This window comes from Panthera uncia, chromosome X (genome assembly GCF_023721935.1).
Source record: "Panthera uncia isolate 11264 chromosome X, Puncia_PCG_1.0, whole genome shotgun sequence".
Classification (NCBI taxonomy): domain Eukaryota; kingdom Metazoa; phylum Chordata; class Mammalia; order Carnivora; family Felidae; genus Panthera; species Panthera uncia.
Genome location: NC_064817.1, coordinates 22,437,447 through 22,509,535, shown reverse-complemented (window position 1 = coordinate 22,509,535; position 72,089 = coordinate 22,437,447).

Below are 72,089 nucleotides of genomic sequence, written 5' to 3'. Positions count from 1 at the left end.
GGGCATGCTCATCAGAGCGATGGTATATGTAAGTTGTAAGGCATATGTGGTTTCAGGTTTAAAGCACATGAGGAAGCTTGTCAGCACGAAGATGATGCAGAGAGATGATGGTAAAGTATGCATTCGGAACCCAAATAGGAATGGTTTTTCAGTCCTGATGTGGACTACAGTGCTGATTCCAGGTGATATCCAGTCAACATAAGAGCATATGGTGAAAATAAAAGACTGAACTACGGATGTTAAGTCCACACAAGCATCACTGATGATTAGTTTAAAACTCTTCAAAAATGCACCTCTATTTTGGTTTCTCATTAAGACACAGGTCAGCTAGTCCCAAGGAATATCTAACAAAGGGGTCATGCATAAATATATGCTTAATCATAGTTTGTGAATTATAAGTGAGAAAAAAGAAAATATGAGAAAATAATTACTAAAGATAGTAATCACAAATGAGCAAGTACTTAACATTAACAAGCAAGTACTTAACATTAATAAATATTTGGCATTTTAAAAAGAGACGTTTTGAATCTTTAGTGTATACATCAATCCTCAGAGTTTCTGATGCAATGATTTGGTGTAGATCCACAATTGTGCATGTCTAACAAGTGCCAAAGATGGGACAGGGGTGAGAAACATCACAAATCCAACATATAGGGACTAGAATGACTTAGCCTTCCATTGTTATTATAAGGTGGCCAGAGGCTCACTCTAGGTCATGTTGCTCTCTTGTTGGACATAAATTCACAGAACACCGACATCACACAAGGTTACTCAGAGACCATGAATAAATTGAGATGTAAACAAGATTACTGTTTCACCCACAGAATATCAAATATCCTCCTCTCTCAGCTAATCTAAGTGACTGTTGCTTCTTTGCCTATGACAGTTTTATCACTGCTCTACTGTGCCTACTCTATAGAGGCGTTTGAGATACCCAGCCATAGAATTCCCCCGGCTGACTAACAACACCTAATTGAGAGTGAGTCTTCACTTCCTTAGACTTTCTCCAAGATTTCCTAACCTAACACAAACCCTATAATAAGTCTTTTCTAACAACCTCTGAAATGCCACACATTCCTCATAGTGTATATTCTCCCTCACTGCAATAGGTAATAATCTCAAGCTTTTCCATTATGGTTATGTTCTTGGTGGTCTTTGGCTAGATTGCATTGATGTTTGTATTATAAATACCAGCGAATGTGGTATCAAATATTACCAACATATAGGACTTAAATATAAACAAGATCACAGTGAAACCGAAAAACTATAAAAAAAAAAAAAACCTTCAGAAGTCCCAAGTTCACTTTATTTTTCCCAGATACACTTAGCTTCTTGACTGCAGCAAGAACAGCGCCTCCATTATTTGCCTAGTGTCTTCCATTAGGGGCTAGGTACCTAGTAGATGCTCAGGAAATATATGTGAAAGAAAAAATAAATAAAAGGTAAAGAACTTTCTACAGTTGATACATGTGCTGGGAAATAACCCCCTATTATAGGCAGAATAATGTCCATCACCAAAGAAGTCCATGTCCTAATCCCTAAAACTTGTGAATATGTTACCTTACATGACAAAAGAGAATTTGCAGGTGAGACTGAACCACGGACATGGAAATGGGGAGATTGTTTTGGATCGTCCAGGTAAGGTTAATATAACCACAATGGTCCTTATAAGAGGGTGGAGAGGCCCTGAGTCAGAGAAGGAGATGTTAGGACAGAGGCAGAGGTTGGAGAGAGGGACACACAGAGGGAGAAGGAGAGACAGAAAAAGCTAGAAAAGGGGAAAGATTTGGGGCACCTGGCTGGTTCAGTTGGTGGAGCATGTGACTTTTCTGGTCTCGGGGTTCTAAGTTCAAACTCAACACTGGGTGTAGAGTTACTTAAAAACAAAATGTTAAAAAAAAAAAGAGGGGGAAGATTTAAAGATGCTTTGAAGGTAGAGGCTTTGAAGATAGAAGAAGGAACCATAAATCAAGGAATGCAGCTGATTTCTAGAAGCTGAAAAAGGCAAGGAAATGGATTCTTCCCTACATGTTCCAGAAGGAACACAGCCTTGCCAACACCTTGATTTTACGATTTACCACCATCCTTACTGTGAGATAATAAATTTATGTTATACAGTAAATTTGTTGTAATTCGTTACAGCAGTAAGAAGAAACTAATATATCCCCAAATGGGAGAAGAATTTTTTTAGACAACGTTCTACTATGTGTCCTAATGTAGATCAGCATCCTCATGGTGAGTCTCAGGGTCTTGGTTATGAAAATGGTGAGGTTAACCTGAGCTTCTCAGGTAAAAATAATATAAAAATTCCTCCCAATCAGGAATTTATAATAAGAACAACTTAAGTTTAATATGTTAAAAATACATTCAGGGAATTAAACATCTATACTGTCCTAAATAAGTCACTGAATTGTGAATTCAGATGTACCATAAAATATAGATTATATACAAATATAAATGTGGTATGGCTCTGTTTTACATTATGTGGGTACAAGTGTGAATATATTACTACCAAAAGCTTACTTGATAGTGTTAAAATTTACTACAAAATGGAGACCAGACTTGAGAATTCCCTGAGCAGACAAAACCATTTAAGCCATGTCAGCAAGACTAAATCTATTTCAAGAACAAAAGGGAAACTTAGATTATTTCTTATAAATGCCTCTGACAATCATAAAAGAAACTTAAGTCATCTTCCTAAAAATGATATGAGATAATCACTTTTAACCAATCCCCTGCTGTCTGGAAACCCCCACTGTAATAACCAGCCACTATAGAGGTTAACAATTTCTTCATTTTTACTTTATAAACCATCCTGTAATGTCATGCCCCTGAGCTTCATATCCTATCAGTCTTTGAATTTGGAAGCTCCCACTTCATGAACTATTCTTATGTGCATAATAAACTCTTATTAAATACTATTTATTGTTTTGGTGGTTTTAATTTTTCTATTTCTGAATTTTTTTTTACAATAGTGAACCCCCCCCCCACCAACTTGTCTGAGCAAGACAGCAACCCTCTCAAAAGTCCACTCTCCAACAAGCATTGTATTCCTCTCCAGAGGATGTCACACATCTGCTAAAATTAAGTCAGGGCCAATTAACACAACTATTGCCACTCTAGACCTGATAAGGTTATCTAGGTTTTCAAATAGGGCTCTACTAGGTCCACCTCCTCCCTCCCCAAGTTACCTCCTCTCATAAAATACACAAAATGTTAAAGGTATTAAATATCATCATTGGAGTCACATTATATTCATTTATTTTCTTCCAGAAGTGTGACAACTGTCCATCCTTTCCCCTTTCTCCAAGAAAACAAAATCCTCTTTGACAACAACTATTACAAATAGAAACCAGAGAGACAGGGAGAAGAGTTCCTGGACCACCAGTTTTATAAACAGCTAGACTGAATCCCAGGGTAGAATCAGCCATAATACCCCATGGTAATCCTCTTCTCTAAACTGTTGCTGAAATCCTTAATACCTCTTTAAGTCTTTCCAATCAGGCATTACCCATTGATCTGCTTTCAAGTCCTATGCTGAGTATTATTGGGCCACATTGGATCCCTGACTTCAATGTAATAGGACCAATGTACTCTATGTCTTCAGGATCTATGTCTGCAATTTTACAGTTATTCCTCCATTTCAGAATGTTGTCAATGTTTCTAGGGGTCTACATATTTCTATTTTATTTGTGCCAAGATTCACTTAAATGCAGACATGGTTCTTCCAGCTCCTTATGCCTTCCAGTCTCTTCATCTCACCACTCCATACATACATGCAAACATATACACACACTCTCTCTCACTCCCCCGATTTCCTCCAAATCTAATGGCTCCTTTCTAATTGCATTCTTCTATTCTCTATACATGATCCAACAATGCCATCCTCCTCCCTCCACTTGTTCTTCCATCATACATGAGTTGCACAATTCCAACACTGGATAATTTAACCCTTTGCTCCCTTGATCTGGACTGCTGAAGATTGCTGGAGAAATATATTCAGTTCTTTATATTGATTATACCATAAATCCCTGATTTTCAAATTCACCTGGGCTCTCCTCTATTACCCAATTACAGCTTCCTTTCACTTAAAGCATGTTACCTCTTGTTTTCCAAAATTATACAAGCTATCAAGTTCCCCCACATTATGATCTTTACCACCAACCTACAAATTCTGTATAGTGATACACCATTATTTATATCCCTAACTCTCCACCCCATTCATTTACTAAACAAATTTTAAGTTTAGTCTACTTAGAGAAATTATCAAATATCTTTACTCTTTCTCTTTCCTCTGGGTTTTCTATTGGTACTGGTTTGAACACTCTTTCCATCCTTAGGCTAGAGGAGGAAGTCTAAATGCCTGATGGTCCTGTATATATTTGTTCATTTTTCTATCATAATATTTATTACATAAAGTTGGATTTATCCCTTACTACACAGTCAATAAATTTGGAACTGAGCCATGTGATTATTTTCCCATTTCCCCTATAGACTGTAAGTACTCAGAAAGAGCATGCCTAAACTCTGCATCTCTGTGTTCTTAATGCCTAGTGCATAAAATCTTGTAAGAATGTTTATTGATGAAACATTCAAAGTATTAATGCATGTATGAATTTCAATTATTCAAGAAATGCCTATGTGCTTCAAAATACCTTTTTATCCTCCCTCTCCTGTAGGAAGAATTTGACAGACCTTCTTGTTCAGAGAGGGGGAAAAAAACCCTTCAAATCTTAGTGGTCCTTGTTTATATATTTACTTAATGTAGTCAATATATGGGAGTAAATGTTCCTTTAAAATTTGAAAAATAGACACTTAAATTTTCAACATCAATATACAATGGGTCACACCAGCCACCTAAGAGACAGACATCGAGCTTGCAAAACTTGACTTTAACATATTTCAATACATTAATGCATTTAAAGAGAATCAATCCAAAGGATATTTAGTTAGATATGAAAATATAAACAAAAGGAGCAGGGAAGAGATAGGGATAGATAGATATTGAGCCACTTATTGGTAGTACACATTCAAGCACCATTGAGGGGAAATAAAGCAGCATCATTTGAGATTAAGAATTCTCTTCCACCGACATGGTTTACACAATTCTAAATTTTAAGCATCTAGGTATCATAGCCTGAGCCATTAAACATCAGATATATGAAATTCCTTTGTTTAGTTTCAATCGAGCCAGTGATTTTGCTTTCCTTGCCATGTCTGAGTGTTTCAGTTTTTATGATAACTTATTTTTAAGCCACTGTAAGAATTTTATGTATCTGTCTTATAACCACTGTGAATATGAATGTGTCCCTGGGTTCTTAAAACTTTAGGATTCTTTGGTTTCTTAACCTACCATTGGCCTCTTAAAGGTGACAGAGCTACCAAAGAGATGAAGCCTCTTGTAATATTGCTTGGCTTCTTTGACCAAGTGACCTCTCTGAGTCACCTTATGCATCTTATTTTGTAAGCTTAAAAGTTCTTGTCTTGGTGACAGCCCACCTACAGCCTCATCCACTTTTTGCTTTGCTGGGTGTTATTTACCTCTTCCATGCCCATTTGTTTGTGTGCATGTTTCTCAAATTCATCAATTTTGAATATGATTCTATAAGTTGCAGAAATAAGGATCATAGCTATGAAGGTTTAGAAATATGACAATTGGTGAATGAAAAATAATTTAGGAAAATCTGAGTTATGTTAGTCATTTGATGGCCATAATACTAGGGCATTAAATTAAGAACAGTCAGGCATTTGACAAATGAGTTATAGTTGTCTCTTACTGGATTCACTACTTTCATAATAGTACCAAAAGTAAATCACTTTTTTCTTATAATATGTTATATTCACACTTTATGTATTTTAGTGGTCATATATATTCATTTATCTTGGATATACACTGGAAAACACTTTTTCTAAAGTGGTTGAACCAATTTGCATCCCACTGGCAGTGGTCAAGAATTAAATTTCTTCATATCCATAGGGTGCCTCAATGGCTCATTCAGTTAAGTGTTTGACTACTGATTTTGACTCAGGTCATGATCTTGTGGTTCATGAGATGGAGGCCCTCATCATGCTCCATGCTGACAGCACAGAGCCTGCTTGGGATTCTCTCTCTTTACCACTCTCTATGCCCCACTCCCACATGCACACACATTCTCTCTCTCAAAATAAACATTAAAAGAAAGAAAAAAATTCTTCACATCCTTTTCTAACATTGTGTATTTTAATTTGTTCCTCCATGTTTTGGTCAGTATGAAGTGATATCTCAATGAGATTCTAATTTGCATTTCATTAATGACTAATGTTGTCCAGCATCTCTCTATATATGCTTACTGGCCAACTGGATATCCTCCGTATTAGTCAGCTGGGTCTATCATAACAACATACCACATACTGGGTGGTTTAAACAATAGAATTTTGTTTTCTTACAGTTCTAGAGGATATGATCAAAATTTCTGGTGTTCTGTGGTATTTAGTGTCCATGGTGCCTGTATGATCAGTTTCTGGTGAGAAACCCCTTCCTGGCTTGCAGATAGCAGCCTTCTCACTGTGTCCTCAGAAAGAGCTATGGTGTTTTGGGGCACCTGGGTGGCTCAGTCAGTTAAGCATCTGACTTTGGCTTAGGTCATGATCTCATGGATGGTAAATTGGTGACCCATGTCAGGCTCTGTGCTGACAGCTCAGAGCCTGGAGCCTGCTTGGGATTCTGTCTCCCTCTCTGTCACTCCCTGGCTTGTGCACACATTCTCTCTCTCTCTCAAATAGAAATAAACATTAAAAAATTAAAAAAAAAAAGAGAGCTTTGGTGTTTCTTCTAATGAGGATACTAATCCTATGGATTGAAGCCCTACCCTTATGATTTCATTTAATCTTAATTACCTCCCTATAGGCTGTATCTTCAAACACACTCACATTGAGGGTTTAGGCCTCAATATATAAATTGTGAGGGGGATACAAACATTTATTCCATTGTATTCTCTTTAGTGAAGTCATTACTTACATATTTTCTTCTAAATTTTAGTTTGCATTGTCAATTCTTTCCCTGCTGATTTGAATGTTCTTTTTATGCCTAGATAGATATCAGTTTTATATTAGATTGACATACTGCAAATATCTTCCACTCTGTAGCTTGCCTTTTCATTCTTTTGAATGTGTTTTTAGTAATCTACACATTCAATGCAATCCCACTCCAAACTGCATCAGTATTCTCAAAGCTAGAACAAACAATCCTAAAATTTATATGGAAACACAAAAGACTCTGAATAGTCAAAGCAACCCTGACAAAGAAAACAAAAGCATAAGACATCACAATCCCAGACTTGAGCCGCTACTACAAAGCTGTAATCATCAATACAGAATGGTATTGGCACAAAAACAGACACATAGACCAATGGAATGGAATATAGAACCCAGAATTGGACCCACAAATTTATGGCCAACTAATCTTTGGACAAATTTATGGCCAACTAATCTTTGACAAGGCAGGAAAGAGTATCCAATGGAAAAAAGTCTCTTTAGCAAATGGTGCTGGGAAAGCTGGACAGCAACATGCACAAGCATGAAACTGGACAAATTTCTTACACCATACACAAAAATAAACTCAAAATGGATGAAAGACCTAAATGTGAGACAGGAAAACATGAAAACCCTAGAGGAGAAAACAGGCAACAACCTCTGTGACCTTAGCTGCAACAATTTCTTGGTAGACACGTCTCCGAAGGCAAGGAAAATAAAAACAAAAAGGAACTATTGGGACCTCATCAAGATAAAAAGATTCTGCACTGCAAAGGAAACAATCAACAAAACTAAAAGGCAAGCAACAGAATGGGAGAAGATATTTGCAAATGGCATACTGGATAAAGGGCTAGTATGCAAAATCTATAAAGAACTTACCAAACTCAACACCCGAAAAACAAATAATGCAGTGAAGAAATGGGCAGAAGACATGAATAGAAACTTTTCCAAAGAAGACATACAGATGGCCAATAGATCTATGAAAAGATGCTCAACATCCCTCATCATCAAGGAAATACAAATCAAAACCATATTGAGATACCATCTCACATTCAGAGTGGCTAAAATTAAAACCTCAGGAAACAGATGCTGGCGAGGATGTGGAGAAATGGAAACCCTCTTGCACTGCTGGTGGCAATTCAAACTGGTGCAGCCACTCTGGAAAACAGTATGCAGGTTCCTCAAAAAAAAAAAAAAAAAAAGTAGAACTACTCTACGACCCAGCAATAGCACTGCTAGGAATGTACCCAAAGGATACAGGACTGCTGATGCTTAGGGGCACATGTGCGCCAATGTTTATAGCAGTGCTTTCAACAATAGCCAAATTACGGAAAGAGTCCAAATCTCCATCAACTGATGAATGGATAAAGAAGAAGTTGTTTATATATACAATGGAATACTACTGGGCAATGACAAAGAATTAAATCCTGCCATTTGTAACAATGTGGATGGAACTGGAGGGTATTATGCTAAGTGAAATAAGTCATTCAGAGAAAGACAGATATCATATGTTTTCACTCATGTGGAACTTGAGAAACTTAATAGAAAACCATAGGGGAAGGGAAGGGGAAAAATAGTTTCAAACAGAGAGGGAAGCAAACCCTAAGAGACTCTTAAATACAGAGAACTGAGGGTTGGGGGGGGGGCGAGAGAGAATGGAAAATGGGTGATGGGCATTGAGGAGGGCACTTGTTGGGATGAGCACTGGGTGTTGTATGTAAGCAATGATTCATGGGAATCTACCCCCAAAACCAAGAGCACACTGTATACACTGTATGTTAGCCAACTTGACAAGAAATTATATTTAAAAAAATTAAATGTGGTTTTAGTACCCACTTTGGCAGTATATATACTAAAATGTCTTTTTATGAATGGAAGTTCTCAATTTTAATAATGTAATTTGTAAGTCTTTTTTCTTTTTGATTAGTATTTTTAATGTTTTTTATGAAACCACTGCCTACTCCAAAATCATGAGGATATTGTCTTATATTACCTTGTAGAAGCTCTATTGCTTTAGCTTTGACTTTTATTATTATGATACACCTAGAACTGATTTTGTGAATGACAGGACATAGGTGTTAAGTTTCATTTTTTACCCATCAGTACAGCCAACTGATATATCATTTACTGAAAAGAACATCTTTTCTTTACTGTATTGGAATGCAATGTAAGTGTGGGTCTCCTTCTGGATTCTCTATTCTGTTCAGTTGGTCTGCTTATCTCTGAGCCAATATTACACTACTGAATCATGGAAGATTTATAATAAATCTTCATATCTGGTAGTATAAGATATTTAATATTGTTCTTCTTCAAGCTAGCCTTGACTATTGTTGGCCCTTTGTATTTTCATACATTTTAAAAACCAGCTTGTCAGTTTCCACAAACAAAATCCAGTGATTAGAATTGCACTGCATTTATATATTGATTTTGGGAGAATTGATATCTTAGCAATAGAATGTCATCCAGCCCATGAACACTGTATGTAACATCCTTTTTTATAGGTCTTGCCTGGGTATTTGGGCAGCTTGGAGTTTGGCAAATGCTTTAAAAGGGGAAAATGCTTACAGAATACAGAGCTCAATTTTCAGCAGTTTCCTCTTTTCCAGCATCTTATATTGTCAGGTTCTGACTTTCTGGTAGTCCTGAGCTCCAATTATTTTCAGTGAGACAGCCAGAAGCTCTAAGCTGCTACTTCTTTTTAGTCTCAAAGTTTACACTGAGAGTCTTTAACTTTCCTGGGGGAAAGAAGTGAGGAATTCAAAACTCACCTAAACACACCTTCCTTCTCTGAAAGTTCACTGTTCTTCAATTACTAGCCACTCTTATTGTTCTCTGATGTCTCATATCATTGTGTAAGTATATTTTATCTAACTACCAGTACACTATCACAGTTGAAATAGGAAGTTCTGACATTTAGTTTTTAATTTTTTTCTATTATGATCTCTATAATCTTTATTATTCCCTAGTATCATCCTTCAATACAGCTTTGTTAACATGAATAATTTAGTGTCAGACTTGTTAGAAATGTCTTGGAAAATGCAGGAAAGGATGAACCATGATTAAGGACACAACAAACTAGGAAATACCTAGAGGATCATGAAAAGACACTGATGCCAATGCCAAAGTCAGTGGGAGATGTTTTGCACAAGAGGTGACAAAAACCAAGCAGGAAATACAACCACTTCTTTCCAAACGTTTTTCAGAAATAATAAAATGCTGTGCTGTTATACAAGATACAGACTAGAGCAACTGGAGACCTTTGGTTTGAATTAGATCCTCTCTAGAGTAAAGAATGTGAATCATTCTTTCTTATATGGATAGCAGTCTGGTTTTTAATTTTCCTTACTCTCTTTCTTCTGAATTCCTGATAGAGTTATGTGCTTATTATAATGTATAGTTATACTTCATCTTATCTCCTGAATGGCCACAAACTGATACTAATTTTAATTAAAACTACTCTTTTTTTCCAGAAACTTAAAAAATATAATGTTTATTTTTGAGGGGGGCGGGGAGCAGAGAGAGAAGGAGACACAAAATTCAAAGCAGGCTCCAGGCTCTGAGCTGTCAGCATAGAGCCTGACCAGGAGCTCAAGCTCATGAGCTGGGAGATCATGACCTGAGCCGAAGTCGGATGCTTCATCGAAAGAGCCACCCAGGCACCCCTTTTCCAAAAACTTGTGAGTGATCAACATTTCTGGTGTTCTCTGGTATTTAGTGTTCATTTAGTTATGGATCTCAAAAAGTCAAGGTTTATTTCTTACAGGATCTGAGAACTACTTATGGAGGCCTGTGGTAAGTAAATAAATGCCACGTAATCTTCACGTACTGGGTATTTTCTGTGATATGTGCTTTACAATCATTATTTCATTTAATACTTATAAAATAGATAATGTAGCATTATCCCGATTTCACAGGTGAAGAAACAGATCAAGTGAGGTAAATAGCTATCTTCAAGTGATAAAATGGACAAAACTAATGTTTAAAGATGTTGTCAGATTTTATAATTTTTAAGTACATAAAATCTGATTTCTTGCCAATTATATCTGTCATTGAAATTTAGGTTAAGGACCCAGTCATTTTCAAGCCCTTACCTAATGAAGTTAATGAAGGATGCATCCCTATTTTATACTAAATTATTCTCTTCCTGAAACATTCCATGTATAGGTATTTTAGGGAGAGATGATTTGAGTGCTTTAAAAAGTACATGTGCTCCAAAATAGAGTCAGGCAATTTGACAGGATAGAACTGTCAGAAACTAATTATTATTAATTTTTATTTGTATTCTATCTGAATAACAACCATCAGGTTTATTCACACAAACAACTGAATCATCCACTGTAATAAATTTACTTAAGAGGGGCGCCTGGGTGGCTCAGTCGGTTAAGCGTCCGACTTCGGCTCAGATCACGATCTCACGGTCCATGAGTTCGAGCCCCGCGTCGGGCTCTGTGCTGACAGCTCAGAGCCTGGAGCCTGTTTCAGATTCTGTGTCTCCCTCTCTCTCTGCCCCTCCCCTGTTCATGCTCTGTCTCTCTCTGTCTCAAAAATAAATGAACGTTAAAAAAAAAATTAAAAAAAAAAAAAGAAAAAATTTACTTAAGAGAAAATAAAACTGGGAGAGCTTCCTATTTTACAAAGAGTAGATTATATTAACATAATGGCCTATTATTCTCTATTGAGAATTGGCAGTTCTAGTTCTATATAGCTTTCCTATTGCCAATAACCTGGTGTGTGACAGTATAAATCATATAAACCCTATCTGCCTCAGCTTTATCAACTAACATATTAGAGGTTTGGTCAAGATTATCTCTAAGGTCATTTACAGTTTAAAAAATTATCTTATTTTATATATTTATATATGCACATGTCAGTGTGATATACAAATATCAATGCCCAGTGTGTGTATGTTCAGATTTACCCATAGTGCAGAATTCCACATGTAATGCAATCTAAGCACAAGATTTAATTTTTCATTATCTATAGAAACGCTGCATAAATAAGGAACTCAACTATATCATGGGAAGACACATTAAATCTTCAGAAACTAGGTACTAGCTAATGTTTATGGAGTAGGTGAAATGTAGTTTTACATCATAGAACATAGATAAGACTTGGTCTAGAAATCTTATGACCTAAATGCTTAATTTAAGAAACTCCTAATCCAGCCAGGCAATTTCAGATATCTTATAATCAAAGCTAAGAAACATTAGATGTTTTAATAGCTTTACAAATTTAATAGCCTTAGGAATGTCTATAATTACCCATGTTAGCAGCCAAGATGCCTCTCAGCCAGAGGCACTCAGCCTTTAATAGCCAGCAAGCCACTTTGAATAGGGTTGGAAACACTTTTAAATCCTTTGGGGTTATTAGGGATAATTAAAAGTGGTTGAAAGTATATAATATCATTTATCAAAGCACTAAAAGCTATGCCACAAGAAATATATCACAACATAGCAAATCCAATTCATATACTTCATTCATTGGTTAGGATATAACCAAATAAAATAATCTACGTAATCTAAATATATTATTTTTAGATTGTATTATATAGAATCTATGTTATTTAGGTTATATGAGATAAAACCTAAATAAAACATAGGTATATATGCATAAACACATGGACATATATATTGAAGCAATATATATGTCTATAAAATGTATAACATGTACATATAAAATAGCTAATGTTTATTTGCTTATTGCCCAAAGTTATGAAGCTAGTTGACCTTCAGGGACTCTGCCTTAACCCTCTATATCACTTAAAATATTAAGTCATTGTTGTACCATACACACACACACACACACACACACACACACACAGTCATTTCACCTGTGTAATTTCCACTGAATAGTTACAGTGCTATTGAAATAAAGTTTCCTCAAATGTTACCCCAGTGATGACAGCCTATTTTTGAAGGTAAGAGCCACTGTTTTACTTTGACTTAGATTCATAAGGAAAGCCTGCCCTGCACTGAATCACTGTCATTATTAGTGATGACTTTAGTGTTTCTCATTGTTTTAATCAGGAAAAAATAATTATGTATAAAATTTTTAAAAATTTGAATACTGTGTGATTCAATTGCCTGACAAAACCTATAGTTTCAAGATAAGTAAACAAGTGTGACTTCAATATATTAACCATTAAATTACATTTGGTTATAATTTTCAAAAGTTATAAATAAAGAGGAATCTCAGGCAATCTCCAAGCACATGTAATACATTTAGTTATGCTAAAGGGAATTATGTGTTTACTAAATAATTTAAAACTGATATGCAAAACACTTGCATGGCAACAAACAGCTCTCTCATTCATCAACCAAAACAGGGTCAACAAGGTGAACATTCTCCTCCTCCACCCGCCCACCCCTTCCTCCTCCTCTTTATTCCTTCCATCATCAATAAAGTATTTATTTGGGCTTCTTCCTCATGCTTTTTCTAGAGCTATTAAAACTTCAGAGGGCAAAACATACAACTGGATGAGAATAAATTCCTTTGGAAGTAACTGGGTATGTAGATCACTATCTCAGGTCAGTGAAGAAATATATCCTATTATTATAATTTGATTTACAGTTATAAACTCAAATATTACATAACCAAATGATAAGGTTGATCAATGGTTAATCCTTAGTGTGCTGGTATCATTGTATGATACTTCACAGGCTAAGTAGAAATTTTCCTCTTGCTGCATCTCAACAGTGTTTGAACATGTTCAGTGTGCTACAGCACACACAAAGACTGTTCTTCATCAGAAAATAGCAGGGCAATTGTGTATTAAGAGGAGAAATTAACCCAAATCATGACTCTTAAGGCACATAGTGAATGGGCTCCTACTTCTCACAACCAAACTTTCAGAAATGCTTTGTTACTGATTGCCTCATACTCCTAAATTTTACCCAATAGATATCACGTTTTCATATGCAAATATTCAGAAAGATTAAATAAATTGTTCCCACCTGAAAGTCAATGTATTTGATATCATTACTACCCTAAAACTTGGCAGAGATATACAGCTCTGAGGGATGGAAAGAGAGAGAAGAGACAGAAATGGAACAGTGGTAGGAGGGGAGGGCAGGCGATTGGTCATCCTGATTTTGGCAGGCCAGCGGAAGTCATGGGAAGACGGTGAACAAGAATTAACTGGGGGTCAGAAAGTTCTGAAAAGAAACTGTGTACTACAAAGTCATCCCAGAGACTTCCTTGTAAGCAAATAACTGTTCATTTACATATTTCTAAGACATTTGCAGGAGGAGATCCATACACACTTAAAAAAAATTAAGCAGAATGGGTTTTGTTCACTACTGTAAATATACTAAAGATACTTACAGAATCTCTACAATATCTATAGTATCACTGTACATGGCTTGCTTTATATTTGGACAGGAAATATGTGTATATTCTTTTGAATTATTGAAAATAATCACTGAAAAAGCTTACTTAGAACTCTTTCTGTTGGGAGTTTTGTTACATTGAGTGGACTCAGTGGGGCAGCATTTTGCTAAAAGGGAAACCGCTCTTTTGAAGAATATGCAAACAACCTAAATGTCCATTGATGGATGGATAAGGAAGATGTTGTATGTATACACACACACACACACACACACACACACACACACAAAATGCACACAGTGAAATATTATGCAGCCATAAAAAGGATGAGGTTGTGCCATTTGTGACAATGTGGATGGACCCAGAGGGTATTAAGCTAAGTAAAACAAGTCAGAATGAGAAAGAAAAATATCATATGATTTCACTCATATACAGAAACTAAAATAACAAATGAATACACAAACAAACCAAAAGCAGAATCAGACCAATAAATACAGAGAACAAACTGATGGTTATCAGAGGCGAGTAAAGTGGTGAGATGGGCAAAATGAGCGAAGAGGAGTGAGAGATATAGGTTTCCAGGTATGGAATGAATAAATCAGAGGAATAAAATGCACAACAAAGAATATAGTCAGTAATATTCAACAGTCAATATACAGTCAAAGTATGGTGAGATAGATGGTAGCTACACTTATACTGAGCACAGCATAATGTATAAACTTGTTGAATCACTATATTGTACATGTGAAACTAACGTAACATTGTGTGTCAACTATACTCAAATGAAGAATTTTTTTTTAAAAAAGAAAGGAACCAAGCATGTAAGGAAGCACATATGAGTTAGAAACTTCCAGACAACACTCATCTTAGAAGATACTATTTTCACTTTCATGAAGCCATAGTGTTTTGTAACCCTTTGCAAATGAAAAAACAAAACAAAACTAAATGAAAACAAATAAAAAAACTTAGAGGAGGCAGAATAAAAGGGCCAAGTGCATTACAGTCCTAACAGTAACTGTTACATGTTTGTGTGTGTGTGTGTGTGTGTGTGTGTTATAAATGCAAATAGAAAGAATAGTCTGCCGGAACCAAACAAATATAACAGGGAATCTTTCTGAGAAAGTCTTATAACTTTAAAGACTAAATTTTTGTCAGTGGCATAAATAATCTGGATGATGTACGGGATAGTATGAGGTGTCCACTCTTCAGAACTGAGGCACTCATTCTCCCTGCTCTTGGAAGTGTTACCTGATGGCAGCTTACAGCAGAGACCCTCCCCAGGAATTATCCCCAAAGGGAAATACTTCACCTAATTTTATAACTAGGGCATCCAATGACTGATCAGTGCACTGTTAGGACAACAGTGAAGGGCCATCCCAGCTCCAGAGCTCCTCAAGGGTGATAAGGCTTCTCTAATGAATGCACTGTAGTTTAACTTCTCCCTTTGACCCTCTGGGCTACCTTCACACCACTTCAAATGTTGATTCGGAGGGCTTTTCTCAGTCAACCTCCTGCCAGCAAAATTACATTTCAGAATCAGTTTCTAGGAAATGTAATCTAACACGTGTGCCTTGAAACTGGCCTATGGCCACCAATGTTAAGACATATCTAGTGAACTGGTGGCCATGCATCAACAGACATCCATGTGGATGAGGATCTGAAACCCTAAGAGAGAATTCAATGTGAGGTTAGAGACAACTGTAGAGGCAACTTGATCCAGTAACAACTTCACAAGAGTCAAGGAAGAGGAGCAATTCTAAATAATCCGTAGTATCATTTACTCTCCTACCCCTTTATCAGAAGTGGAAAACATGGCAGCAGGACCGTCTTGGATGCTAAGTGGACTGAGACATGATCATAATTTATGGATATACCTATGCACAGCAGAAGGAAAGACAAAAGCAGGGGGAGCAGAAATTAACCACGCATACTACATTGTAAAAGACCAAACATTTTAATGAAAATGTGTGTGCACTGCCTCTAGACTCTAAGAAACTTTGAGGGACTGAGACAGAAATTCTGAGGGATTGAGTACAAGTGGACAGAATGTCTACTTTCATAGGTTGGCTCAAAGCCAATGAAACCTGGGTTATATGAACAAGTGACAAGGTTAGAATAGACTGGCTTGGAAGAGAGGAACAGACTACCTGAGTCAAAGAACATTATCTACCATGGACAATTAAAAAAAAGAATCTGGGCAAAATGATAATTTTATCTCTTTTGATTGAAAGCCTTAGTGACATCTTCTTAAGAATTAACATAGTTTCACAGTTATCCTATAATAACAAAGCTCAGCATGGGTGGTCAATTTGTTCATTCTATGCATGCACTTCTGTACTGAACAGAGTAGGGAGGCAGGATGGTAGAATGGTTAAGCGCATGAACTCTGAAGTCAAACTGATCGGGTTTGTATCTAAGACCTGCTAGTAATTCTTATGGCTGCTTTGTGGACCAAAAGTATCAAAACTCTCAAGCACTCAGAATGCTGAATTTACATAGTGAGTGTAGCAATGACTTGCTGCCTGGCTGTGAGAAGCCTGGTCAACAGGCAACATTCAACTAGCAGCCCCTGCAAGGTCACCCTCAGCTGCTGTGAGCGGCCTTGTCTGAAGCTATTCTCTTCCCTGGGGCAGCCCATGCCCAATAACTGAGGGAGGCAGGGGTGTAAAGGTCCTGCCTTTTCAATCCATAGTGGGACACTCTGATGGGCACTGGTTAGTGCCCTACTATGTTGGCCAAGACTGAGGCTTTGTTAGGCCTGCATCCAGATCAGCTTCTCCCTCTGTCCAATCCTGCCTTCTTCCTCTTCCTTTCATAGGTTATTGATTCCCAGTAACTGTCTTGGCCCTCTCCCCTGATATGTAAGCATCTGTTTCAGGAGAACCCAAGCAACAGTGCGTAAAACCCTTGTCATACAAATTCACCAATTTATATATAAATGCCCTTATAAACCTAATGTCAATATGGAGAATTATTATATAAAATATTAACTTTGTTAATAAAGGTAAGCATCTAAAGAATAATGGATAAAGGCATGTTTATAGCTTTATGAGGACATAACACATTTGAAATAAATGAAAGTACTATTAGAAGACTAGATATTCAAAATTTGCAAATTTTTACTTGGAAAGCTTCTAGAACCATTACCGTGCCACCAAAATAAATTATTTATTAATTCAATTAACCAGTATCTACTGAGTACTAACTACCTACTAGCTCCTGTGTTAGACATGGTATATAATAAAGCTGAAATGAGTCCTGCCACCATGTTGGTCTGGTGGGGGAAAAAAATGATATCCAGACAATAGGAAAAGAGAGCCTTTGGAGACAACTAGCACCCCCATAATTTTGAGTTGCTTTGTGGGAGTCTCTAGTCTGGTCTTGTACCACAGAGACTGCAGGGCAATCTGCAGGGCTCAACCACTGGGAATCTGTGATGGAAAAGAGGGAGGGGCTTGCAACAACTAGCACATGGATCTTGGCAGATCCAGTTCACACCCACAGTACCCAAGTAGTAATCCCAACTGCAGCTCTCTGCATTAGCAAAACCAAGTCAATAGTACACTCTGACCAGGAAACTAGCTGGGGTGCAGATCTGCCTAATGTGAGTCCTCTATTGAGGAGTTTGGCAGCCCTAGAGCTTGTTTGCCCATGACCAGGCAGGCAACTGAGTCACAGACCCACCCACTGGGAAGAGTGTCTCCTGGACTACTATGTATGACCAGAATGCCTGGTAAGAGCACTGGGAAGCTATTTAGCCCAGCAAAGCTCAAGCTGAGATATGGGCTGGTGGAGGTGATTATCTCCCAGAGCAAAACCAGCACATGTGTGGAGGGTCCCCCTGGTACATACAAGCAGGGTTATTAATTTACACCCAAGGCTGAGAGTAGCTCCCAGCACCTGCAAAGCCTACTAGAAAAATTGGGGGAGTTACCTGGAGTGACAACTACATCTCAATCCAAGTGAGGTGAAACAGCCCCACACCTGTGATTCCTGGGTTGCATCTAACCAGAAAGTATGGCAAGAACCCTGGAAGCTGTACAACCAGCAACATGGGGAATAGAGAGGTAGGCAAGAAGAGCTGTTCCCACAGAGCAAAGCCAGTGGTCTGTTCAGCCAGTGGTCTGTTCAGCCAGGGACCTTGGGGCACAGCTGGGCTTGAGATATGACAACAAAGAGACTTACCAGTTTTAGAGCTGCTTTTCCCTGATGCACCCAGGCAGAGACACTAATTCATAGCCCAGCCCATTGCTAAACATACAAAATCAGCGAACCTGACCACAGCACATAGTAAGCAGCATATTCCAACCAAGAGCTCTGTTTACCGTCACACTTGAAAAGAGGGCATGGCTTGTTGTGTACCAATGGATCCATCGGGCCAGGAATTCAGTATAGAGTCTTGCAGGATTCAATTACCCAAACAAGTTGTACTGGTGCTGAGTGCCATCTTGCTGCTTTGCCAGGGCAAGAAAGCCAATTCATAGCCCTATTACTGAAAAGTAACCATTCCTGACCATCTAGGAAACCTGACCACAGAATCCAGGCAAATGTGTAGCACATCCTATACCCTCACGTGGGTAGGGAACCAAGCCAACAGTCCAATAAAACTGTTCTCAGCCAGCAACAGAACTCCCACCCTGATTTCAGAGCTCAAATAGTTCCTTGCTCCCAAATGAACCATAGTAGCAGGCTCTACCTGCCCAAAGATATTACCATCACATAACCAGTAACCCAAATTGAGCTGACTGGTGAAAATCTGTCTCAGCCAAAGCAAACCTATAAAGTCTGGAAGAGGAGCCTGATTACTGAAATGCACAGAAACCAACATAAGGAATCAAGAATAAGTAAAACAAAATCAAATAAATAATACACCACCAAAGAAACTAATAAAGCTCCAATAATGGAATCTAAAGAAAGAGAGATCTATGAACTATCAAAGGATTCAGAACAATCTTCCAAAGGAAGTTTAGTAAACTACAATAGCACAGAGACACAAAACTAAATAAAATTAGAAAAAAAATGCATGAACAAAATGAGATGTCTGAAAAAGAAATAAAAGCCATCAAAAAGAAAGAAGAAAGAAAACCAAACCAAAACAGAAACCCAAGACTTGAAAAATGCAAAAACTGAATTGAAGAATTCAAAAGAAGTTTTCAAAAGCAGACTTGATCATTCAGCAGAAGCACACAAGGAATATTTTCTAGGATAAACCATATATTAGGCCACAAAAAAAGTCTCAGCAAATTCAAAAGTGAAATCATACCAAGTATCTTCTCTGACAACAGCTGCATGAAACTAGAAACTAATAATAAAAGGAGAACTGGAAAATTCACAAATAGAAGGAAATTAACACTCTCCCAAACAATAAAACAACAAGAGTTTCTTGAGACAAATGAAAATGGAAACACAATATTCCACAACTTAACCAAAATCAGTTTTAAAAAGGAACTTCAGAGCAATCAATTTCTACATTAAGAAACAAGAAAGATCCAGGGAGGCACCTCAGTGGTTCAGTCAGTTAAGCATCCAGCTCTTGATTTCAGCTCAGGTCATGATCTCATGGTTTGCAAGATCAAGCCCCAGGTCGGGCTCTACACTGACAGTGTAGAGCTTGCTTGGAATTCTCTCTCCATCTCTCTCCTTATGTCCCTTGTGTGTGCTTGCTCACTATCTCTCTCTCTATCAAAATAAGTATATAAACATGAAAAAATTAAAAAAAAAACAACCTGGAGAGTATTATGCTAAGTGAAATAAGTCAGTCAGAGAAAGACAGATACCATATGTTTTCACTCATATGTGGATCCTGAGACACTTAACAGAAGACCATGGGGAGGGGGAAGGGGGGAAATAGTTACAGAGAAGGAAGGAGGCAAACCATAAGAGACTCTTAAATACTGAGAACAAACTGAGGGTTGATGGGGGTTGGGGGAGAGGGGAAAGTGGGTGATGGGCATTAAGGAGGGCACCTGTTGGGATGAGCACTGGGTGTTGTATGGAAACCAATCTGACGAAAAATTATATAAAAACCAACAAACAAAAAAACAAACAAAAAGAAAGAAACAAAAAAGAGCCAAATAAAAAATCTAACTTTACACCCTAAGAAACTAGGAAAAGAAACACACAGAACTCAAAGTTAGCAGAATAAAGGAAATAATAAAGACTAAAGCAGAAACAAGTGAAATAGAGAACAGAAAACAATAAGAAAGATTAACCAAACTAAGAGTTGGTACTTCAAAAAGATAAACAAAATGGATAAACCATTAGCTAGACTAACCTGGGAAAAAAGATCCAAGTCAGCATAATAATAAATGAAAAAGAAGACATAATAACTAATACCAAAAAGATAAAAAAAAAAACAAAACTCATTACAAGGCTAGCATGACCCAATATCAAAACCAGATAAAGACAGACACACAAAAAATTACAGGCCAATATCCCTGTTAAACACAGATGCAAAAATCCTCAATGAAGCATTAGCAAACAGAATTCAAAAGTACAATAAAAGAATCATACACCATGATCAAGCAGTATTTATTCCAGGGATTCAAGGATGGCTGAATATCCACCAATCAATCAATGTGATATACCACATTGATGAAGGATAAAAAACATAAGATCATCTCAATAGAGGCAGAATAAGCATTTTACAAAATTCAACATCCATTTATGATAAAAACTCTCAACTAAGTGGGTTCAATGGAACATGGATCAACATAATAAAGGCCATATGTGACAAACCCAGAGTTAACATCATACTCAATGAAGAAAAGCTGAAAACTTTTCCTGTAAGATCAGGAACAAGACAAAGATGCCAACTCTTGCCACTTTTATTTAACATAGTATTGAAAGTCCTAGCCACGGTAATTAGGCAAGAAATAAAAGTCATCCAAAATGGAAAGGAAGATGTAAAACTGTCATTATTTACATGACTTTATATACATAAAATCCTTAAGACTCCACCAAAAATAATTAGAATAAATGAATTTAGTGAAGGTGCAAGATACAAGATCAAAATAAAGAAATGTTTTATTTCTATACACTAATAATGAATTGGCGGAAAATTAAGAAAACAATCTAATTTACAATTGTATCAAAAAGAGTAAAATAGGACAAAATTAAACCGAAGAGTAAAAGGCTTATATGCTGAAAACCCTAAGACACTGATGAAAGAAACTGGAAGATGACATAAATACATGGAAAGATATTCCATGCTCACGGATTGAAAGAGTACTGTTAAAATGTCCATACTACCCAAAGCAATCTATAGATTCAATGCAACCCCTATCAAAAGTCCAATGTCATTTTTCACAGAAATAGAACAATCTTAATATTTGTATGGAACCTTAAAAGACCCCAAATAGCTAAATCAAACTTGAGAAAGAACAAAGCTGGAGGCATCACACTCTTTAATTTTCAACTATATTAGAAAGCTATAATAATCAAAATGGCATGTTATTGGCATAAAAACAAATCTGTTCCAGATCAATGCAACAGAATCCAGAATCCAGAATCCAGAAATAAACTCATATATAGGGTTAATTAGCTTATGAGAAATGAGGCAAGAGTATACAATGAAAAAGGATAGTTTCTTCAATAAATGGTGTTGGGGAAACTGGACACGCACATGAAAAAGAACTAAACTAGACTATTATCTTGCACCATGGATAAAATTTACCTGAAAGTGGATTAAAGACTTGAATATAAGAACAAAAACCATAAAACCCCTAGAAGAAAACATAGGCAGTAAGCTTGTTAATGTAAGTGTTGGCAATGATCTGGATCTGACTTCAAAAGCAGAAATAAACAATGGGACGACATCAAATTAAAAAGCTTCTGCACAGCAAAGGGTACCATAAACAAAATGAAAAGGCAACCTACAGAATGGGAGAAAATATGTGCCAATCATATATCTGATAAGGGGTTAACATAAAAAATATATAAAGAACTCATACAACTCAACAGCAAAATTTCATACAATCCAATTAAAAAATGGGCAGAAGACCTAAATAGACAATTATTTTTGCAGGGGTCTGCAGCAACACAAACAAACACTGCTGATGGGAGTATACATTAGTAAAATTAATTTAGATAGCATTTTGGGTATACCCAAAAAGCATATATGCATACTCTATGATCCAGTGATTTTTGTTCTGGGTATATACCACTAAACACTTGTAAACATGTATCAGACAGATATGCAAGAAAATTCATAAAAAACAAAAGCAATCACCAACTGCCTGCCTATCTATAAATGCAATACTGATTATATAAATTGGGTATAGTCATAAAATGGAATATTATATAACAATATACAAGAGGATTTTCAGAAAAAAACAAAATATGATTGTAATTTCAGAAACAAAATTTTGAATGTAAAAGTTTTCAAATAATTCATAGAGTTAATATTTAATTTATATAAAGATCCCAAACATGCAAAATTAAACAATATATTTTGGGGATTCAAATATATTCATATATATATGTTAAACCTCTACAAAAGGGCAAGGGATGGTAAAAAATAAATTTATGTTAGTGGTTTCTTTTGAAGCTGGAGGAAAAGTGAAAGTGATATGGAAGTTGCCAAAGGGGATTACAACATTAATGGTAATGTTGTATCTTTTTAAAGAGTGGATGGATGTGTGAATGTTTACATTATTGCTAATCTTGAAAACTTGCTATATTTAATATACATGTTATAGATATTAAATGTTTACAAAATCTTTAGTATTTATATTTAACTTTAGTTTTAGTAGTAATAACTATAAACAAGTTTATAAATTATATTAAAACCTAGAAATTATTTCATGACATATTAAAATGTATAAGCAGAAAAAATGCATAAGCAGAAATATGTAACTTTAAATATGAAGTTTAATTTGCAATTAATATTTACTTTTTATAAATAGTTGGATATGATTAATATGTAATAAAAGTTTAAAAGACAAATAGTACAAAAGAAACACCAATAGGAACTCAAGGCAAAATTTTCTATAAGAAATTAATGGCCCAGTTAGGAAATAAACTAAAATTTTCCATGAGTTTAAGTATTTGATGAAGTAAAAGGAAAGAAATCCATTTGCTCTTGATACTAGAAACATCCTTTTGAGTCTTAATAGTTCGTGCTAGGAAAGAGAAATGGGAGCTTTCACATTTCCTATGGAGAGAAAGCACAGAAGATTTTACAATGATTGTAGGATAGAATATAGATGCAAATACCATTACCAGTATAAAAGTATAGCTGATAAATTTGGGAGATGGAAGCAAGGAGGAAAGCTGAATGAAAACTTTAGTGGTTTAATATCATTATCCCATCAAGTTGGGACTCAAGAGATACTGTGAAATTGTGATGAAGAAATAAAATAATAAAGTATATACAATTCAGAAAGTCAACATCAAAAATTAAAATGGAATGGAAGTGTTAGTATTTAAGTGAGCTAAATACTTGTCTCTTTTACATTACAGTGACAGTTTAAGAATACAGGTAGCAGCATACTGTATGAATATGGAGGTTTCCACCAGAGCAAAAATACTGAAAATAGCTTAACTTTGGAGAATGGGACTTAAAAGGTTAAAAGCAGGGGATTCTTGTTTGTTACTGTGTGTTTGTATTCTTCAGATTAAAATGGTAACAAAACACAACCTTTCTTATATCCCGATGTCCTATAAATCCACAGCCTTATCCAATTCCCATGTACTTCACTTTCAAATATTCTTTTTTTTTTTTTTTTACGTTTATTTATTTTTGAGACAGAGAGAGACAGAGCATGAACGGGGGAGGGTCAGAGAGAGGGAGACACAGAATCTGAAACAGGATCCAGGCTCCGAGCTGTCAGCACAGAGCCCGACTCGGGGCTTGAACTCACGAACCGTGAGATCATGACCTGAGCCGAAGTCAGACGCTTAACCGACTGAGCCACCCAGGCGCCCCTTCACTTTCAAATATTCTTAAAGGGAACATCCAAATCTTGTGTTTACACTTATTCACTGACTTGCTCTCTAACTTCTGAGGAAACTGTTCTCATATAGCTTACAATCAAGCTCTAAACACTGCATCCAAAAGTCCCCAGTCTTCAAATGATTTTCTATTTGCACATTTTCTCATTATTCAGGGTTGTATTTCTTTGATTCAGGGCACTTATTTTTCCCGATTTTTCTCTCTTGTCACTCTTACAATTCTTTTCACTGCTTCTTCTTCCCATCTCCACCTCAGTATTCTTCCAGGGTCATCATTTACCCTTCTTTTCATTGTACCCCTTGACCTCAGCTCTCTCATTTTCTTTCATTTATTCCTTATTCTCCATTCTCAAGTAGATATTTGTATCTTGCTATTTCTTCTAGAAAAGGGCCTATGTTTCCAATATACTCAACATACCTAAAATCAAGCTAATTATTCTTTTTAAATAAGTCTGTTTTTTTCTATTTATGTTTTACCTTCATTTAAGGCATCATTATGCTCTCACTCACCAAAGCCAAAATCCCTGAGTCATCTCTGTTACTTTCCTTCATTACACACATTTGATGATCCCCAAGTCAACTCATTCATAACTGAGATGGCTTTTTTCCCTGATTCTGAGACTTTTGCTCTCCAATGCTACTGAGAGGAAATTTAAGATAGGGAGTGACACATTTCCACTGCATTGACCCAAGTGGAGATTTTCACTGACTTTTATCAGTATAATTTGATTGGAATTGTTGGGACAGGAAAGTTATTGAAATATGAATGTTAGGTAATGAACTAAAGTCACAAGCACAGAAAAGCAAAAAAAAAAAAATTCATTAGCTAACAGGAAGGACCCAGTAAATGTTGTAAGACTACACAGAGAAGATGGTAAGGTTGCTCAGAAAATGGGACGTCACAACATTAAAGCAGTGTTGGTGAATCTAAAATCATGTTCTACAAAAATTTTGCTGACAAGTTTTACTATGTTCCACTGCCTCTACTTGATTAGCTATCTCACAATATATGCCTTTGGTTATATTAGAGGCCAGAAACATGGCATAGCTGAGTTAGGTAAATCTGCTACCTCACTTAGAAAATTTCTGTAAACCACATGCTGTACAAGATGGTGAACTACTTATGATTGGCACATATCTGGCACTCAATAAATATCAAAAGAACAAATAATGAATGCCATTTTGATGAAGAACTGGAAGTGTTAGTTTGGTATTTCATAGAAATTTAGACTTAACCTACTGAATGTTACTGTTTCTTGAGCCTGTTCCCTTCTTGGCTCCAACACTTACTTGGCTAAAGGTCATAGGCTATTTCTGTTTTCCTCCTGTCCTTTCTTGGATGCCAAAATGATGCAGTATTTTGGCACATCTGCTACCTTAAATCTTCTGTTCACAATCATAAACCAGAATCAAAGTAAGAAACATGGATAAAAGAAAGAAAATTAAATTCATTTGGGATTCTTCATTTGAGTAATGGACCAGATTCAACCACTGCAGTACAGTATGATGAAACTCTCACAGAAATTTATGGAAATTCTGAGGATGGCTTATCACCTCTCAAAGATTGGCCACCAAGCCAAAAAGACTGAACCCCTGCTCTTCAGTTGCCATTTAAGAAAGAAATGCTAGTCAAATCACTTCTTTTTTCCCAGGGTGCAATCAATTAACATGCTGTGTTTCCTTTATATATTCACTTTTAACTCGGCAAATCTTCAGCTCACATGCTCAAGTTTAAGATGGGTAAGAGTTGAAATAAAGGATATTTAACATCCTTCAAAGTACACTCCAATGATCACCACATATATTAGGCATCTCTTCACACTTGAATTAAATGCAATATGGTATTTTTATAGCTTTCATATTTTCCACAGATGTCCGATAGTTTGTAAATGTTCAATACTTTATGTACTCTTAGCTGACTCCGCAGCTAACTGATGATGGTGAAGATCATCAGGAAGTGGGATGCCTTAAGGTCCTTTTTTATTCTGTCACATTTAGTCACAATTTCCCCTTAAAATTCAGTACCAAAGATACTCACCATTTTATGTTCAAAATTCAAAACTCACAAAAATACAGAATTTGGTCCCATCTCAGAGAAGGAAAGCCATAAATATTATACAAGCTAGATACAGCTGCTCTTATGCCTCCCCAATATTCTCCCTTCAAATACACTGCAACTGAATGATAATGTCTCTGTGACTAAAAAGTAAATAATAGGTGCAGAATGGTGATTCCCTCTCTGGACCGCATGTTTACTTAAAAAATAAACAAGTCACAGGCCAGCAGTTATGTTCTATAGCTTGCTGAATGAGTTTTCCTTAGGAAGATAAAATATAACCACTGACTCCACCAGTTGGCAGTCAGCCATAACAAGTGACTGCAGCCCTGATCACAGTAACAGAGAGACTTACATGTAGTGTTGCATGAAATTTGTTGACCTGCAGAATGCCGGCAATGCTTACCACCTTCTTTCCTGCCACGGGCTGGGGCTGACAGCCATCTTATGCCTCAACAGCAATCATCTCTGTTTCTAAACTTAAAACCATAATCAAAATGCTTATATAGAGGAGGGAGCCAAGAAGGCAGAACAGCATGGAAGTTTTTTGTGTGTCGTGCGTCCATGAAATACAATCAGACCAACACTAAACCATCCTGCACACCTAGAAAACTGATCTGAGGGTTAACACAACAATCTGCACAACATGAACCACAGAACTCAGCGGGTATGTGGCGTGGAGAGGTGAACTTGAGAGAGAAGCCACGGTGGGCAGGGAGCCGCTTTTGCGGGTGGAGAAAGGATGGAGACAGGGTTGGGGGGAGAATACGGGAAAAGCACCCCTGCGAAAAGGCAGCTGGAGAGAAAGTGGAAAATTGGAAACAGCCACAGGGACTGAACTAAAAAGGGAGAAAGGAGAAAGGAGAAAGGAGAGGCTTTAAATTCCATTAAGACTGTAAACAGGGGGAGTGCAGAGTCTGCAACTCTGCAGGTCGATACCTGGCAGTGCACTGGTGGGAAGGGCGAATCCCCAGGAGCAGAGTGGGGTCCAGGAGGTTCTCAGGCCACATAGGGAGAAATGGTTCCACTGCTGGAAGGACATTTGGTAGAGTCTGTGAGGCAACCTGGGCCCAGCAGACCCCAGAGAATGGCCACATTTGCTGGTGCTGGAACAAGGTCGTTAAGAGTGAAGACTGGTGCCAGATGTGTGTTGTGATTTTTCATAATCCCTGAAATACTGCTGCTACACTATCTCGTGCACTTTTCCTGGGGTGGGCTGGCACCTGGCCGCAGTCTCTGGGCTTTGGCAGCAGCATGGTCACACGAACTTTCCTGGGTGTGGCTGGCATTTGGCCATTGCTCGGTGAGACCCTCCGCAGAGGGGTACAACGGGTCAAAGCTGCAGTCCCTCAGAAGTAAGGGGCTGGGGAAAATGGCCGCATCTGACACAAAACTTGGGAGAGAGGTACTGCCTGGGGTTTGGTCATGGACAGTGTAAAAGCAGGGAGAGGACAAAAGCTGAAGACAAAGGAAGGGTGTGCGATTGCTCACTGGGGAGAACAGAGTTCTGATACTAGAGACTGGGTAGCTGGGTGACGCCATTTTCACTGCTCCCACACATGCACATATGCACCTACAAGCAACACAACAATCCACCCCAGTAGGCTAGCAGCAGCATCGGGTGAAGAGCCATTACACTAAGCCCCGCCCAACTGGGCCAACCTCGCTCTTCAAGAACAGAAGTCTCAAAACCTGCTTAGTTTATGGATTATAAAGGACTTCATAGTCTGACTTCTAGTAGAAAACGCAATTTCAGTTTGTATTTCAGTCTGTTAGCAGGTCCATCTATTCAATTTTCTTTCTTTTTCTGTTTTCTCTTTTTCATTTCTTGAATGCAGAAAGAGAAAAAATTCATGTTTATTAAAAACATTTTTATTTTTTTAGTATATTTTTTACTTTTGTGTAATTTGTTTCAAATTCTATTTTACTTCCATTATTTTATTTTAGTCTACTTCAGTATATTCATTTCTTCAAATTTTCAAACTATTTCCTCTTTTTTTCCTTTTTTCTCTTTTTCTTTTTCTTGAATACAGAAAGAGAAAAATTCATTTTTATTTTTAATTTTTATTATAAATATTTTTCTTCAATTTTTTCTACTATATTTTTTACTTTTGTGTACATTTTCTCAAATTCTAGTTTACTTCCATCATTTCATTTTAGTCTACTTCAGTGTATTCATTTTTTCAAATTTTCAAATGATTTCCTTTTTTTTCTTCTTTCCCCTTTTTTCTCTAATCTATCAAGCCACTTTCTTTTTTTTTTTTTTTTTTTTAATTTTTTTTTCAACGTTTTTTATTTATTTTTTGGGACAGAGAGAGACAGAGCATGAACGGGGGAGGGGCAGAGAGAGAGGGAGACACAGAATCGGAAACAGGCTCCAGGCTCTGAGCCATCAGCCCAGAGCCTGACGCGGGGCTCGAACTCACGGACCGCGAGATCGTGACCTGGCTGAAGTCGGACGCTTAACCGACTGCGCCACCCAGGCGCCCCTATCAAGCCACTTTCAACACCGAGACCAAAATGCAACTAGGATCTAGCATCATTTATTCAACTTTTGTGTTTTTTTTAATTTTAATATTTTAAAATTTTTAACTTAATTCTCATTTTTTCTACCTCATCAATTCCTTTTCTTCCTTCAAAATGAAGAAACGAAGGAATTCACCCCAAAAGAAAGAGCAGGAGGAAACGACAGCCAGGGACTTAACCAACACAGATACAAGCAAGATGTCTGAACCAGCATTTGGACTCAGGATAATAAGAATACTAGCTGGAGTTGAAAATAGATTAGAATCCCTTTCTACGGAGATGAAAGAAGTAAAAACTAGTCAGGATGAAATAAAAAATGCTATAACTGAGCTGCAATCACGAATGGATGCCGCAGCGGCAAAGATGGCTGAAGCAGAACAGAGAATCAGCAATATAGAGGACAAATTTATAGAGAATAACAAAGCAGAAAAAAAGAGGGAGATTAAGGCAACAGAGCATGATTTAAGAATTAGAGAAATCAGTGACTCATTAAAAATGAACAATATCAGAATCATAGGCATCCCAGAAGAGGAAGAGAGGGAGACAGGGGTAGAAGGGTTGTGTGAGCAAATCATAGCAGAAAAGTGTCCTAACCTTGGGAAAGACACAGACATCAAAATCCAGGAAGCACAGAGGACTCCCACTAGATTCAACAAAAACAGACCATCAACATGGCATATCATAGTCAAATTCACAAAATACTCAGGCAAGGAGAGAATCATAAAAGCAGCCAGGGAAAAAAAGTCTTTAACATACAAGGAAAGACAGATCAGGTTTGCAGCAGACGTATCCACAGAAACTTGGCAGGCCAGAAAGGAGTGGCAGGATATATTCAATGTGCTGAATCAGAAAAATATGCAGCCAAGAATTCTTTATCCAACAAGGCTGTCATTCAAAATAGAAGGAGAGATAAAAAGTTTCTCAGACAAACAAAAATTAAAGGAGTTTGTGACCACTAAACCAGCCCAGCAAGAAATTTTAAGGGGGACACTCTGAGGGGGAAAAAAGATGAATGAATGAATGAATAAATAAATACATAAATACCAAAAGTAACAAAGATTAGAAAGGACCAGAGAACACCATCAGAAACTCCAACTCTACCAGCAATATAATGGCAATAAATTCCTATCTTTCAGTCCACTCTAAATGTCAATGGACTCAATGCACCAATCAAAAGACACAGGCTAACTGAATGGATAAGAAAACAAGATCCATCTACATTCTGTTTACAAGAGACCCATTTTAGACCTGAAGACACCTTCAGATTGAAAGTAAGTGGATGGAGAACCATCTATCATGCTAATGGTCAACAAAAGAAAGCCGGAGTAGTCATAACAATCTAGACTTTAAAATAAAGACTGTATCAAGAGATGCAGAAGGGCATTATATCATAATTTAGGGATCTATCCACCAAGAAGACCTAACAATTGTAAACATCTATATGCCAAATGTGAAAGCACCCAAATATATAAATCAATGAATCACAAACATAAAGAAACTCATTGGTAGTAATACCATAATAGTAGGAGACTTCAACACCCCACTCACAGCAATGGACAGATATCTAATCAGAAAATCAACAAGGAAACAATGGTTTTAAATGACACACTGGACCAGATGGACTTAACAGATATATTCAGAACATTTCATCCTAAAGCAGCAGAATATACATTCTTCTTCAGTGCACATGGAACGTTCTCCAGAATAGACCACATACTGGGACATAAATCAGCCCTCAGAAAGTACAAAAAGATCGAGATCATACCGTGCATATTTTCGGACCACAATGCTATGAAACTCGAAATCAACCACCAGAAAAAATTTCGAAAGGTAACAAATACTTGGAGACTGAAGAACATCCTACTAAAGAATAAATGGGCTAACCAAGAAGTTAAAGAGGAAATTAAAAAGTATAAGGAAGTCAGTGAAAATGATAACACCACAACCCAAAACCTCTGGGATGCAGCAAAGGCAGTAAAAAGAGGAAAGTATATAGCAATCCAGGCTTTCCTAAAGAACGAAGAAATATCTCAGATATACAACCTAACCTTACGCCTTAAGGAGCTGGAAAAAGAACAGCAAATAAAACCTGAAACCAGCAGAAGACAGGAAATAATAAAGATCAGAGCAGAAAATAATGCTACCAAAACAAACAAACAAACAAACAAACAGTAGAAAAGATCAATGAAACCAGAAACTGCTTCTTGGAAAGAATTAGCAAAATTGATCAAAACAGTAGCCAATTTGATCAAAAAGAAAAAGGACCCAAATAAAAAAAATCAAGAATGAAAGAGGAAAGATCACAAGCAACACAGCAGAAATAAAAACAATAATAAGAGAATATTATGAGCAATTATATGCCAATAAAATGGGCAATCTGGAAGAAATGGACAAATTCCTAGAAACATATACACTACTAAAAGTGAAACAGGAAGAAATAGAAAATTTGAACAGATGCATAACCAGTAAGGAAATTGAATTAGTAATCAAAAATCTGCCAAAAAACAAGAGTCCAGGGCCAGATGGCTTTCCAAGGGAATTCTCCTAAACATTTAAGGAAGAGTTAACACCTATTATCTTGAAACTGTTCCAAAAAATAAAAATGGAGGGAAAACTTCCCAACTTACCCTATGAAGCCAACATTACCTTGATTCCAAAACAAGACAGAGATCCCACTAAAAAGGAGAACTATAGGCCAATTTCCCTGATGAATATGGATGCAAAAATCTTCAACAAGATATTAGCCAACCGGATCCAATAATACATTAAAAAAAATTCACCACAACCAAGCGGGATTTATACCTGGGATGCAGGACTGGTTCAATATCCACAAAACAATTAACCTGATTCATCACATCGATAAAAGAAAGGAGAAAAACCACAAGATCCTCTCAATAGATGTAGAGAAAGCATTTGACAAAATACAGCATCATTTTCTTGATAAAAACCCTCAAGAAAGAAGGGAGAGAAGAAGGATCATACCTCGAGATCATAAAAGCCATATATGAACAACCCAATGCTAATATCATCCTCAATGGGGAAAAACTGAGAGCTTTCCCCCTAAGGTGAGGAACAAGACATGGATGTCCACTCTCGCAACTGTTACTCAGCATAGTATTGGAAGTCTTAGCCTCTGCAATCAGACAACACAAAGAAACAAAAGGCATCCAAATAGGCCAGGAGGAGGTCAAACTTTCACCCTTCTCAGATGACATGATACTCTATATGGAAAAACCTAAAGATTCCACCAAAAAAACCCTCCTAGAACTGATTCCTGAATTCAGCAAAGTTGCAGGATATAAAATCAATGCACAGAAATCTGCTGCAATCCTATACACCAACAATGAAGCGACGGAAAGAGAAATCAAGGCATCGATCCCATTTACAATTGCACCAAAAACCATAAAATACCTAGGAATAAATCTAAGCAAAGAGGTGAAAAATCTATACACTGAAAATTATAGAAAGCTTATGAGAGAAATGGAAGAAGACACAAAAATGGAAAAAGATTTCATGCTCCTGGATAGGAAGAACAAATATTGTTAACATGTCAATACTACCCAAAGAAATCTACAAAATCAATGCAATCCCTATCAAAATAACACCAGCATTCTTCACAGAGATAGAACAAATAATCCTAAAATTTGTATGGAACCAGAAAAGACACCGAATAGCCAAAGCAATCTTGAAAAAGAAAATGAAAGCAGGAGGCATCACAAACGCAGACTTCAAGCTATACTATAAAGCTGTAATCATCAAGACAATATGGTACTGACACAAGAACACACACTCAGATCTATGGAACAGAATAGAGAACCCAGAAATGGACCCACAAACGTATGGCCAACTCATCTTTGACAAAGCAGGAAAGAATATCCAATGGAATAAAGACACTCTCTTCAGCAAGTGGTGCTGGGAAAACTGGACAGTGACATGCAGATGAATGAACCTGGACCACTTTCTTACACTATACACAATAATAAACTCAAAATGGATGAAAGACCTAAATGTAAGACAGGAAGCCATCAAAATCCTTGAGGAGAAAGCAGGCAAAAACTTCTTTGATCTTGGATGCAGCAACTTCTTACTCAACACGTCTCCAAAGGCAAGGGAAACAAAAGCAAAAAAGAACTACTGGGATCTCATCAAAATAAAAAGCTTCTGCACAGCGAAGCAAACAATCAGCAAAACTAAAAGGCAACCAACAGAATGGGAGAAGATATCTGCAAACTACATATCAGATAAAGGGTTAGTATCCAAAATCTATAAAGAACTTATCAAATTCAACACCTAAAAACCAAATAATCCACTGAAGAAATGGGCAAAAGACATGACTAGACACTTCTCCAAAGAAGACATCCAGATGGCCAACAGACACATGAAAAAATGCTCAACATCACTCATCATCAGGGAAATACAAATCAAAACCACAACGAGATACCACCTTACACCTGTCAGAATGGCTAACATGAACAACTCAGGCAACAACAGATATTGGCAAGGCTGTGGAGAACGAGGATCTCTTTTGCATTATTGGTGTCAATGCAAGCTGGTGCAGCCACTCTGGAAAACAGTATGGAGGTTCCTCAAAAAATTAAAAATAGAACTCCCCTACGACCCAACAATGGCACTACTAGATATTTATCCAAGGGATACAGGTGTGCTGTTTCGAAGGGACACATGCACCCCAATGTTTATAGCAGCACTATCCACAAGAGCCAAAGTATGGAAAGAGCCCAAATATCCATCGATGAATGAATGGATAAAGAAGATGTGGTGTATATATATATATATATATATATATACATATATACACACACACACACACACACACACACACACACTAGAGTATTCCTTGGCAATCAAAAAGAATGAAATCTTGCCATCTGCAACTACGTGGATGGAAATGGAGGGTATTATGCCAAGTGAAATTAGTCAGAGAAAGACAAATATCATATGACTGCACTCATATGAGGACTTTAAGTGACAAAACAGATGAACATAAGGAAAGGGAAACAAAAACAATATAAAAACAGGGAGGGGGACAAAATAGAAGAGACTTATAAATATGGAGAACAAATTGAGGGGTTGTGGGAGGGGGGATGGGCTAAATTGGTGAGGGGCATTAAGGAATCTACTCCTGAAACCATTGTTGCACTATATGCCAACTAATTTGGATGCAAATTTAAAAAAAGTAAATTAAAAAATGCTTATATATAATTTTTTAATCAGCAAAAACACTACAAAATTTCATGGCTCTAAATGACATATTGAATATATATTTATATTTTATTAAACTCAAAACTTTTCTTTCCAATCAAAATAACAACAATTTAATGTGAATCTGAGGGGGATTACTACATAAATCCTGTACGTGCATAGATTGTGTATGTATGTTTTGCTTTAACACCAAATATTGAACTTTTACTTCTAGTTGTGTGTATATATATATATATATATAATATGGTTCTAAAATGTGGTTATTTTACTTTCCTTCTGACCATATTAAAAGTCCTCTAAGAAGATAAAAGCCATTTCAACTTAACTATAAAATAATAATCAAATAGGGAAATACAAGGTAAAGGGGGAGCCAGAACTCTCAGTGTGCAAATATGTGTAAATTAGTATTATTTACTTCAAAATGAAAAAGATAGGACACATAAATTTAGAAATGAGAATGTTAGTGATTCTTTTAAAGAAATGAAGATTATACATACAAAAAAATGAGAAAATTACTACTTTTATTTCATTGTCAATTAAAAATAAGATAATTTTTAAAAAGTTAAAGTCTTATAAGCAATATATTTCCTTCACTCTACATAAACGGTGTTCCCACCTATGTAGAATAATACGTAACAAGAGTAGAGAGAGGTCTTCATAGAAAGTAGAAAATGGAAGCTCTGGCTCTTGTGATATAACAACATAATAACAAGACAAATGATATATTGAATTTACTTATGTGAATATCCAGATGCAATATATTCATATATAACTATTATTTATAAAAGTATAAATTCAAATTCACTCACAACCACACTTCAAATATTCAATATATTCAAAAAAGCTTACTATCAATGAATTTCAAGTTTAGTCCTTGGGCTTCATTTATTGGCTCTTCATGTATTAAAATATCATCAAGTGTTTGTTATATGCCAGATGGTACACTTACTGAAAATATCCAGATAAATAAGATGTGGCTTTTACTGGAGTGCCTGGGTGGCTCAGTCTGTTAAGCATTCAACTTCAGCTCAGGTCATGATCTCATGGTCTGTGAGTTCGAGCCCTGCATCGGGGGTCTGTGCTGACAGCTCAGAGCCTGGAGCCTGCTTCGCATTCTGTGTCTCCCTCTCTCTCTGACCCTTCCCCGCTCATGCTCTGTCTCTCTCTGTCTCTGAAAAATGAATGAACCTTAAAAAAAAAAAAAAAAGATATGGCTCCTACCACTACTAAGGTTAGAGTTGGCATTAGGAATGAAATATGATGATGCCAATCACTTTAATCCTTGAAAACACTCAAATGATAAAAGAAGCATTTTGTTCAGGCATTCATGTTTGGGGAATCAAAACAACTACATTTCTTGGAGTGAGCCATTCTTTTCTCTAGATTCCAATTATTTTTATTCAAGGAAAACTAAAACTGAGTCATTTTTCTACTTCACCAGAACCCATTTCCTTACTTTTTCCAGAAAATATCCAGTCATCCTTCCCTTTCCATTTCTATAGCAATGAAGAAAAGGCTAAATGCATATAACTGGTATATTTGGGGGATTTTATTACTGCTACATAAAATTACTATTTTAAGCACTGCCCAGGCCATAATTTATAAATTTGGAGACTAACATGTTTAAAAAAAACTTATGAAACAAAATGTAAGGGCTAGACTTCCCCATTTATTGACGTTCTTGCTTACTCATCATCGCTGACAGTGTGCACAGTTCTGAATACACCGAAGAAAATATTTTAAAATGCAAACGTCTATTGCTCTGATGCTATTTCCTTTCTCCTTCCCTTCTTATCAGAATTCTTATTGCAGACTGATTATTTACATTCTTTGTTTATTTGGAATTGTGACAAATTTCTGAAGATTCGTCCTTAATCAGTTACCTGGAAGATGAAATTTGGATCTATCAACAAAGACAAGGAGTTGATACCCTTAGTTAAAGAAGGAAATAAGGATTCACTGAGGGATATGTCTTGCTTATGTTGACTCACACAATAGGGCTCCAATGTGTAAATAGAATTTTGAAAGATTTGTTTTCCATGCCTTTGAAGGGAGAAAAACAAGTGCTTTTTTAAAAAGCTAGTGGAACAATCCCCATGTTCAACACAATGGAAACTCACCATCTAAGCTAAAAAATAGCAAAATGAGGACACATACATTAGAATACCTTTATAGTAAAATATATTCTATGAACTTGGATGCAAAAGCCAGGGAAAAGGCATCCATAGAAGTTTAAGAGACTGAGCTTAGAAGATATAAATGCATATTAAAGATATTTAAATACAAATCATTTTATATAAACTCCAAATGTTAGGCTCTGTATTTGGAGCTCTGTTATACTTTTGTACTCAAAAATATTACAAATTCCTTTGCATATCTTCCAAATTAACAATTTTTTAAGTATGTTAAGGGATCTAAGAATGGATTTCTAGGGCTGTGGAAACCTCCTGAAATTAAGTACACCATCTGCACTTGAGTTTAGCAGAATTATACTGGATGTTGTTAGTGGTGGGAATATATATGAAAATTTGTAAGTTAGATTCAAGCCAGGCTATTGGGGTTAGGAGGGGATTCCTGAGCATTAAGAAAAAGAATTACAGGGTGCCTGGGTGGCTCATTCCATTAAGCATCTGACTTTGGCTCAGGTCATGATCTCGTGGTTTGTGGCTTAGAGCCCCGCATCAGGCTCTGTGCTGACAGCTCAGATCCTGGAGCCTGCTTCAGATTCTGTGTCTCCCTCTCTCTCTGCCCCTCCCCTGCTCTCTCTCTCAAATATAAATAAACATTAAAACAACATTAAAAAAAGAATTACAAAATCTTTCCAAATAGTATTGGTACCTAATGTAAATACTGTGTATTATTTTACAGGCACTATTATAGGTATTTGAGTTAACTGAACTGATCTTCATAATAACTATGTGATAGGCACTACTGTTATCTCTGATTTACAGATGAGTAACAGGCAGAGGGATGGTAAATAACGTGTTCAAGGAGACAGTACCTAAGTGGTGGCATCTACCAGGTGATGGGGGAAAAGGAAGAAGGTTTCTTTCTTTTTTTAATGTTTGTTTTTGAGAGAGAGCACCTGAGAGGCAGAAAGAGAGAGAGAGAGAGAGGATGTAAAGTGGGCTCTGCGCTGACAGCAGAGAACTTGATGTTGGGCTCAAACTCATGAAGAACCACGAGATCATGACCGGAGCAGAAGTTGGACTCTTAACTGACTGAGCCACCACCCAGGTGCTCCAGGAAGTTTTCTCAAGGTGGATTCAGAAGAACACAGGTTTGTTTCTGTTGTTTCACCATTTTGCCAAAATCAGACCAAAGGTTATAACCACATTTAATTTATTTTTTAAAAATGTTTGCAAGGTTTTGTTTTTATTTTTTACTTAAGAGAAATGTTCCCAGAAGACAGGCTATTTTGGGAAAGAGTAAATAAGTAACATTTACTAAGCTTCTGTTACGTGCCAAGCATATATGTTGTCTAAATGAATCATTAGAATATCACTACATATTGGGTATTATTCCTCTCTTACATGTAAGAACACTGAAAGCAAGAAAAGATCAGCGACTCATCAAGATCGTGAGCAAATGAAAGACCTAAGTGGAATTCAAAACAGTGTTAACTGACTCTACAACCTGTCTTTTTGCAAACACAACATGCTGCTGCCCAGGAGGTAGAAAGCAAATTTACTTGGTTAAAATAATTAACACTGAAGACAGACATCTTCCAGAATTTCAAAATAAAATTACAAGAAGATACAATTATAACAACTCTAAAAAAATTTGTTAATAAAATCATCACAATTAACAGCTACCATCAAAAGACACTTTTAAGAGGTTAATTTCACTCAACACTAGCACTGTGTTAAATTCCAGCTGGTGATATAACTGAATTTTTTTTAGGTGAAGAACAGAAATAACTCCAATAATTGTAAATAACCCATCCTTGCCTGTGATTGAATATATCTCCAGGAAATGCATCTATTCACAGTACGAATATGTAAAGTATACTGGATGATGATAATGCCTTTAATCTTTACAATTTTATACATCAACTTGAAAAATGGACTTTGCTGTTTTAAGACTTCATTAACCATAGGGAAGATAGGGGCACGGGTAAACACTCACTTCACTTGAACATAAGATGCTAATGATGAATAAGTTCTACCTTCTACTTTTTATGTTAAATTTTTTAACATGTTTATTTTTTTAAGAGGGAGAGAGACAGACAGACAGACAGACAGACAGAGTGTGAGCGGGCAAGGGATGGACAGAGAGGGAGACACAGAATCCAAAGCAGGCTCCGAGCTGTCAGCACAGAGCCCCGTGTGGGGCTCAAACTCACGAACTGACAGATCATGACCTGAGGTGAAGTCAGACGCTTAACTGAATGAGTTACCCAGGCACTCCTACCTTCTACTTTTTAAAAAACTACACATCAAATTAGTTGTTTTAAAGACTAAGAGTTTAGAATAAGTGTAATAACATTCAACCGAATCAGTTAAGGCATTAATTTGAATCACTATTATTAAGTTATTTAAATAGAGAAAAAATATACACACTTTTTTATGTTATAGCATCTCTATTCTTTTTACTGTTTTATACAAATCTTTGAAAAGTAAAGGAGGTCCTAGAATCTGGATATAATTTGTGCTTCAATTAACTAGATAAAATGAAATGTAGTTGCATGAATCTTATACATAATACAGTTTAACATTTTATTGCTAATCAACTTCTAAAGTGAAATAAAATTCATATATATGTTATACTTACCATACATCCCATCGCCATTTGTTATAAATCAATTTGTAAGTGAATTACGGTTTTCTATATACTTTATCAAATTGGAGACAGACATCTTTTGAAAAGACATGAAACAGTAGATACAATAAAACTAAATTTAAAAATTCAGCATAGTAAAGCCATATATATATATATGTATATATATACACACACATACATACATATGTACATACATACATATATTTTAATATTTGCTACTACGACCAAGATCTGCACCTGAGCATCCCTACCTGGGCATGCCTGAGGCTTTAAGGCTCACCTTGGCAGTGCTCCTACTCTGCATGGCATAGCATCTGCAGGGTGGAGGTTGGCGGAGGCCCCAGCGGGAACCACCACCATGAGCCCCTGTCCCTCTCATGGAGTCACTGACTGTCAGTGATGGTTGGGTATGGGTCTCATGCTTCAGCACCATCCATTTTCAGGGCTAGTTGATTTGGCAGGTGAGTTTTGAACACTACTTAGTGGATTACAACTTCCATGGCCACGGTCCTGTTAAAAAGCTACATATTCAAAGGAAATACAAAATACAAATAAATATTACCATCTGTTCACTGATGCCATTATTGTTATTGTACTGATTTTATGGGTAATACAATACCTGTTAACTGAGGAGTGTTTAGATTAACAAGAATCATGAGGCTTCGTTTGGCTCAGGTTTTACTGCAAAGTTTTAAAATATGCAAAATCTTTGGCCTTCTCCCCATCAGAGGGTAGAATCTAATTCCCCTCCCCTTTAACATGGGATGGTCTTAAGTGATCAGGTTTAAAATAAAGAATGAAGCAGGAGTGATGCTGAGACTTTGAAGGCTAGGTCAGGAAAGCATAGTTCTCTGTGGCTCTCTTTCCCTTGGATGGTTCACTCTGGGAGAACCCAGCCTAATGTTTTCACAACATTCAAGTAGTGCCATGGAGAGGCCTTTATAGCAAGAAATGAGTTGCTCTACTTAAGAGCCAGCACCAAACTGGCAGCCAGAAGTGAGCCACACTGGAAGCAGTATCTTTGTGTCCTGCGAATCCCTCAGGTGACCTAGTCATCAACGATCTGCATGCAAATATCGAGTTGAAGGAAGCACAAATGTAAAATCTCAAAAGGGCAATGAATCTTGGCATCTAAAGTGTGTCGAAGAAGTCAGAACATAGTCAGTATGGTTGCAGAATAATGAAAAGGGGGTGAGTGGTAAGAGGACCTGAACAGTGATGGAGATTTTTCAGCTGAAATTCAGTTACTGTCACTTCGAGGTACTGGTAGCCATCTTAGTTCTAATGAGTTGGTGTCTCAAAAAAGGATTACTTAAATCAGAAAAGCTAAAGAAACAGCCATTTCTACTTATTCAGAAGATTTCTGGAAGGTACATTCACAATGCACTTGCTTGACATTTAATCAGATTTTTAGATTGGCAAAAATGATAGGTTGAATTTTCTCACTGTAAGTCATAACACCTCATTTGATAGCTTGCTGAATAGACGAAAGTATTATATCCATTCCAATTCATTCTTTCAATTCATGTCCATGAGTACCAACTAAAATATGATTGCTGTTACATGCAAAAAAAAAAGTATAACCTCTGCAATACTATCAGAACTTTATTGCTATTATTTTTCCAAAATATGAACTGAATAACCCCTTATGTGTTTCTTCCTATATCAATCATATACTTATGGAGAGGAAACAATCATTATTTAAACACTTAAAGACATATTCAGGTTCAAAATGGAGAATACATTAATGTTTTTAATAAAATTAAAAATGCTTTAATTTGCATTTCATTTTAAAGTGAGGGACGCTAGAAAACGAAAGATGCTGATTCTTATCTCACTTAATACAGAGGCCCTTATTCTCCTTTCTTAAATAGAACTAAGGAAAGAAAGCCCTTACTTCCAGCTATGTTATTAAGTCTTCTACATGAGTCAAGTCATGAACTGTTACATGCCATCATATTCAAGATACATTTTAAATGCATTGTTAAGCAGCTTACTAGGGAAAAAAAGTGAAACTTGGAAATAAAGGAGGTAGGTAGTCTTGAAATTTAATCTGTAACTTAAGCCTACAATGAATCTCAGCAGTAAAACTACTTTAACTATCACTATAGCTCCTTGTCTTCATTAAATGTATTACATATATATTTTTAAGGGACTTGACTGGAGGTATCAAGTTTAAAAAAATGGATTGGGTTGAGGTTGATCAGCAATGAAGTAGAAGAGCTGAAGAAGGAAAGGCACACAGAACTCACAAAAGCACTGTCTAGGGAAGAGCAAGTCTTGATCATATATATTATTGCCATCTCATTATAAGAAAGAATGCTTAAGCTACTGTAGGGGATTATTTGCCAGCCTAAAGTGTGTCTCTTTGGCATGAGGATTAAGTTGATTATTTTTAAGAAAGAGAAGACCCAGGAAGTTCTTCTTTTTACCTCACCCTTAAATACCTAGAAGAATGTAGAGGATTTGCTCCAGGAAGAGAGCTATCACCATAGATAACTACAGTATAATATGAAGTAGGTGTGGTAGACAGGGAAGAATCTAGCAAAGGCTGTTTGTTAAAATTCCTCTCTATGTCCCACTGTTTCTGTATGGGCCAGTGAACATTTGTTTACCAAATATTTATGCTTATTCATCTTCTTATGAATTGCTTTCCTTCCTTTGAAGTCCCAGACCCCTACCCCCTTCTCCTTAACTCTAGATGACAGATATACCTCATTTTGCCTGACTGCCTTTGGAATCACTCATGTCTATGGGGATTCCACCTATGCACGAAGTGGGTTTTTCTTCTCTTAATGTGTCTTATGTCATTTTAATGATTTGACTCCCCACAAGAACTAAGAGGGGAAGGGGAAACATTTCCCTTGCCCAACACTACCTTACAATAGAAGGATACTTCCTAAGATTCTTTTTCTTCTCTTATCGGATCCATGCTTCTTTAGCAGTGTTTGGGTTATAATTTGGTTTCTCACCATACAGCTGCCTAAAACAAAATAATTTATTAGTAATGTCAACACGTGTTCTATCGCATAGGAACTCTGGTATACAGATATGGATATATAGGTAGATAGAAATATTTTTATTCTGATTTTATAATTATAATTTTTTCACACAATTCTAAGCTTGGTGACTATAAATCTAAGTGATGAACCTGTTATTGTTATGCTCTTGAAAACCATTATCTGAACCCAAAAGTCCAGAGACCTGAGCCTGGACAATGGTAAATGAAACAAAATAATGTCCCCCAGTGACACCTTTGGGCAGATGGGCTTTCATCATTTTTTACACATTTATATTTATTTGTCCTTCTTTTGAGCTTATAAAGAATCATTTGACAAATTATTCTCTATGCATCTCCTCTGGGTTTCTTTCTCTTTGGGAGGGGCTTCCCTAACACATCCAAACACACTCCCTTTCCCCTTTGGCAATAAGGGAATTCTGGGCCACCTACTGAATGGGAGAAAATATTAGAAAACTATTTATCTGATAAGAAGCTAATATCTAAAATATTTAAAGAACTCATACAAGAGCAAAGAAACAATCTGATTTAAAAATGGGCAGAGGAGCTGAATAGACATTTTTCCAAAGATGGCATACAGATGGCCAACGGACACATGAAAAGATGTTGAGCATCACCAGTGATCATCAGGGAAATGAAAATCAAAACCATAATGAGGTATCACCTCACGTGTGTCAGAATGGCAGATATCAAAAAGAAAAGACATAAAAGGTGTTGGCAAGGACATGGAGAAAAGGGAACACTTGTACACTGTTGGTGGGAATGCAAATGGCTGTAACCACTATGGAAAACCATATGGAGGTTCCTCAAGAAATTAAAAAAGGACTATTATATGATCAGCAACTCCACTTCTGGGTTTTTATCTGATGAAAACAAAAACATTCATTTATAAAGATACATGCACCCCTGTGTTCACTGTAGCATTATTTAGAATAGCCAAGATATGGAAACAACCTAAGTGTCCACTGATGGATAAATAGATAATGAAAATGTGATACACACACACACACACACACACACACACAAATACACACAATGGAATATTATTCTGCCATTAAAAATAATAAAACCCTGCCATTTGTGACAACATGGATGGAACTCAGGGGCATCATGCTCAGCGAAATAAGTCAAACAGAGAAAGACAAATAAAGTATGATCTCATTATACGTGGAATGTAAAAACAAAACAAAAAAAATCAAGCCCAGCTTACAGATACACAGAACAGATTGGTGGTTGCCAGAGTTGGTAGATAGGGATTGGGTGAAATGGGTGAAGGGAGCCAAAAGGTACAAACTTTCAGTAATAAATGTCATGGGGACATAATGGTGACTATAGTGAAAAAAATACTGTGTTGTTTATTTGAAAGTTGCTAAGAGAGTAAATCTTAAAAGTTCTAATCAAACACAAAAAAATCTATTACTGTGTATGGTGACCAAGGTCAACCAGACTTATTGTGGTGATCATTATGCAATACATACAAATATGGAGTCATTATATTGTATAGCTAAAACTAATATAATGTTATATGACAATTTTAAAAAAGTTCCAGCAAAGCAGATTTAAAAGAGCCTACATGGTCAATCACTATTCTTACTTCACTTAGGTAAATAATCCCTCCAACTTTATTGAGATTAGAGAACTTGCAAACAAATTAGTCTTATCAGAGTGGTACTCTGATAAAAATGGAGATGATTATAGACAGAAAAATTATGTTTCAGTAATATATCTTTGTGTATATCAGATTCTCGTACTGTTAATGTACTACCTATAACTAACTGGACTGGATTCTGAATTCCTGAACTTTCCTTCAATATTTCAGTAGAATTCTCCACACTAACAAGTACAATTTTCTCTCACTGTTTTGACTTGGATTTACTATGAAACTAGAACTGTGTTTTCCTGAAGTCATGCAAACTAAAGCTGGACAACTTCATGTAAACTACAGAGAAATCCCAACAGCTCATGTGTGGGCAATCTTTGTGTCTGTGGTTGTATAGGCCACTCAATAAAGTGCAACAGGACACCTGGTGACAGGTGCAAACTAGTAAAATCTACCAGACTGAAACCTCCATCCTCATTTCATTATCTGAAGGTGATTCAAACTCAACTCTAGAAATTTTCTCAACTGGATGCTCTCCAAACTCAGAAACTGAATTTGTAATTTGTCTGAACTAGTAACTTTTGTTTTACTTTTGTTTCCATAGAAATGCCTCTCACTAAATTACCTGATTGTTCACATAACACAGAGGCCTAATTTAGGTGGAAGCTCACCTGCAACATCATCTCCTGAATTTTATTTCATGTTCTTCCTGTCCTAAGTAACCATTAGTGTATGTGTTTGCTAATACATGATGTGACAGGCAAATGAATTTTGAAAAGTATAACCTGCTTGAGAAGTATATAGCAATACAGGCGTACCTGAATAAGGAAGAAAAACTCAAATAAACAACCTTACACCTAAAGGAATTAGAAAAAGAACAAAAAACAAAGCCTAAAACCAGAAGAGGTAAGGATGAGAATAGAAATATATGTTACAGAAGCTAGAAAGACAATAGAATAGATCAATGAAACCAGGAGCAGATTCTTTGAAAAAATCAGTAAAATTGATAAACCTCTTGCCAGTCTAATCAAAAAGAGAGAATGGACACAAATAAATAAAATCACAAAGGATAGAGGAAAAATAGCAACCAATACCACGGAAATACAAACACCTCTAAGAGAATACTATGAAAAACTATATAGCAACAAACTGAATAATCTAGAAGAAATGGATGAATGCCTACAAACATATAACCTACCAAAACTGAAACGGGAAGAAATATAAAACTTGAACACAGACAACCAGCAAAGAAATTGAATCAGTAAGCAAAAAACTTCCATCAAACAAAAGTCCAGGACCAGATGGCTTCACAAGGTGAATTCTACCAAACATTTAAAGAATAGTTAATACCTATTCTTCTCAAACTTTCCAAAAAATAGAAAAGGAAGGTGGACTTCCAAATTCATACTATGAAGCCAACATTACCTTGTTACCAAAACCAGATAAAGACACCACAAAAAAAGAGAACTACAGGTTATTATGTTTGATGAACACAGACATAAAAATCCTCAAAAAAACAGTAGCAAACCGAATCTAACAATATAAAAAAATTGTTTACCACAATCAACTGGTATTTATTTCTGGGTTGCAAGGGTGGGTCAATATTTACAAATCAATCAATGTGAAACATCACATTAATACAAGAAAGGATAAGAACCACATGATCCTCTCAATAGACAGAAAAAGCATTTGAAAAAGTACAACATGCAGTGATGATAAAAACCCTCAACAAAGTAGGTTTACAGGGAACATAACTCAACATAATAAAGGCCATCTATGAAAATGCACAGCTAACACAATCCGAAGTGGGGAAAATATGAGAGCTTTTCCTCTACAGTCAGGAAGAAGACAGAGAGGTCCACTCTCATCACTGTTATTTAACATAGTAGTAGTCCTAGCTTCAGCAATCAGATGACAAAAAGAAATAACAGGCATCCAAATCAGCAAGTAAGAAGTCAAACTTTCACTATGTGCAGATGACATGATACTAAATATATATAAAACTTGTAAGATTCCACCAAAACCTGCTAGAACTGATTACACAAATTCAGTAAAGTCGCAGGATAGAAAATCAACATACAGAAATCTGTTCAATTTCTAGACAGCAAAAAAGAAACAGCAGAAAGAGAAATCAAGGAATCAATCTCATTTAAAATTGTATCAAAAATAACAGAATAATGGGAGGGGCCAACATGGGGTGGGGGGGAAGTAGGGGATCCATACTTCCCAAGTCTCTCAAACAAAGAAGTGCAGAAGCCAAAGGACATTGAACACTAGAGCCTGGGAGGAAAAGAGACTGAATCTACCAGGAAGAAAATGGGCAAGCTGGAAAAAAGATAGGTGAGTGACTGCGAACTGGGGGAGATAAAAAGAGGCCGTGTGGGCACAGAGGGGAGGGACCCCTGTCTGCAGAGAGACAAGGGAAGAGAAAGAGCGGCTAGGGAAGTGTGCGACCATATCTGGACAGGAGAAAGACCTCGGACTGAGACTGAGAGGGATCGTATCTCTAACTGTGGGGCTTTCTTCAGACTGGGGCCAGTTCCCTGTTTGCACACCTGGGGAGGAGGGGAGCCAGACCTGGGTGTGGTGGCAGGTTAGGGGCTCAGTCCGCAGTTGGAGAAAACGGTTCCCTCCCTGGAGGACTATGCCACAGTACAAAGCCTGCCTGCATCCACCACTCTGGGGGCTCACAGCGAGGTCAGTGGTGTAGTCTACAGTAGGGGAAAGCAGTGCCCTCACTGGAGTGCTGTGGGAAAAGGCAAAGCCTGCCTGGGTTGGCCAACGTCCAGCCTGCATCTGTGAGGGCGGTGGCTCAGTCCACAGTAGGAGAAGGCAATCCTCCCTGAAGTGTGTTAGCACAAAGCCAGCTTCCACTGTAGCCAGTGCTTTTTAGTTTTCTGTTTTTAGTCTTTAGTTTTTTTGTTTTTGTTTATTTGTTTGTGTTATTTGTTTGTGTGCTTATGTGTTTTTGTCTCCTGTTTGTCTATCTGTTTTCCTTTACAGGGCTACTCCAAAGAACAAAACAAAGTACAACTGGTGGAGGGTCCAAAATATCACTACAAAGTAGGGTAATAAAATAACCAAAGTCACAACAACAGAGACCAAGTAACAATCTCCGAAAAAACACCTCCTGAAGGGCCAGGCCCTGGACAGTATATGACCCTCCTTTAATAGAGCAGGATTCACAAGTGCAATGCACACAAGCTTTTAAACCACATAAGGGACAGAAAACTAGCCAAAATGATGAAATGGAAGAATTCTTCTCAAAAGAAATTCCAGGAAGTAGTGACGGCTAACGAATTGATCAAAACCGATTTAAGCAATATAACGGAACAAGAATTTAGAATAATAGTCATAAAGTCAATCGCTGTGCTTGACAAAAGCATAGAGGACAGCAGAGAATCTATTGCTACAGAGATCAATGGACTAAAAAATAGTGATGATGAATTAAAAAATGCTATAAATGAGGTGCAAAATAAAATGGAGGCAGCCATAGTGCAGATTGAAGAGGCAGAGGGGAGAATAGGTGAATTAGAAGATAAAACTATGGACAAAGAGGAATATGAGAAAAAGAGAGATAAAAAAACCACAAGTATGAAGGGAGAATTAGAGAACTAAGTGATGCAATCAAACAGAACAATATCCGTATCACAAGAATTACAGAAGAAGAAGAGAGAGAAAGTGGCTGAAGGTGTACTTGAACAAATCATAGCTGAGAACTTCCCCGATCTGGGGAAGGAAACAGGGATTGAAATCCAAGAGGAACAGAGAACTCCCTTCAGACATAACTTGAGTCGATCTTCTGCATGACATATCACAGTAAAATTGGCAAAATATAAGGATAAAGAGAGAATTCTTAAAGCAGCCAGGGATAAACGGGCCTTAACATACCAAGGTAGACACAAAGGGTTGTAGGAGACCTATCTACTGAAACTTGGCAGGCCAGAAAGGAATGGCAGGAAATCTTCAATGTGAGGAACAGGAAAAATATGCAGCCAAGAATCCCTTACTCAGCAAGTCTGTCATTCAAAATAGAAAAAGAGACAAAGGTTTTCCCAAACAAACAAAAACTGAAGGAATTCATCACCACTAAACCAGCCCTACAAGAGATCCTAAGGGGGACTCTGTGAGTGAAAAGTTTCAAGGACCACAAAGTACCAGAGACATCACTACAAGCATGAAACCTACAGATAACACAATGACTCTAAACCCTTATCTTTCAATAATAACACTGATTGTAAATGGACTAAATGCTCCAACCAAAAGACACAGGGTATCAGAATTGACAAAAACAGGAAAAAAAAAAAACAAAAAACAAAAAACAGAAAACAAAAAACAACAAGACCCATCTATTTGCTGTGTACAAGAGACACATTTTAGACCTGAGGACACCTTCAGAATGAAAGTGAGGGAATAGAGAACTATCTATCATACTACTGGAAGTCAAAAGAAAGCTAGAATAGCCATACTTATATCAGACATACTAGACTTTAAATTAAAGGCTGTAACAAGAGATGAAGATGGGCATTATATAATAATCACAGGGTCTATTCATCAGGAAGAGCTAACAATTATAAATGTCTATGCACTGAACTTGAATTAATCGTAAACATAAGCAACTTTATTGATAAGAATGTGGTAATTGTAGGGGGCTTTAATACTCCACTCACAACAATGGACAGATCATCTAGACAGAGAATCAGTAAAGAAACAATGACCCTGGATGATACATTGGACCAGATGGACTTGACAGATATATTTAGAACTGTGCATCCCAAAGCAAAAGAATATACTTTCTTCTCGAGTGCACATGGAACATTTTCCAAGTTGATCACATACTGAGTCACAAAACAGCCCTCAATAAGTATAGGAGAATTGATACCATACCATGCACACTTTCATATCACAATGCTATGAAACTTAAAATCAATCACAGGAAACAGTCTGGAAAACCTCCAAAAGCATGGAGGTTTAGGAACATCTAACTAAAGAATGAATGGTTCAACCAGGCAATTAGAGAAGAAATTAAAAAATATATGGAAACAAATGAAAATGAAAATACAACAATCCAAACGCTTTGGGATGCAGCAAAGGCAGTCCTGAGAGGAAAATACATTGCAATCCAGGCCTATCTCAAGACACACAAAAAAATCCCAAATACACAATCTAACAGCACACCTAAAGGAACTAGAAGCAGAACAGCAAAGACACCTCAAACCCAGCAGATGAAGAGAAATAATAAATCAGAGTAGAAATAAACAATATACAATCTTAAAAAAAACAGTAGAGCAGATCAACGAAACCAAGAGTTGGTTTTTTGAAAAAATAAACAAAATTGATAAACCTGTAGCCAGGCTTCTCAAAAAGAAAAGAGAGAGGACCCAAACAGATAAAATCACGAATGAAAATGGAATTATTACAACCAGTCCCTCAGAAATACAAGCAATTATCAGGAAATACCATGAAAAATTATATGCTAACAAACTACACAACCTGGAAGAAATGGACAAATTCCTAAACACCCATACACTTCCAAAAATCAAATAGGAAAAAATAGAAAATTTGAACAGACCCATAACCAGTGAAGAAATTTAATCAGTTATCAAAAATCTCCCAACAAATAAGAGTCCAGGACCAGATGGATTCCCAGGGGAATTCTATCAGACATTTAAAGCAGAGATAATACCTATCCTTCTCAAGTTATTCCAAAAAATAGAAAGGGAAGGAAAACTTCCAGACCCATTCTATGAAGCCAGCATTACTTTGATTCCTAAACCAGACAGAGACCCAGGAAAAAAAGAGAACTACAGGCCAATATCCCTGATGAATATGGATGCAAAAATTCTCAATAAGATACTAGCAAATCGAATTCAACAGATTATAAAAAGAATAATTCACCATGATCAAGTGGGATTCATTCCTGGGATGAAGGGCTGGTTCAACATTCGCAAATCAATCAATGTGATACATCACATTAATAAAAGAAAAGATAAGAACCTTATGATCCTGTCAATTGATCAGAAAAAGCATTTGACAAAATTCAGCATCCTTTCTTAATAAAAACCCTTGAGAAATTCAGGATAGAAGAAACATACTTAAACATCATAAGAGCCATTTATGAAAATCCCACAGCTATTATCATCATCAATGGGGAAAAACTGAGAGCTTTCTCCCTGAGATCAGGAACACGACAGAGATGTCCACTCTCACCGCTGTTGTTTAACATAGTGTTGGATGTTCTAGCATCAGCAATCAGACACCATAAGGAAATCAAAGGCATCAAAATTGGCAAAGATGAAGTTAAGCTTTCACTTTTTACAGATGACATGATACTCTACATGGAAAACCCGATAGACTCCACCAAAAGTCTGCTAGAACTGATACATGAATTCAGCAAAGTCGCAGGATACAAAATCAATGTACAGAAATCAGTTGCACTTTTATACACCAATAATGAAGCAACAGAAGAAGAAACAAAGAAACTGATCCCATTCACAATTTCACCAAGAATCATAAAATACCTAGGAATAAACCTAAGCAAAGATGTAAAACACCTGTATGCTGGAAATTATACAAAGCTTAAGAAGAAATTGAAGAAGATACAAAGAAATGGAAAAACATTCTGTGTTCATGGGTTGGAAGAATAATTATTGTTAAAATGTCAATATTACCCAGAGCTATCTACACATTCAAAGCAATCCCAATCAAAATTGCACCAGCATTCTTCTTGAAGCTAGAACAAGCAATCCTAAAATTTGTATGGAACCACAAAAGACCCCGGATAGCCAAAATAATATTGAAGAAGACCAAAGCAGGAGGCATCACAATCCCAGACTTTACCCTCTACTACAAAGCTGTAATCATCAAGACAGCATGGTATTGGCACAAAAACAAACACAGAGACCAATGGAATAAGATAGAGACTCCAGAATTGGACTCACAAATGTATGGCCAACTAATCTTTGACAAAGCAGCAAAGAGTATCCCATGGAAAACAGACAGTCTCTTTAGCAAATGGTGATGGGAGAACTGGATAGCAACATGAAGAAGAATCAAACTAGACCACTTTCTTACACCATACACAAAAACTCAAAATGGATGAAGGACCTGAATGTGAGACAGGAAACCATCAAAACCCTAGAGGAGAAAGCAGGAAAAAAAACCTCTCTGACCTCAGCCACAGCAATTTCTTACTCAACACATCTCCAAAGGCAGGGGAATTAAAAGCAAAAATGAACTATTGGGACCTCACGAAGATAAAAAGCTTCTGTACAGCAAAGTAAACAGTGAGCAAAACTAAAAGGCAATCAACGGAATGGGAAAAGATATATGCAAATGACATATTGGAGAAAAGGCTAGTATCCAAAATCTATAAAGAACTCACCAAACTCCACACCTGAAAAACATATAATCCAGTGTATAAATGGGCAGAAGACATGAATAGACACTTTTCTAAAGAAGACATCCAGATGGCCAACAGGCATATGAAAAGATGCTCAATGTCACTCTTCATCAGGGAAATACAGATCAAAACCACATTGAGATACCACCTCATGCAGGTGAGAGTGGCTAAAATGAACAAATCAGGAGACCATAGATGCTGGTGAGGATGTGGAGAAACGGGAACCCTCTTGCACTGTTGGTGGGAATGCAAACTGGTGCAGCTGCTCTGGAAAACTGTGTGGAGGTTCCTCCAAAAATTAAGAATAGATCTACCCTATGACCCAGCAATAGCACTGCTAGCAATTTACCCAAGGGATACAGGAGTGCTGATGCATAGGGGCACTTGTACCCTAATGTTTAGAGCAGTACTTTCAACAATAGCCAAATTATGGAAAGAGCCTAAATGTCCATCAAATGACGAATGGATAAAGAAACTGTGGTTTATATACACAATGGAATACTACCTGGCAATGAGAAGGAATGAAATATGGCCTTTTGTAGCAATGTGGATGGAGCTGGAGAGTGTTATTCTAAGTGAAATAAGTCACACAGATAAAGACAGATATCATATGTTTTTACTCTTATGTGGATCCTAAGAAACTTAACAGAAGACCATGGGGGAGAGGAAGAAAAAAAAAAGGTTAGAGAGGGAGGGAGTCAAACCATATGAGACTCTTTAAAACTGAGAACAAACTGAGAGTTGATGGGGGGTGGGGGAGAGGGGAAAATGGGTGATGGGCACTGAGGAGGCCACCTGTTGGGATGAGCACTAGGTGTTGTATGGAAACCAATTTGACAATAAATTAAATTTTTTAAAAAAGCTAAGTCTTTGTAAACAAATTTTAAAAAATTAAAAAAAAATAGAATACCTAGGAATAAACCTAATCAAAGTGGTGAAAGACTTGTTCTCCGAAAAGTGTAAAACAATGATGAAATAAATTGGAGATGACACAAAGAAATGGAAAGACACCGCATCCTTATGTGCTGGAAGAACAAGTATTGTTAAAACGTCTATACCACCCAAAGCAATCTACACAGTGCAATTCCTACCAAAATGTATTTTTCAGCGAACCAGAACAAAGCATTTAAAAATTTTTATGGAACCCCAAAGATCCCAAATAGCCAAAGAAACCTTGAAAAAGAAAAGCAAAAAAAAAAGTGGGGGCCACCTGGGTGACTCAGTCGGTTGAGAGTTAGATTTAAGCCCAGGCCATGTGGTTCGTGGGTTTGAGCCTCAAGGTCAGGCTCTGTGCTCACAGCTCAGAGCCTGCAGCCTGCTTTGGATTCTGTATTTCCCTCTCACTCTGCCCCTTCCCTGCTCACACTCTCTAAAATGAATAAATGTTAAAAAATTAAAAAAAAAAAAAAAAGCAAAGAAAGCTGGAGGCATCAAAATTCCAGACTTCAAGTTATATTACAAAGCCGTAGTGATAAAGACACTATGCTACTGGCAGAAAACAAACACATAGATTAATTGAAGAGAATAGAAAACCCAGAAATGAACCCACAACTATAAGGTCAATTCATCCTCAACAAAGCAGAAAAGAATATCCGATGTGAAAAAGACTATCTCTTCAATAAATGGTGTTGATAAAACTGGAAAGTAACATGCAAAAGAATGAAATTGGATCATTCTCTTTCACCACACACAAAAATAAACTTAAAATGCATAAAATGCCTAAATGTGAGACCAGAAACCATATAAGTCCTTGAAGAAAGCACATGTGGTAATTTCTCTGACATGGGCCATAGCAACTTTTTCTAGATATGTCTCCTGAAGCAAGAGAAACAAAAGCAAAAATAAACTACTGGGACTTCATTAAGATCATAAGCTTCTTCACATCTAAGGAAACAATCAAAAAACTAAAAGGCAACCTATAGAAAGGTAGAAGATACTTGCTAATAACATATCCAGTAAAGGGTTAGTATCCAAAATATATAAAGAACTTACACAATTCAACACCCAAAAAATGAATAATCCAATTAAAAAATGGGCAGAAGACATGAATAAACATTTGTCCAAAGAAGACATACAGATGGCCAATAGACACATGAAAAGATGTTCAACATCACTGATCATCAGGGAATGCAAATCAAAAGTACAATGCAATATCACCTCACACCTGTCAGAATGGCTAAAATTCACAACACAAGAAACAACAGGTATTGGTGAGGATGTGGAGAAAAAGGAAGCCTCGTGCACTGTTGGTGGGAATGCAAACTCGTGCAGCCACTGTGGAAAACAGCAAGGTAGTTCCTCAAAATTTAAAAATAGAACTATATTGGGGTAACTGGGTGGCTCAGTCAGTTAAGCATCCAACTTTGGCTCAAGTCATGATCTAGTGGTTTGTGAGTTCGAGCCTCACATTGGTCTCTCTGCTGTCAGCCCACAGAACCCACTTCGATCCTCTGTCCCTCTCTCTCTGCCCCTCTCCCTGCTCGCACTCTCTCTAAAATAAACATTAAAAAAAAACTCTTAAAAAGAAGAACTACCTTACAATCCAGTAATCCCACTACTCGGCATTTACCCAAAGAATATAAAAACACTAATTTAAAGGGACAGATGCACCCTGATGTTTATAGCAGCAGTATTTACGACAGCCAAATTATATAAATAGCCCACGTGTCCATCAATTGATGAATAAAGAAAATGTGGGACACATATACAATGGAATATTACTCAGCCATAAAAATGAATGAAATCTTGCCATTTGCAGTGACACAGATGGAGCTAGAAAGTATTATGCTAAGTGAAATAGGTCAGTTGGAGAAAGACAAATACCATATGATTTCACTCATATGTGGACTTTAAAGAACAAAACAAATGAGCAAATAAAAAAAAGAGAGGGGGGCACACTAAGAAACAGACTCTTATGTATAAAGAACTAATGATTACCAGAAGGGAGGTGGCTGGGACGGATGGGTTAAATAGGTGATGAGGATTAAGGAGTGCACTTGTGATGAGTATCAGGTGATGTATGGAAGAGTTGAATCACTAAATTGTACACCTGAAACTAATATCACACTGTAACTGAAATTCAAATAAAAACTTAAAGACATTATAACACACTTGAGTTATTTTATTGGTTAAATCTTGGCTCCTGGGAAGCTCTACTCTGGGGAATTTTCCAATCCATGGCTATTTTTCTCCTTATAGTCATCTTATTAACCTCTGTAGTGTGTTTTATACACTCTTCAAAGGTTTTTAAAAGACTACCTTTAAATGCTGATCAGTAGGCACTTACACACCAAATGGTAGACATCAGGCTGAAACAACTGAGTGCAATCAACAATCATTATATAAATGAGAAAGACAGTAGCTATGGGACCCTCTGGGCCTGAGGACTCAACTGGTGAAAACAGCAAATATGATTCTTTGTCCAGATTTCAACAATGGTGGTTATGGAGAATAACGCTGTACTCATTAGTGACACTCAGCCTACTGAATGACTAAGAGGGGAGGTAGGAGTGGGGATGCTAAATCAAAAACAAATGGAGACCAGCCTTTAAAATTCCCTGAGTAGGCAAAGCCTGTTCAGTCATACAAACAAAGCTTAATTTAGCTTCTTTTGCAAGAATAACCTGGGTCATTACTTGTTTATGCCTTAAGATATCACAAGCAAACCAGTTTCCTAAGGTTGATATGAGATAACCACTGAATTCCCCATAATTTAAGAGAATTCTAATATTATAACCAATCACTATGAAGAATGAACAGTCACTGCTTTCTTAGTACATAAGCTGCTTTGTAACAATACACCGCTGAACCTCCATGTTTTGGTTTGAGTGGTCCTGATTGGTGAACTGTCTTCTGGTGTGTGCACACTAAGCTTTACTAATTACCACTTCAGCAATTCATTGGTTTCACTTATGTGATTTCTGAATTTTTGACACAGTGAACCCAGAAGACTATAGACCACAAAGACTCTCCCATGGGGAAGCACCCCCCTTGCAGCATCATTGTGACCACTCACTGGGAGCCAGGGTTGTCCAGGAAATGTTTCGGCCACCAAACTTCCTGCCAATTAGGGATCTGGAATTCCTTCAACGCCAGTCTGTAAGAATGCTGAGGAAGTGAATGCTCTTAGGCGACCACTCTCTGTCCATATGCTATGAGGAGAGCATTTTCTGTTACAACATTGGCAGCCAGCAGAGGAAGCAGGAGTCTTTCAACCTTCAGCTCAGGAATCACGAGCTTTTCTCGGTTACTGTCTCTCCCTAGCGCAAGTGCTCCGGAACCTGCCCGCCGGGAACCTGTCTGCTTTCCAGGGTTCCGTGAGTCCTTCAGGCCCCCAGGCAGTACTTACGTGGAAACTCGAGCAATTCCTGCTAGGCTGTCACCTGGCCTTTTGGGCTGGAGACATCCCTGCAGAGGCAGCTGAAATCTTCCGCAACATTTCCACCACTTTTCTCATGTCACGGAGAAAAGGCATGGGGCAAGGAGGGGACTTCTGGATATCTGCCCTGGCGGCCCTTTTGGCAACCAGACTTAGGGAGCACAGTACTGCCAGCGGCCCTGCCCAAACCCCTTGCTATGGAATACATGGTCCTTTTCGGACGGAACTAAACTTCTAGTTCCCTGGACCCCGAGGCCACTCCCCTTTTGTCCTGTATAATAACATAGCATTACCATCACAAAAGCCCTTGACACCTAAATAGTCCAGGTAGTTCTTCCCCTCAGACCACGGTGGAAGCAGGGAACCAGGGAAATTAGTGGCCATTATTTTGCGTGATTGCTCATGATTCCTTTCGGCTGAGTAGTCTGAGCCTTTTCAGCCACCGTACTTCTCCACTCTGCCCTTTACCTATTTGAGTATCCTGAGAAAGCTTCTGACCTCCAGTTCAGCCCCCTCACTAAAATTCCCAAACACCTCTGGCCCTTAGTTATCAAGGAAGTATGTACTCTTCAGACCACGTTTCTCCCTTGAGGCTATGGAATCCAGGGACCTTGGGCATCTGGGACCCCTGGAGCTCCATACATGTTCGGTCCAAGGCAGTGGCACTCCAGGGGCACTTCCAGACACCTTCTGCCCTGGTGACTTTTGGGTCCTTTATGAGACTTTGTGCCCACGTACTGGATTCCAGAAGAGCCCTTATGAGCACTAGCTTGGTGTGGAATGTATGGCCTTATTAGAAACCATCCGTCTATAACACTGGTGCAAAGGGCTCCTTTTCACTACCCTACCTCTGTCTGTGCAGTGCGCTGAGGAACCTTCCAGCCACCAGACTTCCTGCAAGCTAGGGTTCCAGAATTCCTGCTGGCCCTGAGCCTATATGTCCACTAGTGAATCTAAGGTTCTTTAGTGGCCAGAGAGCCTGCTTGTGGTGTTAAGAAAAACCTCCTTGGCCATGGCAATGGCCACTGGCATGGAAGGGTGGGCCTCAACCACATCTTAGCTGGCAAACTGCTGAAGTGAAGTCTTCCTCAGCCACTGTCCACCCATCTATCTGGTGCCCTAGGGTAACCTTCCTGACAGGAACCTAGTGCCTTTATAAAGTTCCAGAGATTCCTCAAATCTCTGGTTCTCACTGGTGGAACCATGGGCTCCTTACCAGTACTCAGCAGCAAGCCACCCTTATACCCAGGATCCATTGAGTCATTGCTCCCTCTTCTCCCTCTCACAGCCCAAGACTCTAGCATGTACATGCCTGACCCTTCACTAGTGCCTTGGGTGTGCTGATAGCCCTTTGGACAACCAGAGTGCCAGTGCACTGGGGTCCTGTGACCAGAATTAAGAACCCTTGCTGTGGAATATATGGCTCCACTGGAAACCATGCTGACAGCTTGTTGGTGCTTGGGGTCCCCTTTGCCATCATATGTTGGTGTCATCAGGACCATTCCAGACCTAAAAATTTCCATGTCCTTCCTGCCCATAAGTCCATATAGGAATCAGGGATTTCTCTGCCATCAGTGTGACCACCTGCTGTTGAAAGTGGAGTACATTCTATTGAAGTACAGGCCTTTCTCTCAGGTACCATGGGTCCCTGTGGTTAAGGAATTTGAGCCCTTTTGGCCACCCTACTTTTCCACATGCCATTATTCTGGTGAACCTCCAACCATCAACATTTCCCTTGTTCTAGGGTTCCAGCACTCCTTCCAGCCCAGTGTCATTCATATGTCTGGGAACCGAAGGTTCTTAGGCCACAAACCTGCCTGAGTGACATTGAATCTAGAGCCATTTATATCACTTGATAGGCCTGGCGGTGGTGAGTCTATAGCCCTTCCAGTCATCAGTGAGTTCACGTGCAGTGGAACTTAGACCCCTTTCAGTCACAGGCTTACTCATGAATTAGTGTCTCTCGAGTTATTCTGAATACTAACTGGTTGAGCAACTAAGGTTCTTTGTGTTCATATGGCCCCTAGTCCCACCTAGTGACTTGAAGTCACTGCATACCCTTTGTAACTGTCACCGTCCTAATAGGCTGCAGAACTCAGGGCTCTCTATGCATCTAGTCTGTTTTGATCAGTAGAAACCTGGGGGTTCTTCCAGAATCATACTGGCCTGGGTGTTGGCAGTCAGAAAGGACTTCTGGACACATTCTTCCCTTGTGTTGGTGACCTGTGGGTCCTTTCTGAGACCAGACTACTTGCACATAGTCCTTTTGTGCAATAGCCTGGCACACTTGCTGTGCAACAGAGTTCTCTATTAGCAACCACCCATCTAGAACTCTGGTGCACATGGCTCCTTTTCATCACAATGACATCTGGGTATTGATCTAGGAAACCTTCTGGCCATCAAGGGTTCTGCCTTTTAGGGTTCCCAGTTTTCTACAGGCCTACACTCTATACACACTCTGGGGAACTCAAGGTTCTTTGGTGACCTGTCTTCCTGTCTGAGTAGAAAGTATTCTCAGTCATGGTCCTGCCATCCTGCAGCAGAATCTTCAGCCCTTCTGGCCATCAGTCGGCCCTCAAGCTTAGGATTCCTGAGCCTTCAGGGCCAGGAACCTCTCTCTACTTCAGGGGAACCAAAGAATCTTTCTCCCAACAATCTTACCACTCAGTGGGGTTCTGAGGATTATTCAGTCCCCCCATATTGTCTTTATGAAGTGTAGTCATGGGCTCCTCCTACTCAGCTTTCATAAGGACTAGCTCTTGTGGTCTGGGTCATTTTCATTTTCTCAATCCAAGAACTCTTCCAGATGCTTGCTTACCACGACAGTGAAGTCAAGGTGAGCACTTCCAGACACCATCTTCCCTGGCATTGTAATCCTGGGGCCCTTCTGTGCACAGACTGCCTGCATAATGGAATAATATGGGCCAAAGTAAGAATTCATGTTGGGGAATATATGCCTCCAGTGGAAACCATACTTGTAGTCTCATCATGTTAATGTCTTGAGGGCCCTTATGTCACTATAAATTTTGAGAATCCTTCCTGCAGTACATGTTGGGTAAGTGGGATTTCTGGCCATCAATTTAGCTGCTAATCGAAACTGAATTACCACTGTTCACAGTTCACGGCTCCTACTGGGATAACTTGAGCCTTTTGGATCTAGGTTCTGAGTCTCTCAGGCACCATCCATCAGCCTCTTACCCTACCCTCCACTTCCTGTGTCCCCATTTGCTCACCCAGGGAAATATTCCTAACACCAACATGGTCCTTCACTAAGGTTCCAAGTCTCCTTCTGGCTGTGAGTCATCACGTGTGCCTGAGAATCATGTTTGGACACCAGCCTGGCTGCATGGTGAAGACCCCAGAAGTCTTAGAGTCACTGAACACATGGAACTTGGTAAGTCATGACTCTTTCAGTCCTCAGTTACCCTGTTTGTGATGGAACCTAAAATCCTTTTGGTCGAGGGCCTCCCACAAGGGAGTATATCTGGGGACCTTCCCATTACCATCCAGCCTTGCCTGTGGGGTTCCCCATGTCCTTATGGCCAAAGCCTGTGAGATGGGGAATCATATAACTTCTAACATCACCTACCCTCCAGACTGTGCAAGTGAGAGTCCACTGGGGATTATTTCCATCCTGACTTCTAGGGCAGGGGTGGGCAGTATAGTTTCCAGGCATATAGTTTCCATCCCATCACTGGGACACTGGGAGCACATCTGGATACATTCTGTCCTGGAGCTGGTATCTTAGGGGTCCTTCCTAAGACCAGGGTGCCTATGCACTAGGTTCTAGGAGATCCCTTAAGGATACTAGTCTGCTTAGTGCTATGGAACACAGTACCCTATAAGCAACCTTCCATCCACAACTCTGGTGCAAGAAGGCCACTTTCTCCCACCATACTTCCATGTACGTGGTATACCTGGAAAACTTCAGGCCTCCAGATTCCTGATAGCTACGGTTCTGGGATACCTGCCACCCCCAGCCTGTATTTGATCTGGGGAAGTGAGGGTTCTTGAGCAACCAGCATGCCATCAGCAGTGAAAAGACAGCATTTTCCCCTCACAGCACTAACCACCCACCATGGGAACTATGAGTCTTTCCAGTCTTCAGTTAGCTTGCAAGCTAGGGATTAATGAGCCCTCTCAGCCATCGCTTGTCCTCATGGGTGGCCCAGGAAACCTTCTTGCTGCCAAATTTCCCTCTTGCCAAGGTTCTGTGGATCGTTATACAGTGGAAACATGGACTCTTAGTCATAGACCATCAACCTTAAGAGTCTTTTAGGTCTGCATCCATTTTGATTTCTCAGGCATTGGCACTTTCCTGGATAGGTGTTTGCTACCATGCTGGTGCCACAGGGGGGTTATTTCTGGATATCATCTGCCATGGAACTTCTGCCTTGGGGACCTTTATTTAACCAGGATCCCTGTTACCTGGCATCATGTGTGCCCTTCCCAGATCTCATGATGTGGAATATATGGTTCACTTGGTAACCATTCTTCAAGCATGCCAATGATCCCTGTTAGGTACTGTACTCCATGTAGCCTTATGGTCATGAAAGGACTTAGGTACAAAAAAGTTACCAGGAGTTCTTACTGCCCAAAAGTCCAGTGACATACTGGAGGCTCAGGGCATTTCTGGCTATTATTTTGCCTGTCACCTGTTGAAACTAGCGTATTTTTGGTCACAGTACTGGCCTTGTGTTTGTGTAGCATGGGCCCTTACAGTGAAGTAATGTGAACCCTTTTAGCTACCATACTTACCACCTGTGTGTGTGAACCAATAAACTTTCAGATCAACAAGGTATCTCCTCTCTAAGGTTCTGGTGTTCCTTAGGGTTCAAAATTGTTCTGCTTCCCTGGGAACCTAAAGCTATTAAGCCACCAGCCTGATACTGTGATGCAGAAACCAGGACTCTTCCAGTCAGTAGCCTGGCCTGGGCATGGGAAACCTATCACTCTTCTGGTCCTGGGCTATCTAGAACCAGAACCTAGAAACCTTTCAAACATGGAACTCCCCACAGATTTAGTGTCCTTTTGATCACCATCTGGCCTGGCACCTAAAGTTCCATGTATCCTTATAGCCCTAGCCTGCCCACCAGTTGGAAAGAACCAGTTACCATTCATATCATCACCTTTTTTTGTAGACTACGAAATGCATGCTCATAGGCCTTGTACCTATCCCAACCTTTTTGCCCCTGAGGCTCTTCTGGACATCTCTGATCCGCAGCACCAACAAGAATGGAACACTTACATTCTGCCTTGCAGCAGGTGCCCTACGGGTTCTTTCTGAGACCAGATTACCTGGGTTGCAGGAGAGCCTACATGGGCACCATCCTGCATCTAAGCTGTGGAACACATGGCCCTATTTGACAGCCATCCACCAAGAGGTGCAAGGGGCCTCTTTTTACCACTGCACCTTGATCTTGAGATGTGTCAGGCACTTCTGGCCACTAGGGGCACCTGGCTGGCTCAGTTGGTTTAGTGTCTGACTCTTGGTTTCGGCTCAGGTCATGATCTCACAGTTCATGAGTTCGAGCCCCATGTCGAGCTCTGTGCTGGCAGTGTGTAGCCTGCTTGGGATCCTCTCTCTCTGCCCCTCCCTTTCTCATGCTCTCTCTCTCAAAATAAATAAATAAAAGCTTTAAAAAAAAAGGAAGAAAGAAGCTTCTGGCCATTAGACTTCTTGCCAGTTAGGGTTCCAGATTTTCTACTGGCCCCCCACTTTGTGCATGTTCTGGGAAACTGAGCATTCTTGGCAATGTGTCTGCCCGCCTAAGGTGGAACGGATACCATTTGGGGTCATAGCACTATCATCCCACAGGAGAACCGAGAGTTCTTCAGTCCTTCCTAGTTGGGGAATCTTAATTTCTCTTAGCCACTGTCTGTCCCTCATGTGGGTGACCCAGGGCAGTCCAGACACTTTCAGACCCTTGCATGCCACCCACTGGTACCATGGGCATGACTCCCATACAGAATCTGCCCTCAGACTGCTCCCTAAGCCCTTTAGATAAAGACACCACATGCATATGGGATGGCCCATAAGCCTTAGCCAGAACCTGTGCTGTGGAATATACAGCCTCTTGGGGCTATATATACTTAGGGCTATATATACTTAAAGAATACTGGTACTCCAGACCCATTTTGGCACCTATAGTGTCTGGCTCTGAAGTGTCTGGAGTAGTTCCTGCCTACAGTGCGCTGGTATGGCTGGGACCCAGGATTCTCCTGCCATTAGTTTAGCTGCCTACTGCTGAAACAGGAAGACATTTGATCACATTATATAGCAAGTGCTGAAATAATGTGGGAACTTTCATTTCAGCTGTTATAACCATTTTGACCACCTTTTTCCCTCCTTCCTCCTCTCCTCTACCCCAAGTGGGTGAACTAGTTAATTTTCCAACCACCAACATACCTCCTCACTAGGGTTCTAGAGTTCTTTTCTACCTGGAATCTTCTAGTGTGCCTGGTAATACAAGATCCTTTGGTCACCAGCCTGACCCCAGGATGCAGAAACCAGAACTTTTCTAGTCAATGATAAGGCCTAGCAAGAGGGGACATTTGGGTACTCCAGTCCTCAGTTACCCTATTTGCCGTGGAATCCAGAACCCTTTCAGTCCCTGCCCTCCCACGAGTTAGTGTCTCTGGAGACTTTCAGCTTACCTCTAGGGTTCCCTGTATCTTCATATCCTCCAGTCTTCCCGTGAGTTGGAGAACCATGTACCCTTACAACAATCACCCTCCCTATAGGCTGTGGAACCCAGAGTCCATTGGGCATCGTTTCCATCCTGACATCTAAAACCAGGGTAGTTCTCTGGACAGTGGCACTCCAACAGCACTTCTAGACATATTCTGCCCTGGTGCTGGTATCTTGGGGGTGTTTTCTGAATCTAGGCTGCCTGGGCACTGAGTTCAAGAAGATCCCATAAGGATATAAGCCTGCTCAGTGCTGTGGAACATAGAACCCTAATGCAAGAAGGTCCCTTTTAGCCACTGCACTTCCATCTGGGAAGTGGCTGGGGAACCTTCCAGCTACCAGACTTTCCACCAGCTAAAGTTCCAATATTCCTGCCTCTCCACCCCAAGCCCTATCCTGTCTACTGCTTGTGTACAGTATGGTGAACATAGAGTTCTTGCATGACCAGCCTTCCACCTTTTGTGGAAGAAAAACATTTTCTGCCATAGCACTACCATCCTCCAAAGGAACTTCAGGCCTGCAGTCAGCTCGAAACCTTGTGAATCCTGAGCCATCTTGGCTACTGTCTGTCCCTCCTGAGGGAAGGAACCCTTCCTGCCACGAATCTCCCCTCTTGCCTACATTTCAGTGACGCTGCAGGCGCCCATACTGTCCTTAAGCTCTAGAAACATGAACTTTTCTTACTAGGCTGTGAGCAAGATGAATCCTTTCCACACAAGTCCATCTTGCCTCTCAAGCCCCTTGACTCTTCTGGGTACTGTCTGCCACTGCTCTGGGGCCTTGAGTGGTTACTACTGTCTTGGGGGCCCTTTTGGTGACCAAACTGCCTGTATTGTGGGTTTAAAGGTTCTAGTCAGATCTTGAGCTGTGGACTATACGGCCCTACTGGGAATCATAATTCTAGTATACTGATGCCCTGGGTCCTATTTAGGCATGATACTCCCATAGTATTATTATCCTGAGTTCTAAAAGTTTCTGAGATTTCTGGGGCGCTGGAGTGGCTCAGTAGGTTAAGCGTCTGACTTTGGATCAGGTTCAAGCCCCACATCAGTCTTTCTGCTGTCAGCACGTTGCCCACTTCAGATCCTTTGTCTCCCTCTCTCTCCCCTTCCCTACCTCATGTGCATGTGCACACACTCTAGCTCTCTAAAAAATAAATAAACATTTAAAAATAATAAAAAAATAAAAGTTTCTGAGATTTCTTTTTGCCCACAATCCGCTGGCATCCTGGAGACCCAGTGTTTCCGGCCATTAGTTTACCCACCTGCTGTTAAAACTGAAGCAAGTATGGTCACAGTATAGGCCTCATGCTGGAGTGTGCAGGCCCTTTTAGCTCAGGAATTGAGTCTTTTTGGCTTGAGTCCTTCCCCCCAGAGCAGGTGCCATGCTGAACCTTCTGACCACCAATGTCTTCTGTCACTAGGGATCCAGTGCTCCTCACAATTCATATGTTGAAGCCCAAACGCCCAGTACCTCAGAATATTGTTCTATTTCATATTGGGCTTTTAAAGAGGTAGTATGTGTGGCTGTAATCTAGTATGACTGGTATCCATAAGAAGAAATTAGAACACAGATATATATGTACAGATTAAGAACATATGAGAAGGCATGGTGAAAAGCCAGTCTTCTACAAATCAAGGAGAGTCCTCAGAACAAAGTAACCCTGTTGACACTTTGATCTTAAACTTCTAGCCTCCACGAGTGTGAGAAAGTAAACTTCTGTTCTTTAGGACACCCAGTTTGTGGTATTTTGTTGTGGAAGCCCTAGCAAACTAACACAGGGCCCTATTCTACCACTGTACCACCAGCATGCTGGTGCCTGGTGGGAGAAGTTCCAGGCACCAGACATCTTTCCACCAAGGGAGCCAAATCAGTCTACAGCCTACTGCAGAATGGAGAGCACTTTCAGTCACAGTGCTGGCCTCCTGCAGGGTAACCATGGGCCCTACAGATTCTCTGCTAATTCACAAGTTGAGGAGGCAAGACCTTTTTTAGCTACAGTGCATCCACAGCACTGGTGCCATGGGGAACTAAGCAGCCACAAGTGGACTTGTCTGACAGGGTTCCAAGGGTCTCTTTACCTTCAAGTCTGTCTTTGTGCTTGGGAACTGAGTGTTCATAGGTTATCATCAGTCTGGTATGCTGAAGAAAGCCTTTCAGCTTCTGTCCATACCATTTTCTACATATCAGGGACTCTTATAGACACATGCATGGCGGGGCACTTCTGGACCCAATTAGCCCTGCACTGATGTCCTGGATGCCCTTTTGGTAAGTAAACTGCCCAGCAGTGGTGTCTTCAAGTCTGGCACTTCCCAGATATACAATTTTGGCTCTATAAATAAGAACCCATCCAGACTGATGGTGCTTTGGGACCGTTCCAGCCAATATACCTGCATTGTGTTTGTGCCCTTGGGAACTTTGCATCCAGATGACTTGCCACAACTCAGGGTTTTGTGTTTCATTCTGGATCACAGCCTGTCCCAGTGCGGTAAAACTGAGGGTTCTTCAGCGAACAGCCTGACTAGCTATTGTGGAAACCCAACGTCTACAGTTCTGGGGCTCCTTCTCATCTTAAACTGAAGGTCTTAAACTGCAAGCCTACCCACATGATGCAGAAACCAGATACTTTTGGTCACTAAACAGGTCTCACAATGGGTAACCAAGGACCCTTCTGAACATCAACCAACTTTTGTGCTATGGAACCTAGAACCCTTTGCCACTGTCCTTCCCACATATTCGTATCTCCGGCAACTTTCTGACCACCAGCCAGGTCACCTTCTAGGGTTCTGCTGGTCATTAAAGCCCCCAACCTACCTGTGTTCTAAGGAAGTGCACAGTCTACTGACCAGAACCCAGTTCCTTTGGGACACTGGTATTCTCACCATCTTTGTCCCTGGGGCTCCTCTGGACACATGCCTCGAGAGCACTTCCAGACACTCCTATACTTGCACTGTGTCCTTCTGGAAACTAGGAATATGTCCCCTTTTGGCAACTAGGCATCCTACATACTGGCTTCCTGGGGGCAGTTGCGGGCACTAATCTGTACCTGTACTGTGGTACACAAGGAGCTACCGGCAGGATCAGTCCAAAATGCTAATGTAAGGAGCACCTTTCAGCCACTCTACTTCCATCTTGGTGATCCCCTACATAATGTCCTGGCTACCAGATTTCCTTCCAGCTAGGGTTCCAGGGTTCCTTCTAGCCCCCAGCTTGTCCACATGCTGGGGAAGTGTAGGTTCTTTGCCGATCCGCCTTCCACATGCCACGGAAACAAGAGTACTTTTAGTCACAGTTCTGGCCTCTCACAGGGTGACCATAAGTCCTATCAGTCTTTAGTCAGCCTGAAAACTGAGGAAACAAAAGTCAGTTTGGCCACCATCTGTCCATGGAACTAATGCTCTGGGAAACCTTCTGACTACCAGCCACCCTGCATGCTATGGAACTGTGAGCCCTTTACATGCCACCTTTGTATTCCCCAAGGATTTTCCAGAAACACTTGTCCTTGTACTGCCTCACTGAGGGACCTCTTGGTGACCAGACAACCCAGGACTACTTATGGGAACCAGTCTGCTCTGGCGTTGTGGAATATTAATCTAGAATGCTGGTGTGAGTGACCTCTTTCCCCACCATACCTCCGTCATGCTGGTGCCCTGGAGAAAGAACCTTCTTAACACCAGACTTCTGGCCACCTAGGATTACAGGGCTCTTGTTAGCTAAAACTTACCCATGTCCTTGGAACTGACGAATCTCTGAATCAGCTGCTGCCTGCTGTAGAAATGAGAGCACTTTTAGTTGTAGTACTAACTTCCTGTAGAAGAACCACAAGTCATACCAGCCTTCACCCAGGATACACACAGACAAAGTAGAACCATTTAATTACTGTCCATCTATCAAGCTGGTGTCCTGGGGAATCTTCCAGTCACCAGCAGGTCTGCCTATTAAGGTGCCAAGGGTCCTTCTGCCCCAAGTCTGCCTTTGTGCTGGGGAGACCAAAGTTCATAAGATATCAAACATCCTATGAGCTTTAGAACTGAGAACTCTTTTAGGCTTTGTCCATCCCACCCTCTGTGGTCCCATGGCTCCTAAAGACACATGCCTGAAAGTGCACTGGTGCCCTGGAAGCACTTCTGGACACAGTACCCCCTTTAACTAAAGCCCTGAATGCCCTTTCAGCTACCAGTCAGTTGAACACTGGGTGCTTGGGGACCTTTATAGGCACCAACTTGATCCTGTGCCATAGAATCTAGGGCCTATTATCAGTAACCTGTCAGGAACACCAGCCTTTCGAAGGCATCCTCAGGCAATGAACCTCAATCACAGTGGTGATCTGAGGATGAGGAACTTTCTGGCCACCAGACTTCCCAACACCTAGAGTTCTGGAATTCCTTCTACCCCCAGCCTGTCTATGTGCTGGGGAACCTCGGGTTCTTTGGTGACAAGGCCTGCCTAACTCTAATAGAAACACAGAATTTATGGTCAGGACATTGGCATCTACCATGGGATCCATGAGACCTTCAGGCCTTTAGGAAGCTGGCAATCTTGGGAGGTATGAGGCCTTTTGGCCACTGTCTATCCCTTGTATTGGATGACCTGTGACCCACCAATCTCCCTGCTGGTTAAGGTTCTGGGGATCCTTCAGGCCCCAAGTTTTCCTTATGCAGTAAAACCCTGGGTTCTTCCTACTGTGCCATCAGCAAGATGAGGTTTTTCAGCATGGGTCCACTGTACCCTCTAACAGTCCAGTACTCCTATGTAATTCTCCTGACACCTGCCTGGTGCTGATATAGGCCCTTCCAGACACCATCTGCCCAGCACTGCAGCCCAGATGACCATTTTAGCAACAAAACTGTGTACAAACTGGAGTCCCATGGGCCCCAGTCAGATCCTGTGCTACAGAATATGTGTCCCTATTGAGAACCATATTTCTATCTCACTGATGCCTTTAGGTCCCATTTGGCCCAGGTTCTCCCATTGTATTAATGTCTTCAGGACAATTCTGGCTCTAAAAGTTTACAGAGGTCTGTCCTACCCAAAGTATACTGACATTCTGGAGACTTGGGGGATTTCTGGCCATCAATTGGCCTGTCTGCTGTTGAAACAGAAGCACTTTCCTTAACAGTATAGGCCCTTTCTGATCATGAATCTGAGCCTTTCAGATACTGTCCATTCTCCTATCTACACCGTCCACCCTCCACTTCCCACTGTGGGTGCTGTTGAATATACAACCAAGTGGGAAAAAGATCTCAGGATTCCCTCCTGCCCAAAGACTCACAGCACATGGGGGACCTCAGGGTTTTCTGGCAATAGGTTTGCCCACCTGCTGTTGAAACCGGGACACCTTTGTTCATATTACAGGCCTCACAAAGAGGTATTGTCAATGCTTCTGGCCCAGGAATGATGAACTCTCTAGGCCACCATATATCCCTACCATGGGCACGCCAAGACATCTCCTTGCCACTAACATGCCCATTCACTAAGATTCCAGGAATCATTCAGACTCCCAATTGCACTTCTGTGGTGAAACCTAGGCTATCAGTACAACAAGACATGTTTTTCTAAGTCAATCTCAATTTTTCAGGCCCCAATTTGCTGGATACACTCATACAACTGTTCAGGAAGCAGTTTATAATGTCATCTGCCTTGGCACTGCTGCCCTGGGGGCCCATTTTGCAACTAGACTTTTGCAAATTAGAACCCCATGGGCTCTAACCAGATTCCTTGCTGTAGAGTATACAGCCTCACTATGAACCATACTTCCAGTATGCCTGTGTTCCTGGTCCCATTTAAGCATCTTACTCCACATAGCACTAGTGTCATAAAAGGCTTTCTGACGTTAAATTTCTAATCAGTCAGTTGGCATGCTGGGAACCTGAGTGATTTCTGGCCATCAGTTTTTCCACCTGCTGTTGAAACAGAGCATTTTTTTTTAATAATACCACAGGCCCTGCACTGGGACACAGGCTCTTTCGGCTAAGAAATATTAGTCCTTTCAGTCACCATACTTACCCTCAATGGAGATGCATCAACAACCTTCTGAACATCAACGTGCCCCTTCACTATGGTTCCAGAATTCCTTTTGGCCTAGAGTTATCCAGCTTGCTGGAAACCAAAAGTTTTTTGGCCATAAACCTGATAGTGTAATGAAGAAACCAGAAACCTTCTTAACAGATATTCATGGGAAACCATGGCTCTTCTAGTCTTCAGCTATACTGTTAGAATCAGAGCCTAGAATCCTTTCTGTCAAGGGACTCCACAGGAGGCCCAAGGGCACAATCTGATGACCATCCAACCTAGATCTCAGAATTCCACATGTCATCTTGCCACTAGTCAGCTCTGAGCTGGGCAAATGTGTATCCTTCTGACCATCATTCTTCTTGTAGGCTGTGACATTCATAGCCCTTGGACATCGTGTCTATTCTGACCTCTAGATCTTTGGAGGCTTTCTGGAGACATGCTGTCCATGGTAAGCACTTCTGGAAACTGTCAGCCTGGAGACTGGTGTCCTTCAGGTCCTTTCTGAGAGCAGACTACATGTACACTGTGTTCCAGGAGAGTCTATGACGGCATCAGCCTTACCTGGTACTGTGGAACACAGGGCTCTACTGACAACCACACATCTAGAACTCTGGTGCAAGGGGTCCCTTTTCACTACCATATCTCTATATGGGCTATGTCACAGGGAACCTTTTAGCCACAGGCTTCCTACCAGCTAGGGTTCTGGGTATCTTATTAAACTCCAGCCTGTGTGTACTCTGGGGAACTGATGATTCTTTAGTGACATGTCTGCCCACCTGTGACTGAAAGGAGAGCATTTTAGTCATGGAACTTGGCATCCCAAACAGGAATCAAGGCCCTTTAGGCCTTCAGTCAGCCCACAAGCTCAGGAATCTTGAGCCGTCTCATCCATCATCTATCATTCATGCAAGTGCCCCAAGGAAACTCTGCACCCCCACTCCTTAGGGTTTTGGGGACCTTCAAGCTCCCAGACTGTCTTTAAGTGACAGACTTACAGAATCCTCCTACTAGGTCATCAGCAAGACAAGGCCTTTATGCCTGGGTCCAATTGTACCCTCTCAACTTCTGGGATTCTTCCTGACACTTACCTGCCAGCTCACTGGTGCTGTGTGTGGAACTTCTGGACACCATCTTCCCTGTGAGCCCTTCTGATGAAGAGACTACCCACTGCAAATCACATGCCATAGATTATACAACTCTTTTGAAAACCATAATTCCAACACCTTGGGACCCTTTTGGCCCCTGTTATCTCTATGGCATTAGTGTTAGAGGGCCTTTTAGGCTCCAAATTTAAGGGAGAAATTAGAAAGTTAACAAGAGTAGTTGAAGACTTCAATACACCCCTTTCTATAATGGATAGAATATCTAGACAGAAGAGCAACAAGGATATACAGGGCTTGAACAACACTATGAACCAACTAGAGCTAACAGGCATATATAGAACAGACCACTCAGTAATAGCAGAATATGCATTCTTTTCCAGCACACATAAAACATTCACCAGGATAGACCATATGTTAGGCCACCAAATAAGGTCAACACCCATCAGAAATGAGGTAACAGGGAAAAATGATATCCCTCAAATTTTAGTGATACACACGCAGAAACCAGCAGCTTGCAGAAGCCCAGGAGCAGAAACAACCACTGGAGCCAGTACCTGTTCCTTTCATCCATTATATCATGTTTAGTTTTCAACAAAATAATTACAACTCATACTAAAAGACAAGAAACACAACTTGAGGAGTGATAGCAAGTATCAGAACCAGAGATACTTAGTTAGTTTTGTTAATTTTAGTATTAACAAAAGACACCAAATCAGTGATGCAGGAAGCTGAAAGACCAAGCAGGATAAATACCAAAAAGTTTACTACTAGATTAAAAAAAACAAAAACAAAAACAAAAACAAACTTCAGAAAGTAAAAGACAAAGAGAAAATACTGAAATAATCCAGAAGGGGGAAAAACACCTTACATATAGAGAAGCAAGAATAACAATTACACTAGTCTTCTCTTTAAAAATACAGAAGAGGGGCACCTGGGTGGCTCAGCCGGTTGGGTATCTGACTTCAGCTCGGGTCATGATCTCACAGCTCTTGAGATCAAGCCCCGCGTCGGGCTCTGTGCTGACAGCTCAGAGCCTGGAGCCTTCTTTGGATTCTGTGTGTGTGTGTCTCTCTCTCTACCCTCCTCTGCTCATGCTCTGTCTCTCTCTGTCTCAAAAATAAATAAACATTAAAAAAATTAAAATATGGAAGAAAAAAGTGGAATGAAATATTTACAGTGTTCAAAGAAAAAAACTCATCAATGTAGATATCAATGATCTAAACATACCAATTAAAACAAAGAGACTGGCTGAATGGTTAAATAATGAAAAATCAACTATATATCCTCTACAAAAACTCACTTTTAATATAAAAACACAGGTTAAAAATGAAAGGACAAAGAGAGATATTACACATTAAAACTAATTTAAAAAAGGTGGAAGAGCTATATTAATTTCTGACAGAGCAGACATAAAATTAAGGAAAATTATCAGGGATAAAGAGGGGCATTAAATAATGATAAAAAGGTCAATTTTCCAAGAAGTCATAACAATCCTTAATCCTTAATATGTGTACAACTAATAACACAGCCTCAAACTACATAAGGCATAAATTGACAGAATTGTAGGAAGACATAAATTAATCCACTCTTACAAATGGGGATTTCAACACCCCTCTATAAGCAATTAATAGACTCAACAGGCAGAAAATATGTAAGGATGGAATTCAACTAAATAGTACCCATCAAATAGATCTAATTGACCTTAAAAAATAATTCATCCAACTCAGCAGAATATATTTTCATCAGGCTGACACCTAACATTCACAAAGACAAGCTACATTCTGGGCTCCAAAGCACAATTTAACAAATTGAGAATAATATAAATCATCATAAAGTAATAAATTTATATATTATATATTACTATATATATAACATATATAGTATGCTACATATGATATACTAGTGTACTGTATATATACTATATATTATAGTATACTACATATATTGTATAATCTATATGTAATATAGAGTATATGTAGTATACTATATATGATATATATTATACATATATGATATATATTTTAATAATATAATTTATAATTATAAAATAATATATATTATGCTCTCAGATCACAGTAAGTTAAACTTGATATCAATAACAGAAAGGTAGCTGGAAAATCCCCAAGCACTTTGAAATTAAACAGCATACTTCTAAATTAAATAACAAGTTTCAAGAGAAATTAGAAAATGTTTTGAACTTGAAAGAATATGAAATGAAAATGAGAATACAACTTATTAAAATTGTATGATGCAGCAAAAGTAGTGCTTAGACGGAAATTTATAGCATAAATTAGAAGACCTAAAATCAACAATCTAAGCTTCTTCCTTAGAAATCTGGATAAAGAAAATTAAATCCACATAAACAAAGAAAAAAAATTAGCAGAATCATTTAAATTGAAACAGAAAATTAACATAAAATGAACACAACCAAAAGATAGTTCTTTGAAATGATTAACAAAATTGATCATTTAAAATAAGAACCTAAGTAAGAAAAAATAAGAAGAAATTACTAATATCATAAATGAAAGAAGGGTGATTATTAATAATCCCATAAACATTAAAATGAAAATAAAGGACTATTGTGAAAAGCTCTATGGTCACCAATCTGATAACCTAGAAGAAATGGACAAATTCCTTGAAAGACACAATCTGACAAAATGTATACAAGAAGAAAAATATAATCTCAATTAGCAACAACAACAACAACAACAACAAAAACCTGGAACTGATAATAAGCAATCATTGAAAAGCTGCAGAATAGTGTTAATACAGAAGACTCAATTGCTTTTTCATATAAAAGCAATGGATAATTAGAATCTGAAATATAAAATGTAATACCATTTATGTTAGCACCAGAAATAAATATTTAGGTATAAATCTAACAAAATATATCCAAGATCTATATGACAAAACTATAAAACTCTGATGAAAGAAATGGCACCTCTGTGGCTCAGTCTGTTAAGCGTCTGACTCTTGATTTCAGCTCAGGTCATGATCTCACACTTT